Source organism: Centrocercus urophasianus, unplaced genomic scaffold (assembly GCF_019232065.1).
Source record: "Centrocercus urophasianus isolate 14NV4802_14NV808 unplaced genomic scaffold, USGS_Curo_1.0 seq_13, whole genome shotgun sequence".
Classification (NCBI taxonomy): domain Eukaryota; kingdom Metazoa; phylum Chordata; class Aves; order Galliformes; family Phasianidae; genus Centrocercus; species Centrocercus urophasianus.
Genome location: NW_024884475.1, coordinates 24288546 through 24359558, shown reverse-complemented (window position 1 = coordinate 24359558; position 71013 = coordinate 24288546). Strand labels below are relative to the sequence as shown.

The following is a 71013-nucleotide window of genomic DNA, read 5'->3' as shown; positions in this document are numbered from 1 at the left end:
ATAAAACAGCATTAGCCAATAGAGATCGTGATTGTGCGTAGCACAAAATGTTCAAATTGCAACATAAAATGGAGGAGCTCTGAAGCTGCATCCTCTTGGTTCATCCTAGAAAGGTTAAGACTGCAGCTCACACTAAGAACGAGAATGTCAAGTGATAGATGAAGTTTGCTTGAACGTAGCATTCTTTCTGATGTCAAAGGAATAGTCTAAATAGGAAGTAGCTCTTTAACTTTTTTTAGTAGCCTGCTTGAGTTCTCTTAAATGTTTATAATGGTCTCCAGAAAAGGCTGCATTTTGGTTTAAATTCACTTTTGAGTGGCTAGAAGGAAACAAAGGACCAACTATAAAGCATGGACAATGTTGCCTCTATGAAAGAACAATTTATAAGAATGACTTTAGAATGGAACTTTGTGCTGTAAAAAATGAGAAATATTATGAGATTGCAATGTTAAAAGCTCAAGAAGTATTTTGAGCGGAACAGCTTGAGAGCAAATAGCCTTTCTCTGCATTTCCTCTTCTTTCTATATCATTTAGTCTTAGACTGTAGATGTTTTGTGAATTATGTAATCAATAAAGCAATGCCTTTACAATGCTCAGTCCTCATCTCTTTCCCTCTTAGGACACAGGGCTATGCATACCAGGACTGCATATTCCTGCCACCCCTCTTTCTTGCAGTATTTGACTACCCCTAAGAACCAAAACCTTCTCTCTTGGAGATGTCCTCAAGAAGTTTCCATGCTCTGTTGGTAGCAGAAAGGCTCTTCTACCTCCTGCAACCATTGCTGACCTCTGCAGCATCAAGCAGGTTCAGGCACTCATATCTCTGAGCTGCTGCTGTGTTCCTGAAGTGATGGAGGCTTGCAGTTGTGGCCTTCTGTCTTCCACTTTTGTGAGTCAGGTCTCTGACCTGGCCATTTGAGGATGAGCTCTGCAGGGTAATGAGAGGGGTGCAGGCTTTAAGCAGACACTGGTTCTTCTGCACATCCTGAGGGTGAAGCAGCTCCTCTAGCTGAGGCAAGAGGACATGCCTCAGAACCAATTTTCCAGGTTCTCCTTGACGGGATCTTTTCAGCCAGTGTGGCCACAGCTGTGGCCATGGATGCTGGGATCCAGCTACCATCTGGTACTCAGTGGCTGAAGAAATGAAAGCAGACAGTCACAAAAAGCCCACTCCTCTCCTAGACCAAGGCTGGAGTGGGGTCTTTCCAGTGGCCCTGGTGTAATAATTATCTCCTATTTGTAGAAAATAGTTGTCATAGCTACACGTAGCTCCAGCATATGCTGGAGAAAAGACCTGGGCAATGAGTGGTCTCCTGACAGCTGTCCATGACCAGGAGCCACACAGGACTGTTTGGGAGGGTGCAGGGTGCTGGACCACAGCAAGGAGTGCCAAAGCCCTCTGCATGTGACACAGAGTTGTGCTCACCAGCTATGGGGTAGGGAAAACAAAAGGCCACCGTTGGTGCAAGGAAATGGCACAGAAATCAGTGAAACAGCATTTGAATGTAAGCTCAGACTGGCGGGGCTGTTGTGTTTGAATTCTAGTCCTTACTTGGTCAGGTGAGAGTGGTAGCTCAAATCAAAGATTACCATCAGCATGACCAGTATTTCCACCATTAGAGCTGTGTGCTAATCAGGGGACAACATGCATGGCACCATTCTAGGTTTAGCACGAACATTCCCCCCCTTAGGAACGCCCAGCCTAAAATCCCTTTAAATGTCAACAAATCAAGTTCAAGGCTTGTAGTAATTTGATTCAATTCTTCATTGTCACACCAGTCTGTATAAAGCTGTTGTGCATATTTTTTTAAAGAGACCAAAAGCCCCTTAAAACATTTTTCTGCCAAACACTGACCTACCTTACCTCATTCTCTTCTCGCTGGAGTTTTCTGACAAGGGAGTATAAAGAATCCAATTTTAATTTGCAGTACGTCTTCTGAAATAGTTTTGTAAAAGTTGGAAAGCAGTTATGAGAGCTTTCCCCCCCCGCAGATAATGCTAATAAATCAACAGCACAGGCAGCAAAGACCTTCTTACAGTTTCTGCAATGTATGTTAACCACTCTGCAAAAACAATTACTTTGTCTCCAGGCTTTGCTGGCTATTACCGATTGTTTCTCACACATACGAAGAACACACGAGAAAATACGCAATTCAAAATTTAATGCTGAAAGCAACTGTACATAAAATAAATAAATTACAGTTCAAACAAAAGCACAACTGGCTTTTTAAAGTGCATGTGTGTAAGGCCTTTAGCCTGTGAACTCCATTGGCTCAACGTAGGAAAAAAAATAAGAAGAAATGCTTAAGTCAGCCATATGTGTTTAAGGATGAACAGGGACCAGCTCAGCTCTGAACAAACAGCCAGCTTCATTGCCTTGGGGCAGCCATGCTTCACATCAAGCTCAATCACTGATTCTTTCTCTGCCTATTATAATACACCAGTGAAAGAAAGAAAGAAAGAGGAGAAAAGTGTCTCACGCTGGTAGTTGTAATGGACTATCACTCCAACTCCAGGCTTATTCCTAGAAAGCTCTGTGTTAGATCATTCAGTCTCAACAGTGTTTTTTCAGACAGTAAAAAAGACCCACCAGATATTTGTAATTACATATGTTTACACCCTATGCACAATAGTTTGGCATACAAAGAGTCTGGTCAAGTTGTCAGCAATAACATAGCCAGTAAAAAAGTAAAGGACCATTGTGTACAGTCACGATACCCAGTCATGTCCATTGACTTCACACTTACTTTTACAGAACAGTTGCATGTGTTCTTGTTTGTTTTGAAATACGAGTGAAATACAGCTCTACTGTGCAATAAATTGAACAGACATATCATGCTGTCCTCCATCCAAATGAAAATGTTGTAAAACTGGAGTGGTTACTTCTGAACAGTGAACTACAGTTCAAGGCGTTTCCCTGCTCAAGTACCAGTTGAGAGTCACAGCTAAAAGGTTGTCTCTGCACAAACATTAAGCCAGATCTGTCCCATCAGAGAAAAAGGCATTTATTGGAAAGGTCCATTTCCAAGTGAAAATACTTGTTCTACAAGTTACATCCTAGAGCCATTTCAAGACTATTTTTGTGGGGGTTTTTTTTGGTTTGTTTTTATTCTTTTCCCATCTGCCACTGTTCATTGTTCAAGCAACTTCTCGTTTCTACAGCCATGCAGAACCATCCTGTCACACCATCAGACTGCAGACATGCCAGTGTTAGACACCCCGGGTTTCAAACTTGGAAGAAACATTGAGAAGAACAACGCCTCTTCTTGGCCCTGCTGTCAGACAGACGTGACAGTCCTCACTTTGGCAGACAGAGCTTGCTTAAACCTCCTCTTCAGATCCTGCATGTTGGGCGATTTGGGTCGTGGAATGAGAGAAGTTCTCCGTCTCTCGGGGGTGCTGTTGGTGGTCTGTTGTTTACTGACTTCTTTGCAGAGGACATGGAAGGCATTGAAGACATCGTTGTAGTTTTCACTGACAGACACTTCATAGAAAGCACAGCCCAGCATGTTGGCCAGCTGAAGTCCGTGCTGAGGCTCCACCTCTTTAACATGCAAGAGATCAGCTTTGTTTGCTATGATGACAACAGGGACAGCATTCCCTGGATGCATCTGCCGAACGTGGTGGTACAGGTGACTGAGCAGTTCATAGCTCTTATAGTCTGTGATGGAAAAGACAATCACCAGGGCGTCTGCCCAGCGAATGCATCTGTTCAGCTGCTCATTACAATCCAGGCTGTGTTCATGAATCTGTAGAGTGAATGGTCTCAAATTAGATGGTTGAGGTCATAAAAGACTTTTAAAAGGCTCCTTTAAATCTAAACAGCATTTTACAGCTTCAGACTTATGTATCTGCATTTCACATTGTAAGTACAAATTTTAATCTGAGCGTGTCAAATAAATACATATGTTGATTCAGCTGCAAAAAAAAAAAAAAAAATGGAATTTAAGACTGGAGTTTGCTATACTCAAACAGAAAATTGACCCAAGTCGTTCTGCATGCAGAGAAAGACTTTGTAGTTCCACAGAATGGGAAATTAACTGGCTAGACAGCAAGTCTGGGGAAGCAAAGATATGAGCTGGAAACATTTAGACCTGGAGTGTTGCCCAGTTCAAAAAGGCAAAAATCCAGCACTGCTCAGGTCTATACGTTCAGAACTTCAAACCGTAATATCTTAATGAACACAGCTCCAATACAGTAGACTTCACTTTTTATTATATAAATGTATGAGTTTTGTTGGGCAGTAGCCATAACATTTTCTTTCACATGTGTACCATATTTGCACAAAGTGAGTTGGGTTTTTTTTCCTTCTAATGTTCCTAATATATGGGAACAAGACACTTCAGTAATTCAGCCATTCCAAAGCAACAGGCCTCCAGCGTACAAACGATACACCCAAAACAGTGAGCCGTTTCTTTTCATTACCAGCAAACTTCAGGCACCCAACCCATCTGGTTTGGCAGCTGTGGCTTAGGCACAGGTTGCCAGCTCCACCACCCAGAGCTCTGCACTGAAACAGGCAGCAGAACGTCACTAGGAAGAGCGGAACAAGATGCTGCAGTGGACAGACACACACACCAACTCCAGGCCGCTTCGATAATCTGCGTGGATGCATCTGACTCACCTGCACACCCGGGGTGTCCTGCACTTGGATGGCCAGCACCTCCCCGTCAATCTGGATGTGCCGGCTGTAGAGGTTACCTGGCAGAACAGCAATAGGTTCACACACACATACTTCTCAGACAGACTGTGATGCTTTTGCTCCCCAATTAGTCATTCGGGTTGAGTATTAATTATTTGGTTTGTGATAATGTTACTGGAAGCCTGGGATTTATGACTACTTATGCCAGTACTGGGATTTAACAAGCCTGGGATTTAACCTGGCTCTGACTTGCCCTGAAGCCTTTGCTCTGGGCAGCCTGGTCTGGTGGTTGGCGACCCTGCCATAGCAGGGGGGTTGAAACTAAATGATCATTGTAGTCCTTTTCAACCCAGGCCATTCAAGGATTACAGGATTCTAGGATTTAGCATCACACAGCTCACTGGTCTGTCACTTCTGAAGGACTGCTGTAACTTCACTGTGCACAGCAGCCAGTCCTTAGTACACAAGGGCAGTACCCTGGTCAGTATTTCTGTCCCTCAGAAGCCATTCCTCTGCGGGCTTATTCATAGCCGCTCTGCTGGCCGATCCCAGAGGCTGGGTGGCTTTGGTGGCTGCTTGTTTCCCGGGCCGTTCCAGCAGCAGATCGCCGCACTCCGGCAGCTCAGCCGCTCACACCTCCCGCCGCCCCGCGCTCGGCGCTGAGCATCGCCCCATGTATCCTCTAAGCCGAGGCCGCTCCGATGGCTTGGCTGCAAGCACCGAGCTTGGGAGGGTAGCAAACACTGCGTTTGCACTACATCGCATTGTTTTAGATTAAAAAAAAAAAAACAACTGCTTCAGCGAGGGGCATTTTCACCAGGTAAAGCACACCTGGCAGCGCAAGGCAGAACGAAGCACCAGCACAGCTGCTCGCGGGGCTCAGCCAGCGCTCACCCCCGACGGAGGGACCCCGACAACGGGTTCCGATCCGCCCGAACCGCCCCCGCGGCCGCCCCGTCCCCCCGCGGTGCTCACCTGCGTTCCGCTCGTAGTCGCCGATGAAGCGCCTCGTCAGGAACCGCACCACGAGCGCTGCGGACAGGCAGGATAGCGTTAGCCGAGCTCCGCCGCCGCCCCGGCCCCGATTTTCTCCCTCCCATCCGCCTCACCTGTCTTGCCCACTCCGCTGCCCCCCACCACGGCGATCTTAACCAGGCGAGGCCGAGCCGCGGGGCAGCCCTCACCGCCGGGCGCGCACTCGGCGATGGTGCACATGCTCTGCGTCAGGCGCATCGCGCAGCCCCGCACGGCCCCGCACTCCCACTAACACCGCTGCCCTTCCCGCCGCGTTTTTCCCGGCCCCCGCCAGCTTCGAGCCCCGCCCCCTTTCCGACAGCCAATCAGAGAGCCTGTCGTATCCAGGCCACGCCCCCGTCCCCTCCCCGTGCCGAGGTGGGGGCCGAGGAGGCTGCAGGGGGGCTAGTTTGTGCACTCGCTGCTGGAAGCGCTTAAAAATGGGAGCCGAGCTCAACCTCGTGTTGAATGTTGAAGGCCAGAAGCGGGTATTTGTGACCCTAGTTGGGTGTTGGACAGCCCCTGCACCCAACAGCAGTTGATCAAGTGCTGCTGTGGAGCTCCGTCCTGCCACCTACATGCTTCTCATTCACAGAGAGATACAGAAACGAGGCAGAAAAATAAATAGAACGTGAATATGGATATGACAGTGACTTAAGAAGGATGAGAAAACATTGGCGGGGAAGGGAAAATGCAGATGACAGGTGGATAGGCATGGAAGCAGAAGGGCTCTGAGCGCCTGAAAGCTGATCTCAGTGACAGGATGCAGTGTTAGCGCTACCCATGGGGGGAGCAGCACCTGCAGGGGGGGAGGAGGCAAAGGGACTGTAGTAGAGCCACCATCCACATCCAGGGAAGACAGACCTCACCGCATAGCTGCACTGATTTTCAAAAGAAGAAGAAATAGAAGCGAAGTTTGGGTCAAAATCTCAGCAGGGAGAGAAGAGAGTTGGGGTACAACTAGGGTGTGCTGCTGGCCCTGGCCAAAGGCAGTCACAGTTGCAGCAAACAAGCATTTGCACAGAGCTTCTGCAGAGCCGCAAAGTTATGTTTGCATGTGGAAAAAGATCTCTCGAATACAATGGAGCAGATTGCTGCTCCCTCAGTAGCTGCTGCTCTCCCAGCTATAAATGTGAGCACAGATGCTATGAATAGCAAGCAAGGCTGGATGCAGTGCTGGATGCAGTACAAGAGCCGCTCTCCCTGCCAGCACCAGAACAAGAAGAGGTGATGATGGGTTCCATTTGTAAAGACCAACGAGGTCGTAGGAAAAGAAAAAATCACTTGATAGATTTCAAGTAGATGCAGTTTAGAATGAATGGGCGGGTAAAATTGTGCCTATAAAAAGGCACTCTAAGGCAAAAGTGAAAAGGGTATGGAATTTGAAAAAATCAACAGGGCTGAGGGTTCGAAGACTGGAATACAAAAGAAACACTGGTTTTCTTTATGCCAGAGCAGCAGAAATGGTACAGACATTGTATCTCATGCAAAAGGAAAGGGCTTCACAGAAGATTTCCTGACATTTTGGTAGCTAAGGTCAAGGGAAATAGACACCCTGGGTCTAATGATGGGGAAGATCCCTCACCTGAAAAGTCTTGTCTTTGTCTTTGAGATGGGAAAATGTGGAAGACTGGGAAAGAAGAAATGAGTTTGCTATGCAGGGAGAAGGTCATACAGATAAAAAGGGGAGTCTGGCAGCATTTCCAAATCCAATGAGCGTTTTGCCTCCATTTTTAATAAAGAAGACTGTGTGAGAGCTGTGAGCAAAAGGAGGATGAGTAATGTGAAGTAAGCCGTGGGCAATTACTGCAGTAGGGAAATCAGTCTGTCTTCAGAGTGCCAACAGACCAAGTGTGTGAAGATGAGAGTGGGAGAAGCAAGAACTCTTCCTATAGTTCTCACATCATTATGGAACATATGCATTAAAGAAAGGGAATGAAATGTTTTACAGTAACTTGGACAAATTTTGAAGGAAATAATGATTAAAGGTTTGAGAATAAATGGGATAAAATGAAATGTTACTTCTGAATGATCTCTTTCCTTGATACAAATTTGTCTCCCTCTCTGAGAAGTGGCAGATCTAATCCATTTGGGGTTAATAATACCTGACACTGTCCAGAAGGAACTGGTTGTTCAAACAGAAGAACGGAGGATGAGGAGGCAGTGACAAAGAGCTGTGTGCATGAGGCAGAATGGAGGAAAGTTATTCCATGGGACTCCTCAGGGCTCCTCTCTTCCTCCATATTTTCATTATAACGATGTCATCAAGAACGTGAATGTGCTAATGAAATCCACCGTTGGCAGAGCCGGGGGACATCACCACTTCAAACAAGGGTGGGAATAATGTGCTGGAGAAATTGGGTGCCTCTTAGAACTAGATTAATGAAAATGTAATTAAATTTGATAATATTAATGGCTTACAGAGATAAATCACAAAAATTTCTTCTGTCAACTATGAGATCAGCACTTGGGAAAGAAAGACTAGTTAATCATGAGGTGAGCAGGAGCTGTGTGAACAGGCAAATGTAAATTCAGCTATTTCAGATTGGTTATTTCAGAAAATATCTGAAATGTGAGGTCAGATTCTGTCACCCAGGCTCAAGAGAGAGCAAATCTAAAACAGAACAAGCAGGGATGAAAATCACTGCAATGATTAAAGCCTGGGCAGCCTATTTCAGCCAGAGATAAGAACACATGGTGCATCCAGTTTTGCAAGATAAAGAGGAGCTTGGGGAAAGAGATGCCAGGGAAGCCAGTAGTAGAGGCCAAAGTCAGCGTGAGAGCAAGTACACGTACACTTGTTTCTGTACTCAGAGCAGGAAAGCACTGGACTGGCCCTCTAACAGAGTGGTAAGACCAAAATCAAACTTAACTTCTAAATGGAGCTGGAGTTTGTATCAGGTATTCTAAAATGGGACTGTCTGCAGTGACAATGAGATTGGATGATTGAGAAATGCCTTCCAGAGGCCTACAGACAATGCCCTAGCTCTGTTACACAGATAAGTGTACAGGCCTAGAGTATAATAATATGTGCAGCTCTGGTATCTCCAGTGCACAGTGCACAGAGGGAAACTGGAAAGAGAAATGAAAATAAGACGATGCCTGGATGAACAGTCAGAATGTCAGAGGTATTCTCCATTTTGTGAAAGAGATGATTAGTGACCACTGAAAGTACTAAAATAACCAGAGAATGGGCTCCGCTCTCTGCATCTCGGAACACAAAAAGCCAAACAAGTCAGTGAGACTGAAAGGTGAAACTCGGGAAAAAGCTGAGTTACAAAATGTATTCTTATAAAATATGTACTCAAGCTGGTGGACCAATTGTTGCAGGAAGGCACTGGGATGAAAATAAAACTAACAACATGTGAAGAAGTACATGTATAGATTATAAGAAAATGCAGTTTTACAACATTTTATGCTAGCATAAAATTTGTCAGCAGAAGCAAATTACTTTCCTCAACATTTGAACCAGTGTCTTAAGCACTAGGAACCAGAAAGAGCTCTAGAACAGCATGGACGCACTTCCTCATCCATCAGTCTTTTTAATGTAATTCCATTCTTATTAAATTCAATTAATTAATACAATTTAATTCTTGTTTTTTAATGCAATTTATTTTCTTGTGTCTTCCTCTCAGTTACGTGGAAGTGATTGCTGTCAGAAATGAGATATCACCCCGGATAGCTGCAGGTCAGAGCTGCTGTGAATGACATCCCACAACGTAGGGGTGCATTTCTAGTTCTTATTTTGTGAGTATGCTTACATGTGGCTTACATGTTTCAGAAGGACAATTCCATCTGTAGCCAGGGGAATTAAATGTCATTATCTCATGCGTTGGTGGTTAAATTCTAATGTAATGTAATCTAAATTCTAAAATTCTAATGTAAATGTATCTTTGAAGAAACCAGCGGCCTGGACAAAGTGTTCAGAAACACAGATGATGGCTGCTTGTTCCAAAGAAGGATTTACTTTTCAAAACACTACAAGTCCTTTGGTTTTATAGGAGTAAAAACAAGAAAACCTCTTGCTTGTGGCACAGTACCTATGTTCCAGGCTCACAAAATACAGAGCAAAGTCACCAACCCCTGTGGAAAGTGAAGGGAGAACAGGGCTCACTTTCTACCCTGGCACAGCACTGTCACATCACCTTCCACAAGAACAAAGGAGGGAGGAAGAAGAGATATTTAAAGAAACTGCTTAAACAGGAACAGAATTCCTTTGTGCGCTGGAAGCGACCGTCTGGCCAGAAGGGCCTGCAGTGAGATAGGATCTTCATTCCAGCACAGAGAAGTGGGAAGGGAGGGACAAACTCCATGCCCTCACCTACCTGCATACTCCACACTGTTTCTATAGCAGCACAACAGCAGACATTTTTCCCTTTCCACAAGAAAGCCTGACTAACTCTCTACAATTATATTAGTCAGCTTTTTAATCAGATTTTGTCTTCTCTTGAGCTTGCAATTTTATTTCTCCTCATTTCCTCCTTATGTAACGCTCCCGAATTCTCATCAAGAATGGCTTGAAATGTTGAGGAAAGAAAGCTGAGGGTTTTCTTTTCCGTTCAGAGCTGCCCATCTGCTGCTACTGTGGGTTTTTTTTAGGGGTTGCTTTAAGCCCCCACGGTGCAAGCAGCTGTTGTGTGCATGGAATGCCGTTTTGGTCTGAAAAGGCAGAGAAAAAGCCCCAGTGGCAGAATCCCTTGAATCAGTTCAAGTTCTAAGTCTCCTTCAAAAATGCATACGAGAACACCTAGCAGAAGGTTTGTTCTCCATTTTAGGAATGCCTTGTGTTCCATATTAAGCTATCTGAAACACTACTGCAGTAAGTGCCTTTGTCAGCCTCTCTGCATCCCATCTTGTGTTACACTGGGGTCAGTCTGTCAAGGGGCAAGACACCTGGGCAGTGTTAGGAAAGCTCACTGCAAAGTCCTGCCATGCCAGGCCAGCCTCAGGAGGACACTCACTGGGGCCATTACAGATCCTGCTAAGCAAAACAGAGCTTTTCACTTGCACCATCTGCAAGTTCAGCCTCTGCAGGTTCTTTGGTGCTGTGGGCTCATCCTGAAGCAGTCGCATCCCTGGAGATACAGGTGGGGAAGCAGTGTTTTAGTTGCCACTTCTCCAAACCTCTCCTATGGCCTTCAGGCTGGCAGCAAATGGCCCCATGCAGGTGTCAGGCTGGTACAAACACTCCCCTGCCATGACCTGTGTGGTCCACTGCAGTGGAAAGGTACCAAAAGATTCACCTTTCTAATGCAGTCACTTAAGCAAGAAGGACATATATTCAAGTCATGCCTACAATCTACAACAGAGCTGAGATGAGTGAATGCGTAGGTTACAATGTCGAAGACAGAAAATATAGGAAATGCCAGAAATAAGATTGCCTGGGCAACCTTAACCCATCCTCCCACATGCGTATGCATTTTGTTACAGCCTTAATTGCATAATGTTACAACATTACAGTGTTTCCTGTCTTACTGGCAGCCTGTCTTTTATCTTCTCTTGGGAAAAGAGCACCTAAATACACCTGAAGACCTGAATGTTATTCAGCATGTCTTAAATCCTCGCTTGATCAGTCTGTAGTGCAACATATGAAGTATTCCCTTAGAACAGCAATTACAAACTCCTTCTTAGGCTTGCCATGGTGTATGGCAAAGTTATGTGAGGAAAGCTCAAGCTGTAAGTAGACTAGGCTGCATAGATCGTGTATGCTACCTCATCCCATGACACCCAAACACCCTGTTTTCTAAAGCTCTATGTTCTGTTTTGCCTGAAGTCAGAGCCCACGGGTGATGCTTTGTGGGGGCTGTGTTTGAAGTATTTGAATGAGCAAGTGCTGCTGCCTATGAGGCAGCCTTGACAGCTTTAAATAGTTTTTATTCATCAAAGCTTCAGAACAGTCATTAGCATTCACACAGTTCTCGTGCAGGCAGGTGACTGCAGATAGGAAGCCAAAAATTGTCAAGGAAAAGACATTCATTTTTATTAGCAAAAAAATGAGACTTTGGAGCTACTGCAGCACCCAGCATTCTGATAACAACCCATTTCTCAATAATACACTGCTAGGATGGTGACAGGCACCAGGATTAAACACAGGAAGCTTAAGAGCAGACTTTGTCAGCTCTGTTGTTTTTCTATAAATCCCTTTGTGATTATGATGAACTGCATCGTAGCAGAAAGGGGTAATTTAGTGTTATTGTATAGATGACTCATATAGTCTCCACAGTTTGACAAGAGCACAGTTTTGTTTTTTTTTCTAAATAAAGAAAGCACTCAGTCCAAAAATAGAAGTAACACTCAAAAGAATGCAGCTCCTTGAGGACTTACAAATTCCAGCTACCAAAAACACAGAGGTTGGTATGCTGGGGCATCTCTGCTGAGGATATTGTGTGAAAGCCATGAATGCTTCATCTGGAATGTAAATCTATGCCGTTCAAATGGGATTTAAGTAAGTATTTCAAGGTAGGACTTCAGTTCCTGGCTGGAACCAGTTTTAACTGGTTGTGCAATTTTCATGGTCATTTTTATATTTGCTTTCTTGCTTGAAGCCTGGAGTTATTTGCCCTGCACTACCTGCATGGCTTGGTATGGCTGGAATGGGTCCCGAGGCAAGGAAGGAAATGGGGCCTCGTCCCCCAGCCTTCCTCCTCCTCCTCGCCCTGTCAGGGCCTCTCTGGGCAGCAGGCTCCTGGGCAATTGCACTGCCCCGAACTCAAAGGGGACACGGACACTGCAGTGTATGCCACTTTAAGGATTAACACCATCTGGCTGATGGGAAGAAAGGCATAGATTCCAGACAGATAGAAGGAAAGCTATGTCATTTGTTTCCTATGCTGCATCAGCTCACTTTGTCTCCAAGCTTTTCTTTACTCCCCCAGCTACTCAAGTATTTTGAAGAGAAAAGCTCTAATTTGCCTGAAATATCCTGGGAACAGGTTTCTGTGGCAAACTACAACTTACGTTTACCATAGCATTAGTAATTTCTCCAAAAAAAACGTTTAAAAGCCTCAACGTTGGTCAGTGGTTTCCTTTAATGTGAACAAATTGCAGAAATCACTAAATGAGAAAGGAAAAAAACTAACAGAGAACTGCTTGTTCTTTGGCTTCTGATATGATATTTGAAAAACAATAAAGGACAAGAATGAGGAAGAGGTAAGGTAGGAGCTGTAAATGTGAGCACATGGGATGGGCTGTGCTGGAAAACCCTGTGAACAGATGCACCGTGCCTTTGCGGTGAGTTTCATCCAGCTGCCTGGAAACTGCATGCAAGCCAAGCCAGGTTGAAACTACATTGTATGAAACAGACTCTGTAACTGGTGGAGCAGGTCAGCTGGGTAACAACAGAAAGATTTTCTCTCTAGTTGTGTTGGAAGTAGGTATTACTTCATTTCTGATGTCTGGAGTCCCATTGTCACAGAAGCACCGCAGAAGGGATGGGAGTATGGTACAGCCCTTTGTGCAGGTAGGATGAACACCCTGGGATGGAGAAAGCCTTACATGTATCAGGAAGCAACTGGGCTCCTCCAAGGTTCAGTGCACAAGCAGAAATGGACAAGCCACCTTTGGAAAGTAAGACTGGGCTTGGTGTTGCTCCTTTTTCTTACAAAATATTAAAATATCTGCCGTATAACCAAAGCAACCAAGACAGCCAGTGGTTCATCTTCATTTCAGTATTGCTTCTGTTTAGACCTAAAAACAGGGTTGCTTTCCTGTGTTTGGAGCTTCAGTGTGACTTTGCTGCTAGTGGGCTTTATGCCATCTTATGCCTTCACTGTCTCTTTTCATTAACTGGTGAAGTTAGAGTAGTCATATGTACTGTACACTACAGATACAGTTTCCATTAAATATCAGCTTGAAACACACCACTCTTCAAAGTTAAGTTATAAGAGAATTTGAATGCAAAACAACAATGTTTTATCCATTAAAGTATCTAATGCTCCATTTAATGGTACTGTACTGCTGGTACTACTGTTATAAAGTACTTGTTTTGCTAAAGGTTTGGTCCCTCTTCTGTTGGCATTGGTAACAAAGCCTACACGAATTTTGTACATAGTACACAAATTGGATTCTTCACTACAAAATGCATTGCCATGTTTAGTCTGAACTTGGGCAAAAAAAAAAACAAAAAAAAACAAGAAAACAAAAACAAAACACAACTCTGTATCTAGAAAGTCTGAGAAAATGTGTGCTTCTTCACAATAGCATTTGTAGAACAGTCCAAAAGATATTACTTATTTGAAAAAGAATACTAATCAAGACTGGTTTGTAACCCCAGGCATTTCAAAATGCTGAAAAGATTGCTAAGAATCAGCATCATTGTTCTTAGCACAGGGAAAAAACTTACCAGGAGCATATAGAAGAGTCTGCGTAAAGTAAGTCAGGTCTAAGAGCAATTCCAACTACAATCAACTGCTGGAAAACTTGGCAGTGTTGCACTGTAATACATATTGGGCTTTTGCTGCATTCTAGGAACAGAATTGCTGTATCTGAAGGTCTGACTACAAACAGCAGTAACTCTCCCCGGTAGTTACTGGCAGCATCTCAACTGTATTACCTTGAGTATCAAGGGGAACAGCCTTTACACAGCAATGATTAGGAGATCCAGCTAAACGAGGTGTAACCCTGGACGTACTGTTTAGCTACAGATGTAGACAGCAGCTGACTCACTGCTTAGAATCACTCATCTTCTCACTGCTTGCCCTCTAAAATAGCAGAAACATCGCAAACAGGTAAGATTTCTAAAAGAGAAGTATTTTGCATTAATATTACATGCAGTCATGAATAAAACAGCAACATGTAACTGGAATGTTTTTCACTTGTATCTGAGCAGTAACTGCAATTTCAGCTGTTTCAAAATGTGTATTCTTTCAGAATTCCAGAAGGCAGTGGTACATAAAAGATTCATTCTCTTCTGGTGCATGAATCAGCCATGAAAGAACTGAAGTTGCAATTCATTCTGCTGTCTGCTCAGCGAGCAGAACTACATTATTACTGATTTGGGACAGATTATGATGTTCTAATTAACTGTGAGATAAAAACCCCTGAAAAAAAAAATCAGTATTCAGTAAAAATATTCTGGGGGAAAAAAAGAACAACTGGCTGAGCATAATTTTCTGATTCTACTCATGCAGTAGTTTCTGAAACAACGTTTACGTTTATTAGTGAAGGCCTCACTTTCTTTGAATAGCAAATCATTTGACTGCTGAAGTAGAATCCTTTGTTCAGAATCTCAGTAAGCAATTGTATTTACAGAGAGTGATGTCTTATTTTTTCAAGAACCTCTGGAAGCTGTGCAGTAGTTTGTCTACAACAATTGAGCTCACAATTTTTCCTAAAATTAGGACAGATTGTCCTTTAGCCAGCAAAGAAATAAAACAAAAGGCAAGGATCATCATTTTTTTATTGTTTTAAAATCCGAAGGCAAATTATTTGTTTTTCAGACTTGTAGTTCTACTTACACTTGAAAAAATGCCCAATAATTTTAGGGAAAGACTGCAAATATGAAAAAAGAATGTGACAAGTAGAGAATGAAAGATTGGCTCTGTTAAGTGCCCAAGTGGGACTTAGTATAGGGAGGAGGAAGGCACTGCAGGGAGGCTGAATGAAACTCTCTGGAAAGTGAGCAGTCTGGAAAGAGTACATTCAGCTTATGTTTTGCAGTTTGTAGTGTATAAGTTTCTTAAACTGAGTGATACCACTGTGCTTTGTGGGCGATTTCTTCAGTCACTTCATCCTCTGAGCTTTGTCAATCACCAATGTCTGTGGCGATGACATGCAGCAATATCCATGCACTGACAGGTGAGCTCTGCTGACACCTTCTGCCTGCTCTGCTGGTGACGGTTCACTGTGCAGTCGAAGCAGCAAAAGGAAAGACAGGCACAGTTCACCTGCATCAGAAAACAGGTTTGCTTTTGTCACAAGCAGAGATGCACATGCACAGTTGCAGGTGGAACATGGAGACACCCTTCACTTCTTCTCACTTCAGCCCAATCTTTTCTTGAGCTTAGAGGTTTCAGATAGGGCTTTCAGGAAGTAAGTGTCCCTCTCAATACAAGGTACCAAAGGTTGCTTGTTTGGGTGCCACACTGACAGCAGTGGGTTCCAAGGCATGGCCAGCACCTCAAACAGCAGTGATTGTGGACCTGCTGCTGGTTGCACCTCAGAAGAGAGCTTGGCTACCCTAACATCAGGCCAGCTGCAACTAAACCCCATGCCTTTCCCCACTACCCCTTTCCCATCCCATACTCAAGCACCAAGCCTAGTCCTCACCCCTGCATATCTGCAGCTGTGTCCCAAATAAAAGCATAGCTGCCACCTTGGCAGCATCCCTGCAGACTTTGGGTTTACCCATGCCAGGCCACTCTTGTACGTGAGATCTTGCTGGGCAAGAAGTGCAAGACCTCCACCCCGCCAGTACTGACAGGGCACCCAGCCAGATGCTGGATGACTGCCCAGGGATACTGGGAGGAGAGCAGAGCCAGCTCAGGTCTGGCTGCTCACCATCTCTTTGTCTCAGCAGTGGTACATGAGGTGAATGGCCTTTTCCGAGGTCAGGAAGCTGGGGCTGTCAGGCCAAGTTGGTCTGTTCATTATCACAAGGCTTTTCTGTTTTTTCCTTCACCACCTTTTCACATATTTTCCTGTAAAATATTTTTCCCTGGCTGAATCTATCAACATGCAAGATAGTGGTTTATAGGTGAAACCTGTGTCTTCAGGCTTTGCTGGCGTATGTATAAGAAAATGTAAGCATTATCAGGTGCACATGGCTGTAGAAAATTCCAAGAAGAGGCTGCCAGCATGGGTGACAAGACTGGAGACAGAATTCATACAATCTACATTTCATCATTACTGGAGGACATGTACTTCATGTCTAGAAAATGAAGCCATTATTACAATGTGAAAATATATCCCCTGTAAGGCTGCAGTGCTCTCAGGAGCAGAGTTGCTATGAAGCATTAAGGGACACATTCTGAGTCACTTTGTGATTCTGCAAAAGCTTCTCAACTGTGTAGCAGTTGTTTTTCTTGTAGTCTGCAAACAGCTTTTATTTGCCTGCCAAATTCAGATGCCCTGTCCTGCCTTGCAGCCCTTTGGAAACAAAGAGCAGACCTAGCTGGCAGAGTCACAACTCAGGCAAGCTTCTGTGAGCTCACATATGCCTCAGACAAGCAGAGAGGATAAACTGCAGGTAAAGATACACAATGTCTTTCAGGGAGACAGATGGAAAGAATATGTGCTCTATCATTAAGTACTAGTGGGCTGTGTTCTCATGATACACACTGTTTCCTGAGAAAGCCTGTATAGGGTTGGTAGGGCAGTGCCAAGAAACCCCAAACAAGACATCTGATACAAGAACCAAATGAACTCTGGGGCAGCTCCACTGCTCTGGGCGGTTCCTTAGGCCTGCTGCTAACCTTTTTTCTATGCACTTCCTGCATGCCTCAGCATTGAGTCAACCCTGCCCATAGGAAATATGTTGTGCAGAAACACAATACTAACAATAAAAAATATTTTTTAAAAGTATCTATAGCCGATTTTCCAATTCCAGAAAAAGCAATATATTGATTTATGCACAGTTCAAGAAACTTCTTTCCTTTTTAATTTTCCCTTTCCTCTCCTTTTCCACCAGATTGGCTGATAGACACTGAGTTGTGTGTAAATTGTGGCCACGGAGTGTGTATTTCCAAAATACATTCACATGGTTTTTAATTCTGTATTACTTCCAGTTCTAAACTATATAATGCAAGCTGCATTGACTCCCTCATCATTTTCCCATCTCTGCAATGAGAGCAGTAATGTTTCCCAGCATCATCAAGAGCTCTAATATGGGTGGATGAAAAGCACTACAAAGGTGTGTTGAATTGCTAGTAAAAATGGCTTGCAAAACCTTTGCAGGTGCTTTTGGTATGAAGGCAAGGGTAGATTTTGATGGCAAAGGACAAAATTTGGAGGAATCTGCAGGGAATTAAGTCTCATGATTCCCTAGCATTTCTATCACCTTGGAAGGATAGAAGAGCAAGCCATAAGCTCTGCTGAACTATGGATGAGGTTAAAGTCCTGGAGGCTCTATGCCATCATTGCGTCTGTATTGCTCCTTTCCTGGGATATGGCCATAGCTGCTTCAGAAGGTCCTCCACAGGGCTTTCTGTGGCCCACAGAGCTTCACAGAAACTTTGCTACTGGCCAGAATCTGTGGGAAGGATGATGCTTTTGTACACTGCCATGTCCAAAAAGAGGTACTGTCACATGATTATTTGGATGGATTAATACTGATGCTATGTCTTTTTGATCTAGCTTTAGCTAGACATTTAGAAACAGTGATACTCAGAAACCTAGGTCAATAGTTTGGATGCAGGTATTAGTCTCTTTTTTTTTTTTTTTTTTTTTTTTTTTTTTTTTTCTTTTTGAAGGACAGTGGTGCATTGCTGCCCAGGACTTCCTAGATACTGAAGTGCTCATGCAGAAAGCAGCAGAGCTACTTTCAGTGTTGATTCCAAGCTATGTCTTGACCCCTCTAGGAATCTCCTCCATCCACTGGACTGAATTCTTCCATGGAGACACAGCGTTCTCCACCTCTTCTCTCGAAGTAGAGTTGAAGAGCAGAAAAGAAACAAACTGCAAAGGGCCAGAAAGAGACAGAAGAAGCACAAAGGCACCTCTGTACATTGTCCACAAATGTCAGGATTGAGCTAAGGGAAGGAGCCTTTGGATTGTCTTCTTCCAGAAGAACTTACATATTTTTATCCAATTCTTCTGCACTGAATATTCAGGAAGAGAATTAGTAACAATCTGCACTTGTTATTTTATGAAATAAGATCTTCAATCTAAGTATACTTGACAACTATTGGCATTTGCTAACTCAACTGTAAGATGAGTTATACATAAGTTAAGTGATACATGCTACCATTACTGCTGTGAAAATAATTAACATGAACAGGCATCTTCTTGAAAAATAAAACATTCCCCAAGGAAACAGACCTGATGATTGTTGCTGGAATGCCATATCCCATCTTAGCACAGACAAGCCAATGACTCAGTGATGGTTAGAAAGGCACAGACTGTTGTCTTGTTGATGAAAGTAACCTCCCCTCTCTCATCATAGCACTTACTAGAGGCAAGCCTGAGTCCACCTCTGCAGTATAATGAGTCATATGTGCTGTGGCAAGTTTTCAGACCTCCCAGTTAGGCCTTGAGCCCTCTTGTGCTAAGTGAAATGGGGAATGGAGAAAAAAAATGGATGGTTTCACAGATCAATCCTATTCTCTGACTTACAGTCACAAACAAGCCCTGCAGTCTTCTAAAACTGCTAGCTCAGCAGACAAGAAATAACCAGCTTGGGGTGAATTTGTTAAGGTCGTGGCCAAGTGCATGCATTTCAAGGCATTCATTTTCCACCCCCCGCTGCCTCTGCTTTGGAGAACAGCAGGGCATCGAGTCTGACAGTGATCCAGAGCTCTGAGAGGGGAGCAAGGTCAAGTTCAATTACTTCTTAATTGATAACCATGGAGCCAACAGCTAGGATATGGAGACAGGGCAACATGTCTGTGTGTGTCCTTCACCTCAGGCTAGCTGCTGATTCTGGTCTGCCTGCTAGAGAAGTATAATGCTCTAGACTGATGCTTTGTCCTTCATTATCAAGTTTTCCCATCAGATTTTTCTCTCAAATCCATTTTTCTGGGTATCTGGTGCTGCCTCTAGAATCCCATAGGAACAAGGACACTCAATCCATAAGGCTTTCCTTCTACCTAAACTGTGTCTTAAATTGTGTCACTCAGTTAAGCAGAATAAAAAAAGGTTTGCATGTCTTCACAAACATTGGTGTATACTCAACAGAAAGAGTAAGATTTCCACCAGATCTTAAATAGAAACAAAAATGTTTTTAAAAGCTGTGTTCAGTAGAAAGAAATACTACTCTCCAGTAAAACTGAAAGTACACAGTTAGCTTTCTACATCGATTTACACGGACAGACAACAATAAGGTAGCTGATCACTTAGAATGAACGTTTTCTCTTCTAAGGTACAGAGATTAGTATGAGTAGAGAGTCATATGAATACAGGGGCAAAGAAGTGGAGAATAGTGAAAACAAATGAAAATTATCACCGAACAATTGCTGAGTCGCATGTTGAAAGTGTATTCAGAAACATTGCTTAATCAAAAGCAATAAAGTAAGCTAAAAATCGCAACAATGTCTCAAAACCACTTTATATTACAGGAATTAACGTGTTAACTCTGGAAGCTTATTGAGGTTGTACTTATGAGGTATGAAGTGGCCACACAAGCCTTTGAGAGCACCATCCTTTTAGGTTAGGCCCATTATTGGTAATAATTCCTACTGTGTTTATATTAGTTAATCACTGCAAGGCAGCCTGAATGCAATGGAGAACTGAGAGCTGGAGGAACTTATGAGACAAATTCCTGGCTGACAGTTAACAGGTTTCAAAACTAACAAGCAGTAAGAACAGGGAATGAGGTCAGGCTGCCCGGTCCAACTACCCCACTGACTTGAGATGGGGAGAGGAACAAACATGCAGCACAGCAGATACTGAAACTGGTAAAGATAAGAAATGCTTGTAACTTGCTATTCAAGTGTTTGCTAGCTGTTCTACCAACTTTAATGTCATAATGAAATTTTAAAGCATTTAAAGAGGGGCTTTTTACAGAAATGTAATCCCAAATCTTCAGAAACTGCTCCCACCTAAAAGAGAGAGGTAAAATAACACTGCAATGCTCCAGTTTCAAAATATAAGGAAGAAAATTACAGGCAATTTCAGGCCCATTGCTATTTTCTTTACTGCTTTGAAAGAATGTGGTAGATTACCTCCATTAGACAGGCGGGCTTAGAAAAAGGCTCTCTTTTACAAGCTGCTGAAAGTCTAAAAGACTTTAATGCCTTTGGAAATGTCTATGCAGCAAAATAAAGGACATGAAACAGAATGGCGAACCTCAACAGGCTTTTATCTTTCTATTACAGATAACAAAAGCAGGAAGAGCAGAGAAGGTAGAAAGGGTTTTCCACACCAGCATTTGTCTGTAACATCTGCACAGAGCCCCAGGCTGGTTTATATTTGGGTTATGCTCCAATCTGTCAGTCCACCCTGTGTTGTGTAGGCATGTTTTCTGTCTTACAGACAGAGCACACATGTAGGTACAGATGGCAACAATGCCCAACTAATGGCACTCCTCGCCTGCTGTCTAACTTAGTTTTAAACTGTTGCATTAACTCTCTCATTTGCATTGTGGCAGGTCCTGTACGAATAGGGCAAAGCAGTAGAGAAGCCTAATGTAAGGGAAAGGGTGCAGATGCCACTGATTTGGATTAACAGGCACTTATGTGAGCTCTGGAAAAGGTGGGAAGGCACAACATGGCACAGTGGTCAAGCCAAAAGTGCCAGCTTGTTGTGTCTGTGCTTTTTGCCAGACAAGTGACTAACACCTACCTCCAATCACAGAATCATAGAATGTCTTGGGTTGGAAGGGACCTATAAGGCCATCTATTTCCAATCCCCCTACTGTAGGCAGGGACACCTCCCTCTAGGCCATGTTGCTCAGGGCCCCATCCAGACTGGCCTTGAATGCCTCCAGGGTGAATCATTCAAGAGCTAACACAAGTTTATATAATTGCCAGCATACCTCATTGCAACATGGCATAGTTACACTCCTTGCCACTCTCTACAGCAACACCAGACTCATCTGCATGCTAATTACCGTAAAGAAACTATCTTACACTACCAGTTAGAGCTAGATGAAAAAACATGATTTTGTTTTTTTGTTCTGCACTGAAAAGTAAAATGTTTCGTTCAAAATTCAACCTTGTTCCAATTCTGACATACAGCTTCTCCAAAGAAAAGTAAAAAAATATTGAGGAAAAAAAACCACTGACTTATTTCCACTTTTAGTTGACTATTATGAGACCAGGAAAAACACTCTGATCTGCTCGTAAGATCATGTTCACATTGGCATTGCTACTCAGTGTGCAAATTGGGAACACAAATGAGAAGGGGCATACCTTATTTTGCTTGTCCCAGCTGTTCACCAGTGCAATGGCATGTTTAGCCTGCAGTAATCCCAGTGCAGAAGAAAAAAACACAGCAGGCTAACCTGGACACTAGAAGTTTGCCAGCTCACAGCTCTGTGTGCGTTAGTTTATCCAAGAGAGAATGTGCACATCTGAAACCATGACAGACACCTTTAAGTCATGTCTGTGTTAGTAGGTCACGTTACATAGGTACAACAACACATCTCTACTAACAGCTTTCCCTCAGTAACCTCGCTTGTGTATGTTTTTCTAAAGCAGGTAATAAAACAGCGTACAACTGACTCTTCATCTTTTCCTGTCGCAGAACAACAGCAGTAGAAGGGACCAAACCAAATCACACAGCCCACCCCACATCTCCATCCCAGGCAGGAATAACTAAATTCAAGCCACCTATCACAGACATCACTTACACTACTTTTTCTGTCTGTTCACACATTCATTTTAAACCAGCCTTAACATTTCTCCCTCAACTAGAAGAGGATTGATGGTATCTTTTTTGCTCAATAGACTTGATGCTGTTTCTCTCTTTCTGTGTGCTGTTTTTGCTGTGGAATTTTCAAAGTCAAATGCCTGTTTATAAACCTGGGCACCTTGTTTTTGGAGCTAAAAATGCTTTTGGAGTTTACTGCTGACCAAGGCGTGGAAACAGGGATCAATGACATTTTTACAAGAAGAGCATATGACTGCCAAAAGATATTAGGAACATCAATTACGCTCGGTTTTGAGACACGCATTATGTAGATGGTAGATTTTTTGTTTCTTACCTAATAATTCCCTTGATTTTCTGGGGCAGATTCTAAGCTTATGTCAGCACAGTTTCACATGCAATTGACCTGTGCTGGATTACACCATGCAAAAAGGTTAATGGCAGTGTTGGCTGGCAGAGTACTTGAGAAATCTCAAATGAGGATTTGCAGTATTTCTCCACAGCTCCAGTCACGCTCCATACCATGGCACTCACCAACGAACACCAAGTATCAACCTTTGGGAATACACAGGTTTGTTTGTAATATGCAGGACTGAGAAAAAAAAGTATGAAATAATAGAGATTTTACATACAAGATGCTATGACTCAAAGGTGTAATTTGGCCAAAATGCTATGCTCTGTCTGAACACAGAAAAGTACAGACCCCAAGAAATCAGCTTTGATCAACAAATGTAGCATAAGCACAGTTATCACATAATTATGTCTCTGTCATTTTCTGATGCAAAGCCTTTAAGGTCCAGGAAAACTCTGGAAGAGTAAGGGCATAAAATAAAAATAGCCATTTTTCTCATATTTCAAACGATGCAGAAAAAAGTAACAGCCTATCCATTTTCACCGTGCTGATTTTTTTTAGTGTTCCTGAGCAGAGCTTGGATGGCAAACACTTAATAAAAGAGGGGGAAAAAGGAAGTCTCCTGCCTGTTTTCTCCTCATATGTATAAAACTAATTACTCTGCTTTAACAAGGGGAACTTTGTTCTCATAATTTCCAAGTTTCATTCCAGCCCCTGCAGCTAATCATGACCATGGTCGCTGATAATGAGTAGTAAATTGCTGGAGTCCTCCAAGCTTGATAGGTGCATTCCAGCCGGCATCATGCAGCCGTGCTTCTCTATACATTATTGTTCACAGATGGTAGCTGTCAGACCCTGTCAGCTTCATATACACATTCGGAGAGTCACATCCGCATTCCTGGAATTTATGGCTGCACAGCCCTCACCTTCTAAGGCCCTTAATTCAATAAAATGTCACCTCTCTTCAGTCTCACCTTGCTCTGAAATACTTTCACCCACTTACAGGCCTTCCATTTAGAAAAAAAAAAAACACTACTGAGTTATTACAATGTAAATATTTTAATAGAATAGAGGGGAAAAGCCTATCCAGCTTTAAACAGTCCCATTATTATGTTAAGATGGATGGTCAGGAGCTAATGGAGCATTTGCTTTAAAAGTTTATTTAACTACAGGGAAAGTGGATATAGATTTGTACATATGTTGGCTGCCACATCGCTGGGTTGTTGGGTAACACTATATATAGAATACGTGGGCAAGAGCTTCATTTGCCAAAGGGTTATTATTTAGTTCCACTTTGCCTAATATCTAAACCTTAAGCAAAATGAAAATATGTATTAGCAATTTCCATTTCATCTTAAAACCATTTAATTTTAGGCAAAAAAAAAATAAATTGCACTTTGAAGACAGCAGTAAGAACATTCTGTCAATAATAACAAGAACGGAAAAGGAAAAAAATCTTTCTTTTGCCCAGAATAGGTAGTGCAAATAAGTAAAGAAAGCAAATAGATCATAATAAGTAAATTAAAATGCAGATTTCCTTTTTTATTTTTTTCTTTCTTATTTTCTTTTTTTTTTTTTTTTCCTCAAAGATATTCCTGGCAGCCCTGAGAGAGCTGATGCCTGCTGATGCAGCCCTCCCCCCTGCTGACACCTCCAGCCAGGATGCTGCTGACTTAGGGAAGGAAAGCTGCAGAAGCACCTTTCTACAGCTTTTACACTTCTAAATTGGCTCCCAGCACGAATCAGACTGCAATGATCATTACTTGTACTGTGTCATCTCTTGGTCTGTGACACTGTGCCTCCAGCCTCTGTAAAACCTTGCAAAAGGAGAGAGATCAGAAAGAAAAGCTGGCATAAACTACAGTGGACATAGCAGATAGCAGAAAATAAAACATGGACAGAAGTCTCCCTGTCCCAGTGTGTCCTCAGTCAACATGCCCTTTCTAAAAGGCCTGGATTAACTTCAGTTTCACCTCTTCTGCAAGCAAGGAGTACCCAAGCATCATGGAACTGCCACCCACATCAGTGAGCTGGCGCAACATCTCGTCAGTAATGCAGAATATGCATTGGCTGTGCTGGAAGTTAAGGTAGTTTCATGCCATGAACTCAGTGTACCAGCTTTTCTTCCAATATGTTTTTAAGGTTAAGTCACCCCCAAATAATGCAGAAGGACAGAGCGGGCCTTAGAGAAACACTGCACTGCACCCCACAGCCCTTATAAGAGAGCTGAGAGTAATCTGATAGGGATCACTCTGAAGGTCAGAGGCAATGCTGGAGTCTCCTCTTCCTTGCTAACCTTTGTAAAACAGCCCCTTTGTAAAAAAGCTCTCACCAGTGTCTTGGTAGGAAGTGGTACCAGTGTGGAGGTCGTACAGCACACCCTCTCAGTCACTTTTAATGCCATCTCCCCTATTACAAGCAGCACTGTGAACCCATTGTTGTGACAGAGAAAAAGGCCTGGGAGACTGCAATTCATCAAGCTTGGTGTGCTGGAGCTGCAGCGGTGGTGATCTCAAGAACATCCTTCAGGGGGATTGCTGTAGGTGCTTCCTCACAAGAGCATGTCCCACTGAGGTGAAGGTACAGCGCAGTCAGAGGCTGACTGTAGAGAAACCTGAGGAATAACATTCTGAGAGCAGCATGTTCTGCTATCTTTCCTTCTCTCCTGCAAAAGTGCAGCCACTGAATTACGGCAAAATTCATCCAATGCTGCTTTGGTACTATCAGCAAGCAAGAAAAAATGGCCCAGGGATTCAACTTGAGCTATGATCTGAAATCTGTACATTCTAAAACAAAGCGTGACAGAGCAAAGACACCTGGAAATGTGTAACGAAAAAAAAAGAAGAAAAAAAAATCTTCTACTCCATTAATAAAACAATAACAAGGTCAAAAATGCTTTCAAGGAGTCGATAGACTGCGATTTCTGAGGTTCGTTTCTTGCCATAGGTGTTCTGTCTAACCAGGCAATTTCTGTGCAGCCTATCCCCTATCTCAGGGGAGATAAACTCATTTGGGACTCCAGAGCTGTTCAGATATCACACTAAAAGCGGTTGCCACAGGAGCTGCATTGTCTCAGGTTGGGACTTGAGTCAGGAAAATCTCTTTAGTCAGGAAAGCTCTTCAAGTCGCTCAGAGATATGGCCCACTTATAGAGACACTGCCCCCATGCTCTGCTGCTTGTCTCTTTGGAGAGCAGAAACAGAGGGTGGTTTGAAAGCTATTCTGATCGAGTTTATCTGTTTTTTAACTTAAAAGAAGGGGGAAAAAATCAAGGTATAGGCTCTGATTTAAAGCAGTCTCCTACACATGGAGTTTTGCTGTGCCAAGACAACACATCTGTCTGTTCTTCATGTTTTGACCTCAAGGAACGATGCAGTCTTCCTTGAGAAATCTGTCTCGATTACCCACTGGTCTGAGCAATGATGGTTATGGAGAACCATTCCCCTCCCAGTGCTGGGGCCTCTGACTGTGATGTGCAGTGTGACTGGCAGTGACGAGCAGCAACTGGTACTTCAGGGTCAGTTCATTGTTAGCACCACTCTGGTGTTAATATATGACACACAATTACACTTCATCATCAGAAGAAAGTGCTAGAAAGGAACATGCCCTTTAAAAGGCTTGTTGTAATTTTTTCCCATATTTTGAAAAGGGGAAAGCTGTTACTTTGGTTTTACATACGAGAACAGTTGCAGGTTATGAAGAGAAATGTATTTCTAATAATTAGAAAATTGCCTAGATCTGGGTTTGCATACTTGCACAGATGATGCAGGATCTGAACCCAACCCAAGTGTTTGAAAGGCACTGAAATTTTCTCTTTTCCAAACACAAATCTAATCCACCTCAGCTTTACGCACTGCTTGCTGCAAACAAAAAGTCGGCTTTTTGTTCCTGTTTATGTATCAGTTACAGCTTAACCAGGGACACAGAGGAGCCACTGTGCTGCCATGGAGCCGTGGGGCATTCCGGCAGGTGTGGATCAGCCCTATCACCAAGCTCCGTGCAGGTGGGAGTGCAGCCAACATGGACTGGGGAGAGCTTGGGCAATACGACTGTGGGTTTCCCTGTCCCACAGTGCAAGAAGGAGGGATAAGGGTGAGCAGTGAGCAGTGGGAAGAAGACATGGAAGGGAACAAAACATTCGGATTTGGAGAGAAACAGCATTTAATGCAATCTTCTACTCACCTTCTGTCCTCCGCTGATGTGTTCCAAGGTAAGAAAGACAGAGATGTCTTGACTAGTGGAATTTGCAGTATCAGCTAGAACTTCAGCACATGCTTGTTTGGCCTCTCTGATCTTGTCTATGTTACTAACATGGAGGTGATTCAAGTACACAATAAGCTGCTCTTTAACAGTTGAATAAGGTACTCTAGGTGGACTGTCAGGCATATAACTTTACATATTTTTAAGAAATATGTCTGTTAAATTACTTGATTCATAAAAAGGTGCATGATTACAGGGAGACAAATGTAGCATTGCCTCCTCTAGGGAGCACTAGGTCAGGAATTTCCAACATGCAGTCAAGCAAGGAGAAAACGCTTTGTTGACTGTGATAGAAGAATTTTCGTAACATCTCATATGATTCAACAGCAACTCCTCCATTAGTTCCAGTACTGCTGAGTTGAAGATCAGCCGTTCTTCATTGCCCTTTCTATAGATGAAGGATGGAAACTATTCCCTCTTCCTCCCAGCCATCCTAAGCAGTTGGATGAGAGAGCTCACACTGTACTAGCACTGGGAACAAAAGGAACAGTTCCTTTCTTGAGTGCTGACACCCTGATACCACCGACAAGCTGCAGTTTCAATTAGGAACGTGGAAAAGGTACAAGAAGTCTTCTTAAGGCAACTTAACTGAATTGATCTGCTAATTGAAAAGGGTCACGGGTACCCTGAGTTTGACACGACTGCTGGGACAACAGACCACTAGGAGCACAAATGGGGACAACACATGCTTCACTCGATTAAGCAATCAATAAGATTGTTGTCTTCTATCTCTGCATTCTGGCAACATGAGCATCCAGGTATTATTTTTGAAACAAATTGTAATTTGAACCTTGCCAAGCCAATTAGAATGTTACCTGCAAGGTCACGAGCATCCTTAAAAATAGTGCAGATTGACTTATCTTCTGGTGACAAAAAGCCCCAGAGATATTTTTTTTGGCACCTTGCATTCAGTTATTTTCACCCTTCATTGTTCCCGTATCAACTGAAAATCATCTCAAGTGTTACAGTGTGACAGTGTTAAGTTCCCTGCTCTCATGCTGGAACAAGAAGGAAAGCTGGGTGATGTTCTTTCCCCTTACCTGCTAGAAGCTGAACATGTAGGAAAAAGAAGAAATAGAGTAGGCCAGTACAATGTTGAATAGAGGTGGTGAAAAATTAAAGCTTAATGATTTCAAACCCCTTTAAAAATAGTTTTGAGAACAAAAAGTTCTTGCTTTCCCCAGTATGCTGGAGGATTAAATGAGCACAAAGCAGTGCATGGCCTGCCTGCCTCCATAACATACATACACACATTAAGAAACAAAATTGCCAGGCTCTGGCATAGATCTACAGGAATTCTAAAATGAGATTAATATGGTTATTATTAGCAACTCTTTAGCAAATGTCTCAGCAATCAGAGTTTGCATGTTTGGTTTTTTTTCAAAATACAGATAAAGAAGAAAAAGTCACTGTTCTTCCCTCCAATCCCATCTTACCAACTCTGCATTCCTTCAATGCTGACTATTAACCCTTTGCTCTTTTTAAGTGTGAGTTTGGATCCCACGAAGGCTCAGAAAACCTGGGTGTGACTCTCTGCTTGATTTTTTCTTCCATTGTCTCCTCAGTTTGCATAAATCTGAGATTGCCAAGACTGAATGAATAAAGCTTAGTTTTCAGAAGGAATTTTATAGTAGTTGATGATACAGTTCAGTATTTTTTTTTTTGCTTTTCAGCAGTATTTGTCTTTCAGCATTTTGCCCTGTGTTCTGTTTTTCTCCTTTCAAGCCAAGTCATGATTTCACTTGATTTGTAATTTGAATACAGCCAGGTGTCTCCACTATCCCCAGTATCCTGGATGTGATACACAAATATTTCCTTCCCAAGACCAAAAGCCTTTCTGTTACAATTTTTTAAGTTTTGAAACCTTACATAAAACATTTTTTCTTGAATTTCATTCTTCCTGGGACTTAAGGAAGCTCTTTTCATGTTGCTTTGAATCAAGGCAAACCTACTACACATTATCATCTGATAAAAAGTATTTCCGTTACTGTAAGCAGAATGTCTAACAAGATGCTTCAAACAAATGGGGCAGAAGTAACCTCAAAGAAAATAGCACTTTCCTCTTTGAACAGTTGAAATGTTTGGCTGTTGTACAGAGGTAATGGATTACACAGGAAAGAATTCATTCTCTCCATGCAGCAAAATCCATTATTTATAGGAGTGTGATGATAAGGAGACTTATCTAACACTAATTCCAGCTGCTCAAAACTGTTGCAGAAGATCATAATTACCGTTGCTATAAATTTATTAACACGATAGATCTTGCATTGCCGCTGAATGCCCAACACAACAGGGAATCTGATCCCTTAGGACAGAACAGGCTTCATAACCCCCTGCACAATGAAGACTAACTAGGTTGGCTTGCTTATGGTGAGAAGTATAAAGGCAGTTTCATCATGTTCCCCGTAGGCTTATTTATGATGCTTCTCTGTGCTCCCACAACAAGGGCTGATTCTATACAAATGACTGTGGACTCATTTACACTGCACTGATCACATCCCTTCAGAATCACTTGCAGATCTGTAGATCAAGGAGAGAACAGAAAATAAACTCCTAAGTGAGAATCCTGTGCCCTGTCCTGCCTGCAGCTCTCTGAATGTGTATTTCCACTGGAAGGCGAAGAGTAAGGGAGCTCCATCCATTTCCACCACCTTTCTCCTCATCTCTGAATCTTTTTTGAAGTCACAGTGCCCCTGGGCTGGTTAGGATCACTATTTACAACCAGTCCCATACTTCTGTCTGTCCTCATCCTGATTAGCCTAGTTCAGCCTCCCTCCCCCAGCACAGGTTGCAGAGCTCTGGCAGGGAGGCTCTAGCTCTAGACCTCACCTGCTGCTGACAGACTCAACAAAAACAGAAACCACAGACGGTAAAACCAATTGCATTTGGCAGCTCAGAGGCATTCATGTTCAATTTGAGATCTGCTTTTCTAACAAAGACAGGTGAAATTACCTTATGGGTGTTTTGCTTTTGCTTTTCAGCCAAATTAACAGCAATTACATAAAAGAACGATTCATTTTCTGCTGCAAACATAAACAAGCTCGCTGCAAACAAATTTAGAGAGGAAAAATGATGCAATATGGAAACTTCAAATTGAGCTTGTAAAGCAATGTTACTGGGTTGCTATGAAAAATGCTTAATCATGTGGCTTATATTGCAGACACTTTTTCAGTAGGTTATGATTGTGAACAAATGATATATCAGCCTCCTAAATTTTTCATCTGCAGACGCTGATAACCAATGCCTGGTATTGAATACCCCACCTCTGGCTGAATTAGCGATTGGAAATGCGAGGTGTGTGAAATGCTTCGGGTTCAGATAGGTATGTGCCATCAAGCAGGAGGGACAAGTTTAGTTTCAATGCAGACTAGATATAATGAGCTTTACAACATCATTGACGTTTTCAATGCAGCCAATCAAAATGATTTTACTGATCCAAAGTTGCTCTGTCACCTGAACTGATTAAGGAACACCACTGATTTTGATTTTAGCATTCATCAGTGGCCAAAATTTGCTTTACTGTCATCAACATTGAACTCAGAAAGACTAGAAAGAAACTAATTCTGAGTACTTTTGAAAAACCCTACCTTAGAAATCCTTACTCTATGTTACTTAAAATATGCAGTTTATAGAATCTACCATGAGAAATTCTGCCAGAGTGGATCTGCAGTGCGGCTGAGAATACAAGCAAACAGATGATCTATATAATACTCTTACTTGAAGCTTTGAAATCTGACAACTAAAAATAATTTTTTGGAAGGAAAACTAATTCCTCTCCATCTCTTTTCCAGTATATGAAATATTCAACTCCAATTTTCTTTTCCAGGAGGAAATGGCAACAGCATTTTGCAAATTGCATTCTGTGCAAAAACCTCTCAAGCTTTCCAACTTGTACTCAAATCCCAAGACAATAAAAATGCATATAAACTATTTAGAAGCCCATCAGAATAAAAACCAGAGGTATTTAAATCACATGCTATTTCAAAGTCCAAGATGTTTATTTCAGATTATAAGGAACTTTTTCTGCTGTCACACAATTATTATAAAATAACCTTATTCCAGACCACATGATGAGACTGAATTTGTACAAGTCTGTGGGACCAGGACACGCACCCCAGGGTCCTGAAGAAACCAAATGAGGCAGTTGCCAAGCCTCACTCACTCATATTCACAATGCTGTGGCTGTCAGGTAAAGTCCCCAGTGACTATAAAAAGGGAAACATCCTTCCCATTTTTAAGATAGAAGGGAAGAGCTGGGGAACTACCAGCCAGTAAGCCTCAGCTCTGCGTCTGGGAGATCAGGGAACAGATCCTCCTGGAAGCTGTGTTAAGGTGCAGATGAGACAAGGATGTGATCCAAGCCATCCTGATTGAGGTAGGTCTGCTCTGTGCTCTTGGTCTGACCTGGAGAATGATGTTAGGAAATCACTAAGGAAAAAAATGTGTGCCAAGAAATTATCATAAAACACAGAGAACATGAGTATTTTTATTTATTTGAAAGCGGCTGAGAGTTTTCCTTTTGATTTGAATAATGACTATTAATTGATTACTGAATCAGCTATCAGACAAGTGCTCTGTCTGCATGTCAAGTTATTGGCATGATATGAGACAAAATGGTAAAGAAAAGCAGAGAATATTTACCTTCTGAAATGCCCCATGCATCTCAAACTGCTTCACAGTACCATTTGTAATAGTGCTGCTGTCACTTTATGAACTGCAGGCACAGCGTTTGCTACACGGTGAGTAACTACTGCCATGTAATTCTTCTTTAAGAGGAAGAAGTTATAAAGTACTATCATTTTAAAGAAAATTATTAGAGTTGTTGCGTATTTTATTAAAAGATGTCATCCCATGTAAACTATAGGATGATGGAAGGGCTGCTCTCAGCTCTCGCTGACTTCGGACCCATGAATTAGGAGCTGAAAGGACTGCTCAAATCAAGGTAACTTTGAAACTTCCAAAACTGAGGATTAAAGCCATTCTTAGGCAGGAGGCCACTGGGATCTGTAAACCAGCACAGTGATAAGCATGCTAGCACAAAGGCAGGACCAGGTCTCCAGAGGTATAAATCAGCATGAAACTGCACTATTTTACTTGAGCAGAGCAAGGACAGGTCCCATCACTTGTCTACAAAACTTGGTTGTCTTTCTGAGTTTGCTGTTCATAATAGTAATGTCTAACAACATTTGAGATCCTGTCCTCAGCTGTGCCTCCTTGTTGTCACAGCAGCTCACCTCTCCTGTGCTGCACAGCCTGAAGGGGCTGGGTTGTATGAAGTGGGGTTACTTGTTCCATTTCTCACAAATCTTCACTTCTGCTAACCTGAACTCACTTCTGATCTTGTTCAGCTTACGATTTGACTAATAATTTACCTTTGCTTTTTTCTTTAAGAATTATAATTTTTTCCTTTCTGGATAAGTGATCTGTTCTTTCATTGCAGTTTCTGCAGTTTAATCTTGAATATCAGTGAATTATTGCTATTTCATAACTTCCTGTTTTTATCCTGAGTAACAATAGTAATACTGAGTCTATCTTACCAAGTCTTTGCTTACAGTAGGAGGGATTTTGCTCCCCCAGTACCCACCAAGAGATTCAAGGACACAAGGGACATGAGAAGCCTGACAGCCAGGGATGACTGAGGCAAAGAACTTGCTGAGTACCTCAGGCTTCTCTGCGTCTGTTGTTGCCATTTCTCTCTTTTCATTTACTGGGGGGAATGAGAATCCAATATCGTCAAGTCTGGATGAATAGGAGAGAACACATTATTGCTGGAAACAAACTACATCCTTCTGCATACTTTACTTTATTCCCTTCCTTTTTTACTTTCCTTACAAAGTATGTTGCGTGCATTTCATGATTACATTTCAGGGAAAAGAATGAAGTGATGAATCTAATAGGATTCGGTACTAAGATCCTGGGGAGGCTGAATGAGCAATCTTTTCAAGTAGCTTGTGGAGAAAATGCAGAGAAATTATTCCAGAGAACTCCTATTTATTTTCTTTCACTTTCCAAATTGCATGAGATAACATTCTATTTATAAGGGAGAGATTGTGACATAACCAAAAGGAAGCTGCAATTTCATCCTCCTACATCAGTTGCATTGAGACTCAATGGCAGAAGAGCTAATAAAACCTAAGCCAAATTCCCTTATACAACTTCATCTTCAAGTTCACCTTCACTTCTCAGGAGAAGGACTAAAAAGCACTCTGACTCATAGGCCACATACCACCTCTGCTTTGGTGTGCAATAAACCATTGAGAAGGAAATAATAAATGACCTTGCATGCTCCCAGGAGACAAACTAGGGATCTACATCACCTGCTGTCTCCATGGCCAGGCAGTGCTAAAAGCTGCAACTCCCCACATTTATTTCTCCCTTGGTTTTGGGCACACTCATCTTCCTAGGATTTACCTATTTCCAATTACTCCTCCTGCTCAAGATTTTAATTAGGATTATTTAAATTAAAATGCATATTCTGGATTACATTACCTTGGCACCTTAGATTAAGCACGCATACAATACAATCTGAAGATAATAAATCATTATTCCAAGCTTCTATACCTCAGCCTGAAAGAGTATTAACGTCTTCAGTGCACTGAGTCAAAACCATAGAACTCAAATGTCAAACCACTGTGAGGAAGTCTCTGATCTCTACATCAAAGTGCACCAAACAGCAAAGACCCTGTTTGCAGCAATGAACGTCTTGTGAAGGTCATGCAGTTTTCAACTTTGCTTAGATAAACTTAGAAGTACTGACATGTTGAAGAATCCAATGTTAGCTCCATCTGAAACCAAGTGTAAAAAGTGTTAAGAAAATACATACCTAATATCTAAAGACCACTACAGCTTTATAGGAAGTGCCTGCCTGCTTGCTTTAATCCAAATTAATGCACAGGATGCACACTCATTGTTCCTTAGGTACAAGAGCATTCATACATTATCCTCACCCTACAGATATTTTGCTGGTTTTCTTTCCATAAAGTTTCAAGGTTAACCAGAGTTTGCGTTTGCCAGCTGCAGAACCACAAATTCTCAAGCCTAATGAATATAACTGCCTGCATTTCAAGAGACACTAATGATCTACAATTAATGATGTTAGTTATCTCTGAAAGAAAATCCTGACTAAAATTTCTTTCCAAGTGAGTCCCAGTAAGTTTGGACTACTTGCTCACATTCCAAGAAAGTCCTCTAAAAGCTTAAAATAGATAGAGGGAGAAAATGGAAGAAGAACTTAAAAAAGAAAAACAAAACTCACAGTCTACCATTACATCACTAGAGATGTTGATTTCCAGGAAAAAGCTCTTATCCTCTATTCTCCTGTAAGAATAGAATCTTTCATTATCTCTTCAGAACAAGGTGCTCCACTGTCTCCTTTAGGCTTACCTTCGTCCCTTTTCCTTGCCCTTTTAGATAAAAGAATCCCCCTAAGATCATTTTTAAACACTTAGACTCTTTAGAAAGGCTTCTCTTCTGTATGAGGTTGCTCCCTAAGCATCTTACATACTTCATCTTCTTTCTATGCCTCCTTTGATCAAGTCTGAAACCCAGTTATAATAACTTGCTAAAACAGAATAGAAAATGCACTCTTCCTGCCTGACAGACCATCTTGCTGAACAGAATTGAATCTGCTGCAGGTCTAGCCAACAAAACTCTCAAGCATCATCCTTAGATGTGCAGTCAATAATCAGAATTACAAGAAATGTACAGATTAAAAGCTACCTAGTAGCTCTCATTCACTTTTATTCCCCCCTAGCTTTTTCTTGCAATCCCTATTGCACAAAACCTTTATACAGAAACCTATAAAATGAGTCTGGCTTGACATCATTTAGCTGGAAATAGGAGTAGTTAATACTAATCTTTGATAGTGCAAGCCACTCATTGGCCTTTGAGTGTTATCCAGCAAAGAATTACAAGACATGCAAAAAGCACTAACTATGAAAGGCAGTAATGCCTTAGCAGTAAGCCTCTGGAGAAGTCAACAGGTAATCACAAATCTTGGCCTGAAAGAACAGGCTTCATTTTCAGAGTCTTCAAGTAGGTCCTCCAAGGGCACTTTTCTCAGTGCAGAAAGAAGAGGAACAAGTGTCTTGTTGCCAGAAGTTAGTTTCCAGAAGTGAAAACGTTTCAAAGCTTATACTTAAGGTAAATCCGACAGGCTAGAAATTATAAACCTTCAAATACTTGCCCTATTTAGCAGATGCTTAAGTGAAGAACCAGAAACATACTTCCAGTCTAGATGGAATTCTAATCTGACCAAGGTTATTTACATTTGGCCCTAACCCTGCCATAATTCACTGCACCAACTCAGCAGTACGGATTGCTTAACAGCCAATTGGAACCATTGCTATTCTTGCTTATGCCTTCGATTGAAGCATCAGCTAGTAACAGAATACACAAATTACAGTTTTACACTTTCACATGGAAACCTGCCTTTTTGACTTAAGAGATGCGGCCTTTCAGTTGCTGGAAAACATTGTTCCTGCTCTCCATAATCCTGCATAACAGGCTCTTTAAAAGGAAGCCTGCAGCAGAAAAATATTTTGTTGTATTTTAAATAGCAATCTTTGAGGATCTCATTATCCATTATAGGAGTAGTCAGCACGGGTTCACAAGGGGGAGGTCGTGCTTGACCAACCTGGTAGCCTTCTATGATGTTGTCTCTGGCTGGGTGGATAGGGGGAAAGCAGTGGATGTAGTCTACCTTGATTTCAGCAAGGCATTTGATACCGTCCCCCACGACATCCTTATAACAAAGCTGAGGAAATGTGGGATAGATGAGTGGACAGTGAGGTGGGTTGAGAACTGGCTGACTGGCAGAGCACAGAGGGTCGTTGTTGGTGGTGCAGAGTCCGGTTGGAGACCTGTAAGCAGTGGTGTTCCTCAGGGGTCTGTACTGGGTCCGGTCTTGTTCAACATCTTCATCAATGACCTTGATGAGGGGATAATGGCCACCCTCAGCAAGTTTGCTGATGATACAAAGTTGGGAGGATTGGCTGACACGCCTGAAGGCTGTGTTGCCATTCAGCAAGACCTGGACAGGCTGGAGAGATGGGCAGAAAAAAACCGGATGAGGTTTAACAAAAGCAAGTGTAGAGTCTTGCATCTGGGGAGGAATAATTCCATGCACCAGTACAGGTTGGGGGATGACCTGCTGGAGGGGAGCTCTGCGGAGAGGGACCTGGGTGTCCTGGTGGACGACAGGTTGGCCATGAGCCAGCAGTGTGCCCTTGTGGCCAAAAAGGCCAATGGCTTACTAGGGTGCATTAAAAAGAGCGTGTCCAGCAGGTCGAAGGAGGTGATCCTCCCCCTCTACTCTGCCCTGGTAAGACCTCATCTGGAGTACTGTGTCCAGTTCTGGGCTCCCCAGTACAAAAAAGACAAGGATCTCTTGGAAAGAGTCCAGCGGAGGGCCACGAAGATGGTGAAGGGCCTGGAGCATCTCTCCTACAAGGAAAGGCTGAGTGAACTGGGTCTGTTCAGCCTTGAGAAAAGGAGACTGAGAGGGGACCTGATCCAGGTCTATAAATATCTAAGGTGTGGGGGGCAGAATGGTGAGGCCAGACTGTTTTCAGTGGTGAGTGGAGACAGGACAAGGGGAAACAGCCGGAAACTGCAGCATAGGAAGTTCTGCACAAATGTGCGCAAGAACTTCTTTACAGTGAGGTGACGGAGCACTGGAACAGGCTGCCCAGGGAGGTGGTGGAGTCTCCTTCTCTGGAGATGTTCAAGACCTGCCTGGATGCCTACCTGTGTGACCTACTGTAGGGAACCTGCTTTGGCAGGGGGGTTGGACTCGATGATCTCTGGAGGTCCCTTCCAACCCCTACAATTCTGTGATTCTGTGATTCCATTATGTCTTTAGCAATTTTGAGACCATCTTTTGACTAATTGGACAGTATGCAAATTATCATAGCCTAATTAAATAATTCAGAAGTGGGCCACTGACCTCAAAATAAAGTGATTTCAAAGTGAAGTAAATTAACACTCTTAATTTCTGAATACCTTTGAATAGGGAACACCTAGATGAGAGAACTTCACAACACAAGCTTCATGTATTAACTTTATTTCAGTCAATCCATACAGAAATAAATTGCCACAGCTTTTAAGAAACTTCTGTTGCAACCAATGGCTAGATTGTTTAAACATGAGCATTGAAGATGTAATAGTCTCAGTCAGTTTCAGTTCAAGACAAAACATTACATAGGACAACTGAATGATCTTGTGTGAAGTCTGCAATCATCCACTCAACAGATCTGTTCCGATGCCTTGCACATCCCTTGCTGGTTTTCTCTCTATAAAAGAAAAGCTTTATTTAATTTGCAGTCAGCATCAAATACCTGAATGGAGTTAAATGGCCTAAGATTGAACCATATGGACAAGCTACATGACACTAACCTTTAATCAAGGGCATTTCTCCATAAAGATTACATTTCCCAGGACAAGATTTTCCTTGCCCATACAATTAGCACACATTCTGGTCCAAGGCAAGTCTAGGAAGAAAAAACAGATCCACTTTACCAAGATATTATTTAATTTAGCTTGACTGATCTACATAAAATCAGTTTTAAAAACTCTAGACTTCCACAGGTTTCCAGAAGTCCAAACTAGTTTCAAACTAGGTGTTTTTGTTTTTTTTTTTTTTTGTTAGTTTGTTTATTTAACTTTCAGTTAAGCAATAATTTAAGCTACTTAGATAAAGACAACACAACCCCATCCACTCAAGTCTGATAAGACTTTTTACACTACATACCTGGAAGACCAATCAATTTGCAAGGAACTCTTTTGACTCCACGTTGTTTATCTCTATCTCATGAGGCATATTCTAGGCAGTCAAGGAGCACCAACACACTTGAACTCTGAAAATTGAAAAAGATTAATGTGAAACAGAATTAGATAACATGATCATCAGACGACTTCCGCAATCCCAGAAGCTTCTTTGAAAGCTATAAAGTTGACTCATTAACTTTCTGACATTCATGAAAGTGGTTTCATGGTTTCATTAATGTGTTCCTCTCAGCGTGATCCAAAGAAGAGTTTCAGCCTCACCTCTGGGTTTGAGAGAGAACTGTTATACCCCTCCATACTGGCCACTTAAGACACTGAGAGACTTAAGAGGGCAAAGCTAAAAAGGGGAGTAGATCATACCAATTTGTTCTAAGATTATTTGAATTTACCATTTACTCCGATCAGACAACTTACTTGAAACTCATAAATTATCAAAAAAGCGTGACTTAAAATGGTCAATAACTCATTAAAGTAGAAAGCACTTACCTTCTTAACAGAAGGTATTATTCATTCCTAAGGAATCCTGAGGACTGCTTTCAGTTTAGGTGTGATCATCCATTTCTAGCCTGCTTCGATCATGAAATCACTAAGTGACTCCTAATAACAGAGAGGCCAACTATTACAGTGTAAAATTTCAGAAGTCACTTATGAAGTTTATTATCAAATATCTACAGCAAGGTGTAGTAGATGGTTTAATCAAACGGACGAGAATATCCTTTTCCAATACGGCCATTTAAAGTAAATAGTACATATCTTCTTAATATTGCTAAATACACTGCTAAACAGAACACTTAAATTACTTCTGGAGCTGACATTACCAGAAGCTGGGAGTTCTCAGCTTTAGGAGAAGCCTTAACTAGCTAATTCCTTACCACCGTGTGCCTACTTGCTATACCTTGCAACAAATCACAGGGAGACACCAAAAGCTACTGTATCAGATAAAAGAGGAGGCCGGGCCTAAGGAAAACTACCGCAGAGGCAGAGCAACGACGGGCTGAGCTCGACCCATGAGACCCGGCGGGGGCAGGGGAAGGCTCGCTCTGAGGCGGCACGCCCACCTACCGGCATCGGCAAGCGAGGCTCCAGCCCCAGCACGGCCATGGCAGCGGCCGCCGGGACGGGGAGCGACCAGCTGGGCAGAACCCCGGAGAGCATCGGGAGACCTCGTGGGGACCTCGCGCCGGAGCTGGGGAAGCAGAGAGAAGTCAGCACGGGAGGGGATGGAAAGAGCCGTGGGGCGGAGGGAAGGGACGCTTGTGCCTCACGACAGGATGCAGGACGGAGGGGCGGCTCCGCGCTGTGTTTATGTGAGGAAGGCGTTCTATCCCCCTGTGTTGACTCCTCGGGGCACTGCCAGGCTCCGAGAGGGCAAATGTGAAGGGAAGACGCGATGTAGGCCCCCGCCCCGCCCTCCGCCCTCCGCCCACCGGCACGAGCCTCCCCCAGCCTCCATGCCACCCGCCCCTCATACGAGAGGAACGCCAGGCGGAAGCCTTACCACCTCACCGCCGGGCGGCGGGGAAAGAGGGCGGTCGGTGCCTCCGCTGCCTTTAAATACGGCCCGCCGCTCCCGCGAGATCCGCGCGAGCCCGACGTCCCTGGAGAAGGCGGGGAGGGGGAGCCAGCGGCACGGGCGCCGTCGCCTGTTGGTTGAGTAGGAGCACGTGAACCGGAGGCGGTGTTCCGCTCCTCACCGGACGGGCAGTGGGGTGTGCGTGCTGGTCTCGGGGTCGCTGGAGCTCGGGGAGCGCTCCAGGCCTCTCGGTCAGGAGCGGGCTAGGGCCTGTAGGTCTTCTGTCGGGACGTGGCTGCTCAGCTCTGCCCGGATGACAGCCGCACGGGTCCGGAGGTCTTTAACGTGCAGACGTTCGGTGTAAAGTAGCAGCTGCATAGCGGTTTCAAGAAGCTAAATACAGCTGATCTCTGTCTAAACTCCCGTCTAAGCCCTTCTTTAGGAGGCTTAGGATTTGCGTGTAAGGCTGGCGAGGCGAGCCCTAAGGCCGTGCTAATACCCCGCTGACTCCCAGCAGGTGAGCACGCCTGGGCAGTAGGCACAGGGCCGGCCGGCCCGGCTCGTTCGAGTTACACACAGCACGTGTCACCAGCCCTGGACGCACTGCCTGGCCTCGGAGGTTTCTAGTCTCTAAATTACAGTCAACCAGCCTAGTTGGTTTGATTCAGGCTAAAACAGACACATAGTAACAACCAAGGGATAGTTAGAGAAGTTTTCTTACCACTTGTAGATACTTGGCTAAATCTTGATACAAAATCTAAATCTTAAAACACTGTTGCAGGTGCAGTCCTTTTGTAACAGTATGCCTGTTACCACGATATCAGGATTGAAAAGCAGCCTCCTGACTACAGGTAAGCCACTCTGCTTAAGAGTTTGCAGATGCACCTAGCTTCAGGTGATTTCATGTGAGGATCTGCACAATAACTATTTTTCTACAGGTAGGCAAGTAAGCTGGATCAGTCTGTTCATGTAATTTAGTCAACAGCGTAAAGAGGCATTCAGCCTTTACATTTTTACCATCCATGACTTCTACCATGGAAGCTTGACTAGTAAACACAAAAGTACTAGGGGCATGGGGGGGCAGGAATGGTTAAGGAGAGCTGTTTCAAGACCTTAAGATTCAGGTTTTATGTGCTGTTTTTGATCCACAGTGATTACCTCCTGATAAAGCAAAGCCATCACTTCTTGTGAGTGTGAGGGGTTAGCAGGCAGGTTGTACATATGACCAGGAAAAGCTCATCAAGTCCCTTGTTGATCATGCCAGTGGTCCATTTTTTCTGCTGACACCAGGGCACCTCTGTTTTAGGCAGTCACCGTGAAGAATATTTTGAGGTCTGTGTTTTGAACTTACCTAAGTGACAACTGGCTGTCTTGGTTATTTTGTGCACTTAGTGTTGATTTTTCAAAGGAGCCTATGGTGATCTGAACTCAGCTGTTCAGATTTTGTAGGTTGGTGCCCTTGTCATCAAGGTCCCTCTTTGTAGGATGCATGAATTTCTCTAAGTCATTGGTTTGATACCTTTCTAAGTGGACAGAATTTCATTTGTTCAAAAACATCACACTGAGTTCATCAAAATGCACAGTTATTTTTAATGTTTCTATTCAGTTTGACTTCTTTTCTCCACATAGTTATGAAGGAAAATCAAGCAAGCAAAATCTTGATATAGCTGTCAGTCTTTGCTGATAAATGTCAGTATCCATCTGCATTATATAACTGGCAGATTTGGAACCTTACCATGCAGTTGTTTCTGTGTTTGGTTTGTTTTTTTAATCTATATGTCCAGTGCAATAGGACTGTGTCTTAATTAAATCCGTGGGATGTTAATTCATTAAAAATGCAATTTGATTAATTTATGCAACCATTTACATGAAATGAAAGGACCGTTTCAAATTCATGCCCAAAATAGACTAAATACAGCTTCCAGCCTATCTACTATCAAAATATCCTTTGTGTTTTGTTCTCTCTATGTGAGACAAAATTAGAGCCAGTAGAATAGAATAAAAACAATAAAAGAAATCCTTGGGGGTATGCAAAACAAATTTGTTATTTCTGAAGGTTTCTGGTGTTTTTTTCTCAGTGAATCTTTTCTGAAGAATGGTAAATTACTTCAATGGCTACGAAGTCTGGTCATCTCAGCAATACATAATGGTTAGAACTCAAATGGTGCTTTCCACTCCGCCAATATAATATTAATATTAGCACAGGTAGGCTGGATTCACAGATGAATTTAATGCAGACTTTCATTTTCTCTGCTTCAAGTTTGGTAGGTGACAACTGAGTTTGCTAAAATTCTAAAAATAAATGATGATAACAATGTAACTTAAAAAAAATTACAGAATTGGGAAAAAAAAGCGGGTAGTAACTGCCGTGAGCTGATAATGTCCCAGAGAAGAAAGTTGGGTCTTTTATTGGACTAAGAGACCCCCGAGAACCCCTCCACATTTGTTTTCCATGGACTGCCGTGAACTTTAGAACACAACACACTGCTATCATTAGAACTCCAGAAGTCAATAGAATATCTCCTGTGGACCTGTTAGGAAGTTCAGTCCATGGGCTGCAAGCTGGCATTTGGCGTTGTACTAAAGCTTCCAATCTGTTCTGCAATGGGAGCCAAGTTTCATGGAAAATATCTGTTGTTAACTTTAGAAAGGGATTATCATGGGACTTTCTACTCTGTCTTCTCTTTTTCTTGGATGTAGCATTAGAAAGTGCGATTTTTCAGCTTTGCAGTGGTCCCCACATAGGCGAATTCCTATTACTCTGATAGCCCAAAGAGCTGATCTTTCTCACTGAAGTTAATGATGAGTTGTACTAAAAGCTGAAGGCATTATGTAGCCCAAATAAGGTCAAAAAGGTTTGGCCTAGTGTTTATACAATGTGTGACTGTCTCACCTTGCAGAAAAATGGAATGCCAGACAAATTTGTATCTCTAGAATAAAAATTCAATGCTGTGGGATCAAGTCACTGAAATTTCCCTTTTCTCAACAGAAATCAACCTAAAAACTGTAGTCTCAGTGATCTGAGGGGTTTGTATCTGTCCTTAGTGCTCATGCTTCTATCAGCATATTTGTTCATGCTTTTAAATCTACAGTGATCATTTTTGTAGTACAAATATTGTGATATGTGAAAGATGATAAAGTGTTTCTAAAATTCTAACCATACTGATAGTAGTGCTGATAATGAATTCAGCTATCTTGGATAGCTGAATTCTCTTTAATTTCTGTTACGTACTCTCCCACCTTCCAGAAAATCTGAGTCTTGTTTTAACTGCCTTTTGACTAAAACTTGTCCCTATTTCCTAGAAATTGAACCCAAATATGATTATTCCAAAGACTTTTTAAGCAAAATTGATGGATGATCTCCCCTTTCTGGACTTATTTCAGGGATTGGTTGTTACAACAAAAATGTAAATGAACCCTCTGCAAATTTCTCATTTCTGGAAATGAAATGGAATGTTTTCTCTTAACACAGTGAGCCAGTATTAGCTTTGCTACCAACTATGCTGTGTACATTTGGACAACTCACACGAAGTTTCTGCTGCCTGTTTTCTTTATAAAATAGGCTGATATTAGCTCGTCTCCCAGTAATTTGACAGCTCTAAGTGAATGTTTGCAAAGTAGTCTGAGACTTTCAGGTGGAAAACATTAGGAAAGTCACAGCCTCAGCCAGCCAAAGGGGATATTTGCAATAGGTACTTATTTTATATAGTGAAATACAAATGTTGGAATGTATAACCAGATGAAAAAAAGACTGACCTGAAAGTGAATGCAGGAGGAGAAAGACCGCTCTAAAAGTAAATGCAGGAGACGTTTTTTGACCTTTCAACAGAAATTATGTAAGTGCTCTCAGGTTATAAATAGCCCCTTGTTTTCCTTCTCTTTGTTTAGCACTCAGAAGTAACACTGGGTTACTTGTTTGTTATGAAGAGATAGGGCAATGCTTTGGAGTGGGAACAATTGCTCACTGTTCTTTATTTACACAGATCCTATAGTGTTTGCAGCTAAATTTTGTTGCTTTTCTTAGCAGTTTTTTTATCTTCAAAAAGCTACAGAAATGAACTTTCTAGTTCTGAAAACAACAACCCCGAAGGAAAACCATAGCACTCACCAACCCGTTTAAAGAGGGAAAGTTTCTTTTTGTCTGGCCTGATCTGTGGCTTAAGAGCAAGTAAGTCGGTGCTAAATGATCATTAAACTAGCACATTCCTTATTCAACCCTTAAACAGAAGGTACTAAATGCTTTGTAGAGTATTACATATACAGTATGTGTATACATGTGTGTCTGTATGTCCATATTTCAAAATAAGCTATCATCCACAATGTCCAATTCCTTTAACAATGACAAAGAGCTTACCTAGTAGCAATTTATTTGGCAACACCAACATGTAACAAATAGAAACCGCCTGGGACCTTACTCTGGAAATCAGGGAATGGGGGTCAGCTAGAAAGCAGAAGTATGGAAACACCTCTTACCCTTGGGGTGCCTCGGGGATTGGGGCATTTTGAACATCTACCTTGTATTTCTTTAGGTTTTGTGACCCTGCTGTTACCATGTATGTAAATTACTTTGTTGCCTTATTTATAAACCATTTATAAAATAGTTTATTTACTTCATTGATTTTCACTGAGAGAGAGCATGATACCCTACAGTAAATCAAAATAAATACTGTGTAGCAAAGAGAATGGAGGTGGTCTTCTGAATTAAAGGGATTTGGGCTTAAAAAACAGCTACAGTACAGTACATTCAATCTCTGTGGGCTACTTTGAAATGCACTGGAGATGGACTCAAGCCTCAATTGCTTCATGACTGCAGCTGGAGGTGGCCAGTCGTGAAATGACACCTGGGCTGAGCTCCCGTTTCCTTTGGTTAATTCAACAAGATCTGTAATATTACTTTTAATCCAGACCCTAGGGGTTGTGCAAATTAATACTTGAAGTGAGTCAAATTGACGTATAGTGCAAGATGGTTGACTTGATAAAATTACACCGAAGGTGATTTTTTTTCTTCTGTAGTATTTTATTTGATGATTCTTTTACACAGTGATTTGTGAGTCTATGAGGCAGTTTAGTGGCTTTGCTGACTTCAGTCTGTAACATCCAAAAGTCTCCATGAGGGATGCTGGAAGTACAGCTTCCTCCATACTGTATTTCAAACATGTCCACGGTGATTTGATACAATTAATTCCAGTTACTGAGGAAAGAGAGTTCTGCCTCTGTGACAGCTCTATTTAGAGTTTCTTTGCTGAAACAGCCAACAGAATGCCAAGTAATGCTAGTTTTGGTGCTGTTTTTGTAAAGTGGGCACTTATCCACCAGGAGCTGAATGGCAGCCAGCTGTCTTAGCAGCATTCACAGGGTGGGATGCATCTTTCAGATGCTGCTGCTGCCACCAGATTTTTTAATAATAACCAAAGACCTTCTCTTCAAACCCAAATTCTCAGAAAATTTCAGAATGTTTCCTGTAAATAATACCCATGGAGCCAGGCTCTGCAGACTGAAATTATTACATTATAGCAGTGTGAACTGGAAAGTGTAGCCGAACATGAGCTGCCATGTTTCCAAGTAAGCACCAAAATGTTACCAGCTTTCTCTCTTAAGAATCCCTTACATGTAGGGAAAGAGCAACACAGGGACTTTAAGTTCCTGATGGGATCAGCTAAGGAAAGGGATGCTGAAGCCATATCCTAGAATCATAGAATGGGCTGGGTTGAAAAGGACTGCAATGATCACTGGATTTCAACCCCCCTGCTATGTGCAGGATCACCAACCACCAGACCAGGCTGCCCAGAGCCACATCCAGCCTGGCCTTGAATGCCTTCAGGGATGGGGGCAACCTGTATCAGTGCCTCCTCGTTCCACAGCCTCCTTGGGTAACCTGTTCCAGTGCATCACCACCCTCTGTGTGAAAAACTTCCTCCTAATATCTAACCTAAACCTCCCCTGTCTCAGTTTAAAATCATTCCCCCTTGTCCTATCACTATCCACCCATGTAAACAACCATTCCCCCTCCTGTTTATACACTCCCTTCAAGTACTGGAAGGCCACAATGAGGTCTCCCTGGAGCCTTTTCTGCTCCAAGCTAAATAAGCCCAGTTCCCTCAACCTTTCCTCAGAGGAGAGATGATCCTAGGTGAACTCCATCCATGCTTCTCCATGAGATTTTCCACACGGCCACAAGATAACATCCCTGTGTTTCACCACAAGTGCAAATTTAAGGTGCCCATAGCTTTTAATGCCCTCACACCCTGGAGGATGGCATGGGCCTTCATTTATTGTAGCATCTAAAAATGAACTTAGCTTACTGCATCAGCAGTGTTGTGTAAATGCCACGTGCTGTAAGTCTGTGACTGAGCACTATGATACATCATAACACAGACATGGTCCCTGCACAGCTGTTGTAAAAGTAAATGTCTGCACGAGTGGCAGTGACTTTAAAGCACATAGGGTAGGCAGTAAATTACACTCCTGCGTGCTGTAAAATGATTTGTAAAACGCCTGGATTCATGAGTCCTTCAAGCTGGGTGCAGAGAGCACATCCCAAAGCACATTGATGCTGTCACTGTCACACGCTGCGTGGCTCTGCCTGCCTGCTCTCCTCGTCGTTCCTCCTGCCAGCAAATGACATTTCTCATGCCCTTTAGCCCGAGTTCGGCGGCTCCCCCAGGGGCATCGCGGAGCTGTCCGGGCAGAGCACCCGCACTGCTGCCGCAGGGCACCCCGTCCCCCGTCCTCCCCCCCCCCCTGCGGCGCGTTGGCTGCGACGGTGCCGAGTGCCTCTCACTGCCCGGCCAGCTCGGGTCAGAGCGTGCCGCACCACGCCGCGATGGAGCTGCGGCTGCCGGGCGAGGAGGAGCAGGAGGAGGAGGAGGAGGAGGAGGAGAAGGAGGAGGAAGGCAGGGATTAGTGCGGAGCCGGCTGGCGCAGAGGCGCAGCTGAGCGCTCCGGCGGGAGCCCAGGACCCTGCTGCCCGTGCGGGAGGCAGGGGCGGGAGGAGCTGAGATGCGGCTGCTCCAGCCACGCCGCTAAAACTGCCGGTCACTCGCTCGCGGGAGGAGGAGGAAGGAGGGCGGTGAGCTCCTTCCTCCCCGCTGCGCCGCGGGGCGCGGGCAGGCCTTCCTCCAGCTCATCCCAGCCCCGAGCCGGAGCCGCCGCCGCCCCCTCTGCCTTCCTGCCCTCTTCCCACCATGAGCGGGGCCGTTTTCACCTCGTAAAGATGGCGGTGTGGGATCGCTGCAACCTTTAGACTAATGACTGTCAGAAACATCGCCTCCATCTGTAATATGGTGAGTGCCCGCGGGCGGGGCGGTGCGATACGGCAGGCCTGCTGGGGCCGGCGGAGGGGGCTGCTCGAGGGCGCGGGGAAGGGGGGGCGGCGGGAAGCCGAGCAGGCTGCGCCGGGGAGCGGTCGAGGCCCGGCGGACTGTCCCGGGGGGGGAAGCGGAGGCACCGACGGGAGCGGGGCTGGCGCCGGCAAACGCACGTTGAGGAAGGAGCCGTAGCCGCCTGTCCTTCCTTCTTTTCGTCTTTCCTCTTCCTGCCCTAAGAACGCTGCTGAGGAACCCCGGAGTTCGGCTCTGAATGCATACCCGCTCAGTGAGCCCGCTAAATCCCTCCAGGCAGGCACCCTGCGGGCTCATGCAGCCAGCAGCCCCCGGGGAATGCACAGAACGGAGTGTTCTGGTGTAAGAGGCTTTAGTCCCGAGGCTGGGGGCTGCTTTAGGAAGTCTCAGCTGTAGCTGCTGTCAGGGTTTTTCTCCTGCTGGGTGCCACCCAGAGATGACTGCTGCTTACTCTTTTAACACTTGGCTTTCTCTAACTCCCGCTGTGTAATTAGGAAGAAATAAGAAAATATTAATATTTTTGCTTTGCCATTCCCATCCCAGGAATAGTTGAAAAGACCATTTCTTCACTGTGCCCAGGCCTGTTTGCAGTCCTGACTCTACTGACTCAGAGCATCTGGATGGGTTTGGATTTCTTAAACTTCTTGGTGGGGGAGAGCTTAAAGTACATCAGTTTAAGGTTTATTAATGAACTGAGAAAGTGGTACACCTGCCAAAGACAAGAGCAAGTGCTAAGTACACCAGCGCAAACAGAAGAGAAGCCAATTGCTGCACATTTTGTTGGTTTAGTCTGTATTTTTCCACCTTATTTCCAGGTTCTTCAAGAGCAGCTCCACACAGTTGCCAACTTCCCTCCATGTGGTGTCCCAGCATGCCTTGTGCTGGCAATGCCACACATACCATTCAGCTGCCCTGGAGAACGGAGCCTGCCTCCGGGGTAAGGCAGCAGGCACAGCCCAGAGATCCGGCTCCCGTGGGTCAGCAAAGCTGGGGAGGGAGCGCGGGCTGTGAGCTGCTCCCTTCTGTGGCAATGGCAGCTTTCCACTGCTCTTAATACCTTCCAGTCCTGTGGGTCAGGGATACTGCAACAAGCACTGCATGAAGGGGAGCTGGAGGCTGTAAGATGGTTGTAAGGCTTTAGCATTGGCTTAAAGTTCTAGGAGCTCCATGATTTCTCTCGTGTGCTTCAGGCATGTGCTTGCATACAGCCGGCTTCTCCCAAAACCTGCATAGACAGAGCAAAGCTGCTGGGTTTATTCTAAAAATGTGCTGCTCAGCTGCTGCCATTAGATCTTGTGAAAGTGGCATGTCAGAAATGGAAGAATTGAAGTCTCACACAAGAGCTCGTAGTTCAAGACAATTCTGACTCATATCAGTACTAAGACAGAGGGTGAAGTTGGTTTGACAGTAATGATGCTTGAAAGCTGTGTGTTCCTTAGGTTATATGTATGCGGTTTTTAGATACGTTGTGTTACACTGGTCATATTCGTTCTTCTGTGTGTAACCCATAGGATTATTAATTTATTTTAGGATATAAAAGCTGGGTTTCAGGAATCTGGTTCTTTAAGCTAAACATAAACTATTGAAAGTACCAGTAACACTCCATTATGGCTCCTCTGAAGATGATCCTGCCCAGATAAAGTGGTGAACTGTAAGAGGAGCTGAGACCTCTCTCCATAAGAATGGGACTTAGGAAGGTTAGAGTTACATGAGCAAACTTTTTGTTTGTATAAACTATTTTTGCTGTTCTAGATTGACAGAAGGCATGTGTAGAAATCTATCAAAGACCTATATTACCCAATCTTGTTCCTTCAGTATAACCTGGTGCTTGAAGAACTGAGCCACTCACAGTCTGTGGCTAAGAAATAGGCAAAACAAGTATAGTGAAGCAAAGCAAGCCAGGGACAGTTTTTAACTTGCTTGCAAAGGAGATTCAGTACTGTAGATTTGCTGGATTAACTCCCATATGCTGAGGGAAACACAGTAGGAACACAGTGAGAAAAACAGGTTTACCCCTTCTGCTTGACATACGTATTTGTTGCATATATTGCAATGCATAACTTAAAATTACTTCGCTGTCTTTTCCCAGTTTGCCTCTCCCCCCACCCTCCCCCTGGTTATAAGGTCTTTTGCTGAGGCTAGAGGGTGTCTTTTGCTGAGGCTAGAGGGTGATGAATGCCCCTCTACCTGAAGGAATTGGTGACACTCCTGTGTGGGCACAGTGGCCACTCGATGAGATGGAGATCCAGCTCCCAAAAAGCTCCTCTTACTGCCTTGCAGATGCTGGAAAGTCATCTACGAGGTCTGTATACTGGCTGGCCACATCAGGAGGTCTGCAATGGGCAATTACCAGCTTTTGGGTCGGGCAGATGCAGTAGAAGTGAAGAAGCATGAGATAAGTTGAGCAAACTCTTAGAAGGAATATCAGCACTCTGTGCCATGTCAGCCTTGTAGTTTCTAGACGTGAACTAGAGGTGTGTTTTTAGACCATAGTATGTTGTAATCCTCATTGGTATCATTTTTGTGAGACATTCCAAACAACTCAATACAGAATGCTGGTTCAAAGGCAAAGAGGCATGCTATCATTTCAAGATTGCTGCTCTCTGAAAACCCCTGCAGTATATTTTTGTGTTTATGAGATTTTGATGCAGCCTTGAGTTCATGCAGCAGCTGTGGCCTGGGCAATATTACTGTTATATGCAGCAAACAGCATCTAACCATTTCAGAATGTATTGACGTATTTTTGCAAAGATGGCTAGCAAGATCTGTGGGCCATGTTTTCCTAAATACCTTTCAGAGTTCTGCCAAAAAGATATATTAGTTTCCCCTTTCATAATTTCATAAGAGTATTTCAAATAATCTGATCTGCACTTCAGCATGCCCTGCCAAATTGATGAGCAGTACGTTTTGAACACACTCGGATGGCTTCTGACACAAAATATCTTTTAGAATACCTCACGGTTGCTCTCAGTAAATGTTATATAGGTATTCTTTTTAAAAATGCTGTGGTTTGATAAAGAAAAATAAACTGCTACATCTGAAAATATTAATATAGGCAGTTCAAGCAATACAATTTTAGAAGAGTGTGGCGTTTCAGCATGACCTACAGGAAATCAGAAAAGAAAGATGACAAATATAGGGAATGTGAAGTCTAATTACTGTAGCATCTTTATGAAGTAAAGAAAAACTTGAGAGCGTGGCTGGCAAACGGGCACTAGAATGACAAACAGAAAGTGTTCTTTTCATCAGAATTCCAGGAAAGATACTTGTAGTATTAGAGGATATACGATGGTGGGAAATGTCCTAATATAGTGACAGAGACTGCCTTGAGTGCATACTGCTTTTATGACAAAAGTGGTCATCAAATACTTCCCAGTTATTTAGAAAATTATAAGCACACTAGGACAATTCATAACAATTCATGTTTTACCGTGTAATATTTTATTTTCATTGCATATAGTCATTGGCTTCTAGTTGCTGAATTAAGAGCAAAGCAGTGGTTATGCTAAATACTTTAGAAAAGGAACCTCTTAGTTACAGTTCAGTAAGGCTGAGTGAGTCTGAATTGTGGAAAAGATGGATTAAAAAGCAAATCTGGGCTCTGATGAAGTATGTGTGGCAGGTAAGTAAGACTTGGGAGGTGAGATTCTGGTGGGCTTGAAAAGACACCAGTCTATGGATTATAAACTATGGCCAATTAGAGAAGCAGTCAGTAAAATCTCCTCTGCCTCGTGAATCTGTCCTTGGTTGGCTGTTTGCTAAATACACTTCTGTACATTTGTGTACACTCAACTCCACAGTGTATGAGTACTTCTGGAGAGTCTTGTGTCTGTTATAACAAAGCTCTGTTATAAGCCTTCTCTTGGACATGCTTAGACTTTGCAGAGAAGGGTGCTGTGCTGATGTTTTCAAGCCAGCTTGAATTCTGGATATTGCTCTGATTATTTCATTTGATTTCACTACTGATCACTTAATAATATGTGCCTCTGAACTGCCACAAAACCACAACATCCCTGACCATTCATTGAAATTTCATGTGATAAACCTGTATTGTTTCTGACTTATGTCTGTCTAACCTGAAGACTTGTGGTGACAGTGACTATTTCACATCTCTAGGCAATCCATCCCAATGATTCAGTGTCCTTATAAGGCTAGAACACTCCCTAATGTCTTATCTGAATTTACCATAATTTGAGCTTCCCACTTCTCCTCCTGTCCACTCTTGAGACCAAGAACAGACTGATTCCCTTCTGTAATAAATGTTATACGCTTTAAAGTATTCTCATGTGCTGTCTCAGTCTTTTCTATCTTATACATGACCCCGTTCAGCCCTTTTTACAAGTCATTTTCCTCTAGGGTTTTTTGTTTTTATTTCCTTCCTTTGGACTCTCTCCGGCTGTGTTTGTATTTCTTGAAGCCTTGCACCCAAAACTGGCCACAAGGTCCTGTGTGAAGTCTTCCTGGTGACAAATTAAACTGGAAAGTCATTTTAAGAACTTTTTAGGCCTCGTCTGTAAGAATTTCTTTGTGTTGTCTTTTTTAAAAAGTGCAGCATCATTAATTTATTCATCTGAATAATACGCTAGAGTCTGTAGACAGTGCTGTTTGTTTGTTTTCAGGAACAATTAGCTTAGCTCTCTCTCATTCTGCATATAAGCAGGTGATTCATTTCTTCCTGTACAAAATGTTATACTTGCCTTAGATGAATTTCAAGCATTTTCAGAGCATTTCTCTAATGGGTGAAAAAATCATTTTGAATTCTAAGCCTGTCCTCCAGTATATCTGCAGCCTTCGTAATTCATGTTATAACGAGATTTAATGAAGATATTTAATCTTCTGTCCTCCATGTTAACAAAGAGTACTCCAGCTGGGGCAGCTGTGATGAAGTCTAGAAGAAGCCTTACCTTAAAAGCGCACTGAGATACGATGAGTGTCATCACTGTGGCCCACACAAAAGTGCTGTTGAGGAAATTACAGGCTGTGAGCAAACCTCAGTTTCTTTCTCATTTCTGAGGCCATACTGGGTTTATTTGTTCTGAAGAGTAAATGGGAGAGGGAAAAAAAATATTGCTATTTGTGCCAGGAAAAAGACCAAGTGCCACTAATCCAAGATCAAATAAACTAAGAATGGAGATGGATTTGTAAAAGAATACTGAACTGCAGTTTGTTAAATGTTGCCTAATTATGGAAACTTTGAAGGTCAATACGTAAAAACAAAAATTACTTTTGGATTTAAATATTTAAATATGGAACTTGTAGGTCTTCACTAGAGCCTTGCATCCCATACTTGTCCTTTAAGGCGTATAAGGCAGAGTACCTTAAAAATCTTGGTCAGAATAGCCAAATGATTCAGGATTTTAGGCTTCAAGGCTTTTTTTTTTCTTCCTGTTTCTTGGCAACAATGCAATGAAAGAGCTGAAGTTATTGATGGTGTATATAATGTGTACATCCATGTTTGGAGACGGTTCAGCGCATCCAGTGGGGAAAAAAAAAGAGTCAGACATCTGAAGCTTGTATAATTTGTCGTTGTGGTCAGAAAACTCTAAGGAAAATATGTGAAATTATTATTTTAAATCATCCTTCTTCCAAAAAGTATGATCACATACTCACTTTTAGGTCTGTCAGTATCCTCTTGCTATTTACTATGATCCCCTCTGTTTTTCATGGCACCTTGTATTTCCTCTTTTATCTCTTGGCAACAAGAACTTAAAATAGCTGTTCTGGTGGAACAATAAAACATTTATTTGCCGGAAAAAAAGATGCTAATCTGGTTGAATTAAACAATTTTTTGTTACTTCAGAAATTACAAAAATGTTTCATTTTTGACATTTCATACATGTGAATTTTGAAGGAGGTGTGTTCAGGTATTCCAATTTCTCTTTGGAAGTCAAGGTTGACCCCAAGGGAAGTCAAGGTCCTATGGTGAGTGTACGTGATATATCTGCTGAGGACCATTTTGTAAATACTGCCCAGTATGATCTCCCTCACTCTTCTCTTACTCTATTGGTGTTGCTTCTGGAAAATAAGTTTGGATTTTCTTTACCATTACTTGCTCTCTTTCCAGTTATTTGTCACAGCCGTTTGCTGGTCAGGGGGCTTCTACATCTTTTTTACCTTTCTTTTCCCTCCCATTCCAAACACTATGCCTTCCAAAACTGTGAAACTCAGGCTGCCTGGCCCTAAAGCCATATCTATTTTGTTCCAATTTCTCTTCTATCTGTTTCAGCATCACCCTTTGTTTAAGTTTTCAGTTTCTTCCTCCCGGAAACAACACCATTTCTAGCACATAGCTTTTCACTCGAATACTAAAAGAATATCTAGTTTGCAGCTGCGTATGTGATCTGAAGCCCTTCTTTGCCATCTTTTGTTGATCTATTTTTCTTTATGTATTTGTTAAATATCTGTTTTCGTTATTCAACTTTTGTCTTCTTTTGCTTAGATTTTCTTGTGAACAAAATATTTATTGTTTCTTACTTTGTGTTTTCTAGTTTGATGGTAATTCATATTGTGTTTCTGTTCATTGAGAAAATAGCTATGCAATAGGTTTTCCACAGTTGACTTAAGAAAGTTTCCAATTTCTTTACTGCACTCTTTTCCTTTAAATTAAGCACATATGTATTCCTAGAAATTTAGTGACATATTTATAGCTCTGTCAGAATGCAGAATTAAGTTTGATTTGCTGTATTGTGTTAGCAGCATCTTTCATTTTGGCACTGTTTCATTCCTCGTTCTCCATAGAACAATTTTATTCGGTTATTTTGCTTTGTATGACTTAATGATCTAATGCAATGTGGGTTTTTTCATTGTTTTCTTTTTGTTTTCTTTTCCCTACACTGTTCTTTTGTATTTATTCTTAAGTCCAAAGGAACAGGAGGTTTTGTTTGTTTGTTTTTATTTTACTTTAAAAATTTTCATATGATGATAGGTACAAATTAAACTTTTGAAAATATTATCACAGAGTCACAGGGGTTGGAAGGGAGCTCTGGAGATCATCCAGTCCAACCCCCTATAGCAGGTCACACAGAAAAGCATTCAGGTGGGTTTTGAATATCTTCAGAGAAGGATACTCCATGAGAGGAGTATTCATTAGAAGGATAACCATTCTGGGCAATCTGGTCCTGTAAAAGTAAATATTTTCCTCATGTTCTCATGAAACTTTCTGTGTTCCACTTTGTGCCCACTGCCTATTGTCCAGTCTCTGAGCAACAGCAGAAGAGCCTGGTCGCATCCATTTGATACCCACCCTTTAGTGTTTGAGCAATTGCTCACTTGTAAAAGTGACCAAAGTGATTTCTGTGCCTGGGGACAAGGATAATCATGCTTAAAACCCAATGTAAGTAGTCATGGTTGAACACTGCTATAGGTGAACAACACACACACACATTTAACACATCTCTAATAAGACTTTTTCTAGCTTTAGCCTGGTTTGGATGTACAGTTTGTGGTTTATTTGGGTTAGAATATTTCCAACCATTCCTTGTGTCATATCAATCGCTTCTGAAGAGCTTTTGTATGTCAAACGTGTAACACTCATTGAACAGATCTATGATGAGCTGTTGGAAACTCCATAGCAGTGTATAGATTTTGCATGAAGATAAGTTAGTGCGCATCATGGATTTGTTTGTTTTTCAGTGATAATTATTTGGCAAATCCTAGGTCTTGCTGTTTCTCTCAGTGTGTTCAAGATAATTTAAATGTTGAAAAAGATTTGTCAGAACCATCTGGCATCCTCTGAAGTAAGCAACCTGGGCCTGGGAAAAAAGAGGTAACAGAGGAGCAATTAGTTAGCCAAGCACTTATATTCTGCTGACATATACAATATATGTATATGTATACACTAACGCACGTTCTGTAAAAGAGTGGGAGGTCACTTTTGAGAGGCATTATTTCCTGCAAGTTCTAGAGGGAGAATTTTTTCCAGCATGGAAAAATCTTCCTGCAGAAATGAAAAAACAAAAACAAAACCAACCCTCATCCAATTTCAGTCTTAATTTAGAGAACTTAATTTGAATGCTGAATGTATAATTGAAGAAAACCTATGCATTGGTTTGAATGCTTTGCTGTGAAGTCTGTATGAGGATGGTTTTCTTCAGACGTTGCATTGATCTTTTGTATTTGAATTGTCTTCTGTAAGCCAAGGTGTTGATTTAACCAGCAGCTGTTTGCTTTGCTGTTAGTATCAGATAGGCAACTGCCTATCATTTTCCTCCCTCATGGGAACTCAGATGCTTTGCTGAATGTAGCATTTTTGGCAAGGCTGCCTCTCCAAGCAAAAAAAACCTGATCCTCATATAGAACTTAGGTAATTATCACACTGTCATATCAGTTGAAACACAGCCAGCAATGGCTTTGTACTGATCCTTTCTTCTCTGAGTTTCTCACTGAGGCTTGGTAGAGCCCTCCAAGGGCGTACAACATATTTCTTAATCTTTTCATGGAGCCTTGTGCAAATGAATTACCTAGTCTCAAAGGGAAATCCTCTACATCTGGTCTAAGAAATAATCTCTGTGCTTGTAAGAGAAAGGAAGAGACTGGAAAGAGATTTGGTAAGGGTTTATGAAACACAGAAGCTTTGGACCTTTTCTGGAAGCTGCTAACTTGAAGGAGCTTCTTTACTTTCAAGGCTTATAGGTTGTTAAAGAGCACCAGTGCTGGGTTTCACACCATTTCCGTTGAGTAAAATCATCTTCTTTTGATGGACTGACATGAAAAAATAATCTAATAGAGCAAGCAATGTTGATATTAGGTGGAGGAAGGAAATAAAAGTCGGATGTTGAGAAGAAAAACCAGAATTACTGAATCTGATTAACACTAAATTTAAAAATTTTAACTGATGAGCTCTCCAACCCAATATTGAACAAACCTCAGGAAAACAGGTCATTTCAGAGCACTAGGAAGAAATGCTGCTTGTAAATTTTTTTTTTTTTTTTACTCTGAATAGAGTCAGCATGGACTTGTGTAAATGCAATCTGATGTCAATCTCAGAGAAAAAAAAAACGAACAAAACACAAATATGACTATGGGAGACAGCTGGTACAGAGCAAAAGGATAATTAAGTTTTACATGTTAGCATCTTTGTGGTGGCAGTTTATATGTTCTAATGAAAGTCAGCCAACTGTGCCATTCTTACGTGACAGAAACTACAAAGGCTTAGTGTATTAATACTACCTACTGCAGATTACATTCAGTAAGAAAATGACTCTCTGATGTCAGTAAAACAATTATCAGACAGATTGAGAACTGGCTAACCAATAGATCTTGAATAACTGTACATAGAGAATACTTCTCCAAGTACAGTATTTTTACTGATGTCCTTCGGAGATCGTAAAATTGCTCAGGTTGAAAAAGACCTTAAAGATCATCAAGTCCAACCTCAACTTAACCATACTACCCTAACTCTAACAACCCTCTGCTAAATTATGTCCCTGAGCATCACATCCAAATGGTTTTTGAACACATCCAGGGGTGGTAACTCAACCACCTTCCTGTGGAGCCAATTCCAGTGCTTAACAACTTTTTCTGTAAATAAGTTTTTCCTGATATCCAACCTAAACTTACCCTGGTGCAACTTAAGGCCATTTCCCCTTGTCCTGTCACCTGTCACCAGTGAGAAGAGACCAAACCTGCTCTCACTGTAAGCACCTTGCAGGTACTGGAAGAGAGCAATGATGTCTCCCCTCAGCCTCCTCCTCTCCAGACTGATCTGTATGTTTACACAGTAGCAAGGAGTGACAGCACTGGCAGCAATGAGGCCTGTTAGCTCACTGATCTAAGCTTGTTAAAAATAAGCATTTTCATACAGTCAAGCTACAGGTAATGCACAAAGAAGTAGTGAGTGTACTTACAAACCAGTAGCTGTGAAAGCGACTTTACTGTTGAAATGAAGACACAGCTGAACATAAGTTGAGGCACTGACCAAGAAGCAAGGCAGTGCTTGGACTTATGCACCTTTCAACATTAGAACAAAGTACCACATGTATTATGCTTACTTTTAACTTCTGTGCTGCTCTTATTAGAACAAGGTGCTGTTCTGGATCTCAGGTTTTGTTAAAGGCCTCTGACAAATTAGAAGGGATGCAGAAGAGTTTCAGTAATGCTTAAAAAACCTGCTCAACATCTAGAGGTCAAGTATCTTTATGAAACAAGAACATAATGGGATCCAGCTGCTTAAGTATGAAGTATGAAATAAGGGAGAGGCGTGTCGGGGGAGAACCACTGTTGTTGTGACCTGTTCACTTCAAGTCAGCCATCATCAGAGCACCCAGGTCAGGCTAGCTTCACTACCTACAACTGCAAATATTTGTGTTGGCTCGGGTGACTGTTGTGCTTGGCCATTAGAAGAGCAGAGTTAGCTTGGCTGATTGTAACTGAAAGGAAAAAGTGCATTTCTATCTTAATGTCCATGACTCTATTTTAGAATTTTAATAGTTTACATTAATTCTTCCCTCTTTCCTTAGGGCACCAATGCCTCTGCTCTGGAAAAAGACATTGGCCCAGAGCAGTTTCCCATCAATGAGCACTACTTTGGATTGGTCAATGTAAGTACAATTTTCAATGGACAAATCCTATATAGAACTATGGTTTTTATGAGTTTTACTTATTTTTTTCATCCCAATGCTGCTCTAAGGCACGATTGCCTTGTTTTTAAAAAGTGCTGTGCATGTTCCAGTTTTAGGCACAATGGGCTGCAGAATTGTTTAAAATGTTTTGAAGATAACTTCATACTCCCCAGAGAAAACAGTTTAGTGTTCTATGGATGTTTCCAGTGGTTAGAGCTTAAATTGATAAAGTCAATTTTACCTATAAAATATGAGGGACAGTCTCTAATTTTTGTAGAAAGTGAAGGAGTTGTATAAAAGTTATATAAATATATTCCTACAGCAGCTGCCTGGCAAAATGGCTGTGTCACAGAAGACAGATGTTGAGTAGTTTCTTGTGGTATACAGAGATTAAGATTGTTTTTGCTTTTACATGGCAGTTTGGGAACACCTGCTACTGTAACTCCGTGCTGCAGGCACTGTACTTTTGCCGTCCATTTCGGGAAAATGTTTTATCATACAAGGCCCAACAGAAAAAGAAGGAAAATCTCTTGACTTGCCTGGCAGATCTTTTTCACAGTATTGCTACTCAGAAGAAGAAAGTTGGAGTTATTCCGCCAAAGAAGTTCATATCAAGGTTGCGAAAAGAGAATGGTAAGTATGAAACTGGAATTCTCTTAGATATCTGTAAGCTGATCAGGGAAATCTAAACATTGAGCAACGTGGTCATATTAGTCAGATGTCTTAGTTAAGTCTGTAAATGACTTTTAGCATTTTTTGGTTTTAGATACTAATATTATAGTATCTGTTATGCAGCCTTATGCTTGAAATTGCTATGCCAGATTTCCTGAGTTCTCAGAGGTGATAATTCAGTGCATGGTATGACAGACCACACTGAGCAGTGAGTTAGAGCTGGGGAGGAGGTGGCATTCTGCCTCAGGTTTTTTCTTACCTTTAATGTAGCATGGCAGAGAGAAATGCTGTGGGCAGCTGGCAGTACTGAAGCAGTGTGGCCTATTAGGGCTACAGGCATTACAAGCCCAAAATACCTTGGAGAGCAGGAAACTGTGTTTTGGAGTTGTTCAGTGGACTGCATGTCAACCACTGCTGCTGTTCTTAGAAGCAGTGGGTGCAGTCTGACACTGAGAAGCATCAGGCCCTTTTTGAGCACCACACTGGCAACAGCATATGCCTGGTCTTTTAGTGTTTCTTCCCAAGGGATGGGGGGAATGTCTTGAAATAAGGAAGCCTGCCATACAGTTCCTTTTCAGCCTGGATTCGTATCAGTGTGGGTGTTGTACTTGGAAACAAGGGAGCTTTGAATGAAGAGAAGAAAGAATTGTGAGTTAACACCTGGAAGAAATTGCCTCCTGGTGACAGCATGTAAATGGGCAGACTGTCCATTGCAAAGCAGGCATTGTAAACAGTGACAAAGTCAGCTCCAAGTCATCTTAGTGATAAATGCCCCTACACTGCTGGGATCACCTTTTGGGACCTGGTCTTGTGTTTTCAACTTTTTCAAATTAGGGACAGATTTGGAATATATTAATGTGCTTCTGTGTTCAGGCTAGCTGCTGCAAAGCTATTGACTGTACAATATTTTTGAGGAAATCCATGTGGGCTTTTTCCAGGAGCAGAGGGATAAAATCACACATTTCTTGGGAACGCAAATTATTTTTCTTTAATGTTTTGGGTAAGTTAAGCCTTCACTAGGGAAGAAGCCTGTTTTTCATCACCACTGAGGTAGTCTCTGCTCCAGAAAGCATTTTATATGAAAGAGAAGTCTGTGCTCATCTTGTGTGTGAAAAATAAGCTTTGTTAGATGATGTTGCTATTATTATTATTATTATTATTATTATTATGTTTGCATCCAGCATCTTCGTTTTCGCCAGCCAAGGTTTGTACTGTCCAAACTCAGTGATGTGGAATGTATGGGTGGGAATCAGTCTGATGTTAAGCAATGGGTGTAAGCAATTAATGTAAGTTCCTTCTGTAGTCACCAGTTTTCTTGTACAGTGGGCACAGATAGTTGGCTGCACTGAGGACCACTCTCTTGCTTTCTTCACAGACTGTAGTAGAAGCCTACACAGCTAATTCCAAATACAACCCTACTCTTTTAGACACGCTAAAGTTATGTGAGTTGAAGTCTTCCCTCAAGGTAGCTTCTCTGAGAGCCAGTGTACTTTTCTTTGGCATGATTTTAAGTAGTTTGCTGAGCAAGGACCAATACATGTCTTTGGAAAACAATGACTTTAGTTTGATTTCTTGAAATAAATGATATACTCAGCTTTAGAAATCTTGACTCTCTTCTTCACAGATCTATTTGACAACTACATGCAGCAGGATGCACATGAGTTTTTGAATTACTTGCTGAATACAATCGCCGACATTTTACAGGAGGAGAAGAAACAGGAAAAGCAAAATGGGAAATTGAAAAATGGCAACATGACCGAAGCTGAAGAGAACAATAAGCAAGAACTCACCTGGGTGCATGAGATTTTTCAGGGAACACTGACTAACGAAACTAGATGTTTGAACTGTGAAACCGTAAGCATTGGGATAGATCTTTTTTTTTTTTTTTTTTTTTGGTTGTTGCCCTTTAATAGATAGATACATTTTATATGTATAAACATATGAATCTTTTCAGACATCTGAGAATTGTGGATATTCCTGTAGACTTTACTTCTTGAAGTGAGTATATTCTTTTCTAAAAATTTATTTTTCTAGGTGTTTCTTGGCTAGCCTTTGCCAAGTCTGGCTGTCATAGCATGTACCTCTACACTTAGAACCCTTGCTAAGTTAATCAGTATCCTTCTCTATTGCTGTAATTTCAGGAGAAGGTATTTGCATTTTTATTCCAAGAACCAGAGGAAAGATAAGATGGATTTGCATTAATTTATGTCGAAGAATGTGACTGCCAAAGGATTTGCTATTAACAAACCATACGTGTTCTTTTGTCTTCTGAAATATTCTTAAAAGAATGGTGGAAGTCTCTTTATTTGAAGTCTCAGTAAAGCACAGCATAGTTTGCAAATCTTACCTAACTTTTGCTTTGTGTCAAGGATGAACTAGTTTTCTTAGCACTTTCTATAGCTGATAGAGTTTGCAAAGGACCTTCTTCACGAATCTCTCTCCATCTGTCTCCAGGTTGTTCTGTGAGATGGAAGTCTGAGCAGTATCAGATATTCCATCTACACAGTACAGCTTGTTCTCATTCCAGTCCTTGCACTAAGTTGTTGCAATTGTTTGTGCAGCAGTGTTGTGAATTGGGCCAACAAACTGATCTCTCCTAAGAATGATGTTTCCAACTCAATCCAATATTGCTACTTTGGAACTTGTCTATAGAAAACACAGCTTTAGATTACTCACAAGTCTAACTCTAGGCAGCCGAATTTAGGTGAGATAAAAGTCTAGAAGAACATATTCTGATATTCTTTAATGATAACTCTACTCCAAGTAAAAGACTTCTTGGGAGCTCATGTTCAGGGACAGGACAGAGTGATAAAGTGACAATCAACTTGAGAAATGGGGTGAACCGAATCTGGAACAAGACTGTTAAAGAGAAAATGCGAGAGGTAGAAATTGAAAATTAATTCTTTAGTATATCTCAATTATGACAGCTCACATAGTAATAGCAAGATAAAAAAACTGGAATCCTAAGTTTGCTCAGTCAAATTGTAATGAAGTCAAGATGTGTCTCCGAGTAAGAGCAAAACCGCACAACACACAGTATGCAATTCAAAGTGATCAAGCTGTACGGAAAAAACAGCACTATGTGCTGCTGCTGTAGAAAGGCACTGCAGCTTCCTGTGAATGCAGAAATATGGTGCTCTGTACAGTATAATTCTACAGTTGTTTATGTTTTTTTTTATTATTACTGTACCTTGAAATCTTTGGAAAATAGAGTGGATTAAAAGGTAACACTTTGCTAAAATGTGAATGTATCATGCGTGAGGAATCGTGCAGATTCCAGTAGTTATTCTCACAAAGAGGGCAGTCTGAATCTGTGTTTCCAGTGACCTCTAGTTATAATTGTATTATTCTAGCTTGATTGGACTCATCTCCCCGTTTGAGTAATATGTTATGTGCTGAAGTCAATATCAGGATTCCTAACTGCTTAGTGATATTCAGATGAAATGCTCTATTTGCCAAAGACTTTTCCAAGTATTTAACCTCCCTCTTGATATGCTGTGTGCCTGACAGAACTCTACTTCCAGCAGCAGAGACACAATGTTCTCTGAGGTTTTGTTGCTCTATTTTTGAATTCTATACATGTGTTTACACTGCAGTTGATTGCTGCCAGTTTTGTGGTTTCCTGTGCTCTTTGGATAGAATCATATCTCAGAGAGGATTTTTGCTTGAAGAACTGCTGCTCATTTTATTTAAATGTACTTTATGCCTCTGTACATCCTTGGTAATATCAAAATTCATCCTGCTAAAGGTGTTCCTCTGAGTTCAAGGTTGATTTGGATTGCATTCACCATGTTTATAGGATGATATAATATGAAGATGAGCTCAGAGCAGTACGTAATTTCCAGACCCACAGGCCTGCATGAGTTTGAGCATAGAAATTTGAGCATGAGTGTCTGGAGTCAGAACAGCAGATGGAACCCCTTGCTGAAGTTCTGGATTTGAACTTTGCAATCCTGTCAGATTAAGTTATTCTAAAGAAATGCATTCACAGAAAGCAAGATATGGAGTGTTTGTGCAACATTTACAATCAGAATTGGTTGTTACAAATATGACTAAATTCATTTGTAGTAATTCTGCTACAGTCTTAGTTAATCTCATCCGAAAAACAACCACATTGGTTTTTCTAGGTGTTCAAGGCCTCAAAAACTAGTTAATGGATGAGCAGAAAATCACTAGATTTTGGGATTTAATTGGTTACCCTGTCCTAATTTTCATTTATTTTACAAAACCATTTATTAAGATGCTGAGTAAGATGTGGTGTTCTTTATGATCTGAGATGACTCAAAATGGGGTCACCTTTTACAGATCTGTTTGTCTACCATTCCTGAGAGAGTCCTCATTAATGTTTATTGGAGAGAGGTTCCAAATGTGACCGAAGTTTAGAACATCTTTGAATTTTGGAGAAGCTTGAGCTCGGAGTTCCCAACTACCTCAGGGAGTTGCTAACCTACACCTATAATGAATATTGATATATTATATATTGATATGATATATATATATATTCAATATATATATCAATATATATATATATGATATATCATTATATATTGATATATATATTGAAGATTTTCCTTATTTTGAATCTCAAAGCTGATACAAAAGATGAAGGACCATTAACGAGATGACCTATAGGATACATGAGTGGCATTTAAAAATCATATTTCCGGTCTGCAAAGAAATATTGAAATTCCATGATTTTCCATGAAAAGAATTCTGGAGAAAAATGTTTTGGCTCAGCTGAAGTACAATAATTATCTGTTGTAGAAGATAAATATATGTATACATATATAATTCAATCTCCTTCAAGATTAAACATTTTAGGTGAAAAGTCATTTTCAAGCAAAGCCAGGATCTATCACTCTGAAAATGTTTGAAAGACTATTTTTTAGAAAAAAAATACTTTTATCAGACTTTTCCTCATCTTCTTCCACCTAAAAAAAAACACACTGGTGAAATCACAGCGATTTTACAAAATATTACCGCTTTGCCATTTTTTCCTCCAACCTCTCATTCAGTCTTGTTAAAATTATTCATCAACAGTAATATTCCATGGGGAAATGTAGGTGTGCCAACAAGAGACACAAAGCCAAGCTTTTAAATTTTCACTGGAGAAAAAATATAAAGCATTTGAATGTGACATTTCTCAATGGATGCCTGCATGGAAATTATTTTCACTGTATCCTTAATAGTGGAAAGTATCATGTAGGGCGTAAACTGAGATTACACAATTTATACACAGATAAAATTCCAGTATAATAAGGAGCTGGGCTGTATTTTGTAACAATAGAACATATGTACTACACCAACCAGAGCCTAATGTACAGGATGATGCTCCCTGTTTAGTGGATAGCAAAGTGCAGTCATCAGTCTGTGGTCAGTGGGTTTGGATAATTGGAGTAGACAGAAGTTGGAAACTGGGTTGGCCTGGTTGCTTAATTGGCAGAATGAATATGGTCATGCTGATCTAGGTAAAACAAACAAACAAACAAACAAAAAACAACAACAAAGAAAAACCAATTGAAATAAATACTTTGTGTAATTTATTTTGAGAAATTGTTCCATCTTATAGCGTTTGCCCATAGATACATACAGCATTTTGATGCATGATGTTTTACTAAATCTGCTTTACGTGTATATTTTTTGCTACAGGTTAGTAGTAAAGATGAAGATTTTCTTGACCTTTCTGTTGATGTGGAGCAGAACACATCAATTACACACTGTCTAAGGTAAATGAATGCATCCCTTTGATGAATGTTTCTATCTGATTTTGTTATATTTTCCAAATCTACTAGATGCAAAAAAGAGAAATGGAATAGGATTGTGTTTTGAGCTTTTCCCAAGCAGAAAATTACTATAAACTGGGTTCTTCCTCTAGTGACAAAATACACACTAATGGATTTTGTTTTTCTCTTGTTTTCAATGTACGTGTTTGAAAGAGAAAAAACAATTTCTCTCTTGGGGAAAAATTGATTGCACTGTCATCTTGAAGAATTGCTGTAGAATAATAATTGGTTTCAAAGAGATTTGTGTGAGCTTATCTTTAAGCTTTTAGTCAAGTGCTTTGTTGATTAGGATTTATGTGCATATTAAAAGTCATGTGTGTGCTTTGTAGAGCACTAGAGTCCTTAGAGGGCAAAAGATTTTGGAAGTCTTCTGTTGTGCCATGTAAGTTTCTTACTACACATCTTATCAAATTATAATGAGAAGTTTTTAAGTCAGTTCCGCTCTTATTTCATGCCTAATTATTAAACAAATCCTTCAGAGACCTACGTAATTTTCAGATTTGCATGAATGGTTAATCTGAGAGATATAAAATGTATGGAGTTTTGGCATCGATGCAATGGACAGGTACCTAGGTTTAAGACAGAATATTACTGCTCTAAAGTAATGATTATCGATTGGCCAAATTACTCATTCAAACTCCAAAATTGCTGGCAACGTTGAACAACTACTGAAACTAATTAACAGTTGTTCTGGAATGCCTAGGAAGTGTTACCTGATATCTCACATCAACTATGGAGTTACAGAAAGAGAAAGCATACAAGGCATGGACCACTCCCTGAGTCAGATGGCAGTGATTTCTATGTGGACACAACTGTCCTAAGAAATGGCTACTGCAAAGGTAGTTGCTGCATCTTTACAGCTTAAATTAGCACTGCACTGAAAAGGTACATAAAAGAAAATCTGTGCAATACAACGTTTCAGTAAAATGAATTTCTTCCCCATATAGATGAATGTTCTTTTCAGTTATTTTTGTAGCTTTTCAGATTGAAAATATCCTGTCTCTGTAAGAAATCTGAAGAATGTAAGTCTTTGGCATAGCCTTAACTCCACAAAGCAGGCAGCTGGACCTGAAGCAGTAAAAGTTTAGCAATAACATAGTACATTTCTGTTATTTTTATTTCCTCTAGGATCTGCAAAGCTTTTTGATCCCAATTTCTAACTAATCTGCCTATGCTTTTTGTTCTGTTTTGTTCCACTAAGAATTCTGTCATCTATTAAAATAGGAAATTTGTACTATTCACTCATATAAACAGTAGAAAGCATCTTCTGCACTGTTGTATAGAATCTGCAGAGTTTCTAGAAATTGACTGTAGAGGGTCAGTGATGAATTACCATGTTTTGAGAGAGAAAGTAAATTCCTTTTTCCTGTTAAAATACCATATAAACAGATGCAGATTGGCCCATTAATGGAACAGGAGGGAGTTAGAAAGGTCTTGCAACTCATTCTGCTGTTGTAGAGAGAGGTTTCTCAAGCCTGTAGTTCTTAAGTGTGAAACATGTTTTAGGAGTGCCGTGCTGAGAATTCTTGATAGATGAAACAAAAATTGCACTTTTGAAGGACAAGAAAACCATCTAATTTTCCTGCATACATCTCTTCCCCCAAGGAGATAGTTATTGCTTGTGTGTAGGCTACTTGTTTTGTTCTTGGTACAGACAAAGAAATTAATGTGCTGGGTCAGTAAACAAGCAGTGCCTCTAGGTTCCGTGACTGTGCCTCAACTGCTTTAGTAGGACACGGTAACAGCCTTTTAGGCAGAAGGTAGAGGACAGATAAGAGAGTAGTTTGTTTTAGATTAGATACTGGGAAAAAAAAGTACTATCTTTGAGGATGGTGATACAGTGACGCAGTTTGCCCACAGAAGTAGCTGTGTGCCATGGATGCCACGTCTCTGGAAGTGCTCAAGGCTATGTTGGATGGGGCTTTGGGCAACCTGATTTAGCAAGAGATGTCTATGCCCAACGTTCCTTCCAACTCAGGGTATTGGAATGATAGAATACATCTATTTAAAGCACAGTCACAAAAAACCCACTGTGTCTAAAGTGGAAGATAGGTGCTTACGTCTGCATTTAAGGTTCTCAAAACACCTGCCTAGTTGCGATGTAACGCTAGAGTTGACAAAACAAATTACTGTTTTTTTTTTTTTTTACCTGTTAAGATTTTTAGACACCTAAAGTTCTGTTCCAAAACTTATCAACATTGTGATTTCTGACAAATCTTTTCGGCTAACTGCACAGCACAATCAAGCCAACTCTGCCTCTCTTCAAAAGCTCAGATGACACTTTCCTTTTCAGACATCGTGAAGATAAAACCACATAACTTCTGGATAGATGCTCAGAGGTTAGGGGATGCAGAAGACTAAGTTCAATTTATTTTTCTGCATTAGATGATTCAAGTTTAGCTTACAGGAGAACACTATAAAATGTTAATTACCTGGGGATGAAAGAAGTGTGCTTGAAGATATTCCATTCTATAAATAATTTTAAAAGGCACTGGATGGGTTAAGCATCTACACTGAAATCTTGGCAGCCTCTTGACATGCAAGAGATGAGGATATAGGTCCCATTTAGAGATAGCTGAGTCCTTCCCTCCCCACGAAGGCCAGGTTGGATGGGGTCCTGGTCAGCCTAGTATTAAATGGGGAGGTTGGTGGCCCTGCCTGTGGCACGGGGGTTGGAGATTCATGATCCTTGAGGTCCCTTCCAACCCAGACCATTCTGTGATTCCCTGTATTGCACAGAGGGTCTCAGCACCTAATACAAAGCTGTCGCTACAGCCAGGTACTGTAAGTCCCTTGCAAATTCCAGTACAGTTTCTTCAGGTGTTTTAGAAAACTGGATTTCAGCAGTAATAACATTTCATCCCGTGTGTCTTTTTAGGATTCCAGTTCCACAGTCCAAGCGTGGCACTGGGTCAAAAGCATTAAGAACTTTGAAGAACTGATAATTGTATTTACTTACAGAGACTTCAGTAACACAGAGACATTATGTAGTGAGCAGAAATACTACTGTGAAACCTGCTGCAGTAAACAAGAGGCACAGAAAAGGTAAGTGAAGAGCAGAGTGGTTTCAATATGTTACTCCTGGACTTTGACAAACTTTCTCTTTAACATTTATTGTGTTTGTAGAACTTGCACCCCATATACACGCTCTGTGTGGCCCAGAGAACTTGCAGACAGATTCAAAGCTATTGTACTTGTTAGTGTAGAAGCTACTGCTAGTATACTATTGTTACTTACAAGGTCCTTTTCTAATGCAAACATTAAGGAAAGAGTGGCTTTGAACTGGACAGGTCTTTACCATGTGCATTCTTATGGTGTCACAGGATGCGAGTAAAAAAGTTGCCAATGATTCTTGCCTTACATCTCAAGAGATTCAAGTACATGGAGCAATTGCACAGGTATACTAAGCTGTCTTATCGTGTTGTATTTCCCCTGGAATTACGTCTCTTCAACACGTCTGGCGATGCTGTCAACTTAGACCGGATGTATGACTTAGTAGCTGTTGTCGTTCACTGTGGAAGGTAAGACTCCCTCACGTCGATCATCTCAAACTATTACAGGTTCCAGGCATTTGTCAAGGGTGAGGCATGCCTGACAAAATAGAAGGAGAGTGGAAGAGGGGACATAAGCTGTACTGCTGCTCCAGCTTGCGTTTATCTTGGCCAGAAGCTCTTAGCCACCTTTCCTCATAGTAATCTGAACCTCTTTGAAAAATAGCACTTCAGGCACCCAAAAGTCAACAGATTGAAATCATGCGAAAGGAAGAAGAAAGCTGTCTCTTTCCTCATCACTTGGAGAACTTGGAGACAGGACTCTGTGAGGGCCATGGGCTGTTAGCAGGTAGACTCCGCAGCAGGTCAGCCAGTTCCTGTCAGGACAATGAAAACGATAGCTTTATTAAAGCTTCTCAGAAGTGAAGCATCGTTAGACATGAAACAAACAGATAAATCTTTGGGGTTGGAGAAATGTCTTGTTCTCCCTTAATCTCAAAAACCATAAATAAGTTACTATTCATGGCTCGTATTTTCAAAATATTTCCCCTTAAAATTACTTCATGTTGTTTTAAAAATATTTGCCATAGTTGATGCCAGATATGAGGAAATTGTTAAGTACTGTATAGATCAATTTGCAGATGGTCATAACACAAATCAAAGCAATACATTACAAATTTAGTTGACTAGGTCATAGCAACGGGGCAGAAAAAAATAGAACATATATACTGTACAGCTAGAGATGGGTTTACTGTATTCTTCTTAGCATGTAACTATAATTTCACCTGCTCTTATATAGATGAGCTACTTATCAAAATGGACCTAATAGTACTTTCTAGTGTTATATTGGGTTTTGAGATTTTTCTTCATTTTCTTTTTCAGTGGACCGAATCGTGGGCATTATATTACTATTGTGAAAAGTCATGGATTTTGGCTCTTGTTTGATGATGACATTGTAGAGGTCAGTATGCTGAAGCCCATGAGCACAACATTTGTGCTTTCTTCTTTGTTTGGAATTAAAGTTCTGATCCAGATCTGGGTACAGATTACTAGTCTGCAAAGCCACAGCTTGCTTGCAACGTGACATTTTGCTCGGCTCTGTTAGAAAGTTAGATTGCAAACAGAATGATTAATGGCATAGTTCTTACCCTGTCAATGTAAAAGACAGTCGTTTTATTGTAAAGCGACATCAAACATTTTTAATATCAGATTCAGAGTGTTTAATTTGGAATGTTTTTTATACATAATAAGATCAAGTTAATTCATTAAAACTTAAAACATACAGGAACTATTTTGCAATCTTTCACAATCTCACTTGGCAAAATTGGACCGGGTAAAGTTAGGGTTGTTTGGAGTTTTATTTCTTAAACAAGGAGGTTACAAGAGCATCTGAATTTTGTGGTCAGTCTGGGATGGTCTGGATGAAAATTAGTGAGGCATGTGGTCCACAGCTATTACAAATTGTCTAAACATAGCACGATTTGTTCCCAAGCAAATCCTTTATGTCACTGTGGAACCTGGCATAACAGGGGTCTTGAGTCTAGTTCCCCGGGTTTAGATTCATTGGAGTAAAGTAGGACTTCAGGACCATTGTGAATGAAGCTCGTATTGAAGAGGGTTTCTGTTGCTTTTCGGAAAGATGAGGTCACATTTGTGCTTTTTGTTTACTACTGCATTCCAAACACTGTGTTATTTGAAAAAGCCTAATTCCTTTAGGCTCTCCAAGGCAAACATTCCTTTTGATTTCAATGACAGTGATCAGTAGGGTTTAGCACCTGAACATTAATTAACATTTCACTGCTTGAACTGCAAAGGGAATTTGCTAACTGCTGCTCTGAAGCACTTAAATGAATTTGTCCTCTGTTTTTATATAGTCTTCTAATCTATGCTTGGCATTTCTTTTACTTACGAGTACATTAAATGATTCTATTTATTTTACAGAAAATAGATGCTCAAGCTATTGAAGAATTTTATGGACTGACCTCTGATATATCAAAAAATTCGGAGTCTGGTTATATTTTATTCTACCAGTCAAGAGAGTGACTTGGGAAACTGTGACAGCTGCACACAACAACTCTGCAGGCAAAGAAGGTGATGGCCCACTGAATTGACTTCTACAAAAACCTCATTTTGTATGGCTGAAAAATGATATATTCTGCCTCTCATTAAATGGCCTATATGGTATTGACCTTAACTGTTCATTTTTGACATCCAGAACTTTCTTTCAGGAGGGGAGGGCAGTTTGTTGTTTTTAAGTCTGATTGAGAAGTTAATTGCAGTCAGATTCTAGTAGAGTTTATATGGAATAACACCGAAAGAATTGAATGTCAACTGTTAAACCAAATCTGGCTAGAGCAGTATTTTATGTGGAACAGCTCACTGTATTTAGGCCAAAGTTGTTTTAAGCTTTCTAAATGATTTTGGAGTGTACTGACTTTCTTAACCAATTTAAATGTAAGGGGGAAAAAAATCTGCTTCACAATGACTGGAATTGTCATAGAGTATTTTTCTTATTTTTATTTTTTTTTACATGTTACTCTCAACTGCAAAGAAAGCTAATCTTCCAAAATCATTTAAGCTTTGGGGGTTGTTAAAAACTTTCAGTGTATAATGTTAGGCCTAAAATTCACATAGAAGGATGTAAATTACAGTGGAACTAAGCAATACTATATGCCAAGACAATGTGATAGTACAGATGAGGTGAGATTTCAGAACTTACAGAGCACTGGAATAAAATCAGCAAGATGACACATGTAGCACAGAGATAAACTACTTTTATAGAGATTGAGCTTATTGTTCTGCTAAAACAATATAACATGTTCTTGACTTCATTGATTTTGCAGAGATAACAACACTGCTCATGTGCAGTGTATCCATGAGGACTGAAATTCCACTGTCCAGATCCAGGTGTGCTGTTGGTACACTGTATACATAAAACAGGCTCCATCCTACAATTTTTTTGAATATTTGACAGCATTTTGAACAGACTTAGTTCTGCTGTTTCTGATTTTACTGGGCGAATTGGGCTGGTAACAGTAATACACTGGCTAATAAAACTATCAAACACACATACTGGAATACAGCAAAGAAGGAATGTAAAAGAATGTGTCAGCAGGGTATAAGAAGGGATGGAAAGCGGAATGAGGAAGAGGTAGCCCTGGGTATCTCTCTTGCTTGGTTTGACACAGTTGTACAGTGCTTGAACCTTAGCACCCGAATACCTGTTCAAATTATATCAACAGCAAAGAACCTCCTGTTGCCTTCAGGGCGACAGAGAGCTGGTTCCAGCATTTTCTAGGACTCTTTGTCATCTCATGAGATGTATTTCTACTTGTTACATTTTATTGACTCTTGTTCAGTATTTATTAGACAATGTTGCTTTTGCTACTTTTCCTTTAGAAGCCTGCTTGTCATTTTGTGGCAGACATGTTTCAGAAAACTGCCTCTGAAGCAAAGCTTAATCTTCTATTCTAGTTTTCCACAGGAAAGAGAAAAATACTTTTCACTGCAATCTACTGTGAATGTGAAACATTTGTTGTTGTTGAATAATGGGGAAAACGAAATACTGGCTTCTACACCAACATTGATTGAACAGATGGATTTATCTACGGCCATTTTGTAAACCAATGAAATGTAGCACTTTACACTGAAGGAGAAACAGAAGTGACCTTTTCTTTTTTGTGGTTTATCATGTCCTTATACCAGTACAAAAAAAAAAAGTAACCTTAGGGTCCTTGGGTACACGAATAGCAGAGCTCTGCAGAGATCACTCATGTGGATGAAGGTTGTTATGCGGGCTATAGATAAGCATAATTGGGATGCCATTCTTGTTCTTGTATCAATGATGAAATGAAATGTTCTATCTGTAACACAAAAGACAGACAACCTACAGGAGACTTGAGCTCTCACTGAAGCCCAGGACGCCTTTTCCAGTGAAAAGCTAAACATGTCAGTCTTTTTTTTTTTTTTTTTTTTTTTTTAAATGGGTTTATTTATGTGCATTCCAAATTTCCATACTAAAAATATAATAATTAATTACCTTTCAAAACAGGAGTGTTTCTTGCTTGTGAATGAAGGCAGTTTCCAGATCAGCATTCATCAATGTTGGTCCAAGGGTCTGTACTTCACAGTTTACTGCAGA

At 41.5% G+C, this 71013-nt stretch overlaps 3 protein-coding genes, 1 long non-coding RNA gene and 1 other non-coding gene across 9 annotated transcripts in view; 2 read left to right on the top strand and 3 right to left on the bottom strand.

Annotated features, from left to right (window-relative positions):
* The window catches only part of SCFD2 (sec1 family domain containing 2), a 177438-nt gene extending 176846 nt beyond the window's left edge, over positions 1-592 (top strand). Inside the window, exon 9 of the mRNA XM_042812352.1 lies at positions 1-592. This exon is cut by the window's left edge and continues 1042 nt beyond it. The gene's annotated coding sequence lies outside the window, so the exon portion shown is untranslated.
* Positions 593-2145: 1553 nt separating this feature from the next.
* RASL11B (RAS like family 11 member B) lies at positions 2146-5875 on the bottom strand. Its single transcript, XM_042812353.1, has 4 exons — positions 5752-5875; positions 5618-5674; positions 4625-4701; positions 2146-3749 (listed from the first exon to the last, which is right to left on the bottom strand). The coding sequence occupies exons 1-4, from the start codon at positions 5873-5875 to the stop codon at positions 3279-3281; spliced, it is 729 nt and encodes a 242-aa protein (XP_042668287.1). The 3' UTR covers positions 2146-3278.
* A 30901-nt stretch (positions 5876-36776) lies between these two features.
* LOC122156982 lies at positions 36777-39088 on the bottom strand. Of its 4 annotated transcripts, XR_006167745.1 has the most exons (6): positions 39013-39027; positions 38577-38700; positions 38001-38111; positions 37480-37585; positions 37125-37219; positions 36777-37021 (listed from the first exon to the last, which is right to left on the bottom strand). It is a non-coding gene; the product is annotated as an uncharacterized LOC122156982 (long non-coding RNA). The 4 variants fall into 4 exon arrangements; XR_006167744.1 differs by lacking the exon at positions 38577-38700 and having other exon boundaries at positions 39013-39088; XR_006167743.1 differs by lacking the exon at positions 39013-39027 and having other exon boundaries at positions 38577-38914.
* LOC122157328 lies at positions 37732-37849 on the bottom strand. The gene has a single exon (XR_006167860.1). It is a non-coding gene; the product is annotated as a small nucleolar RNA SNORA26 (small nucleolar RNA).
* Positions 39089-46066: 6978 nt separating the features above from the next.
* USP46 (ubiquitin specific peptidase 46) lies at positions 46067-69056 on the top strand. Of its 2 annotated transcripts, XM_042812262.1 has the most exons (10): positions 46067-46310; positions 47183-47304; positions 56825-56905; positions 57346-57559; positions 59223-59452; positions 63248-63324; positions 66343-66426; positions 66705-66902; positions 67755-67833; positions 68814-69056. In XM_042812262.1, the coding sequence occupies exons 2-10, from the start codon at positions 47224-47226 to the stop codon at positions 68913-68915; spliced, it is 1146 nt and encodes a 381-aa protein (XP_042668196.1). In that variant the 5' UTR covers positions 46067-46310; positions 47183-47223; the 3' UTR covers positions 68916-69056. The 2 variants fall into 2 exon arrangements, with proteins under 2 accessions (XP_042668196.1, XP_042668197.1); XM_042812263.1 differs by lacking the exon at positions 47183-47304 and having other exon boundaries at positions 46069-46310.
* The last annotated feature ends 1957 nt before the right edge of the window (positions 69057-71013 follow it).

Bases quoted from the DNA above. Each gene is read 5' to 3' on its own strand.
- USP46 (XM_042812262.1), top strand. From the start codon at position 47,224: ATGTGGTGTCCCAGCATGCCTTGTGCTGGCAATGCCACACATACCATT. The intron at 59,453-63,247 runs GTAAGCATTGGG...TTTTTGCTACAG, and splicing joins GATGTTTGAACTGTGAAACC to GTTAGTAGTAAAGATGAAGA. The intron at 67,834-68,813 runs GTCAGTATGCTG...TTTATTTTACAG, and splicing joins TTGATGATGACATTGTAGAG to AAAATAGATGCTCAAGCTAT.
- RASL11B (XM_042812353.1), bottom strand. From the start codon at position 5,875: ATGCGCCTGACGCAGAGCATGTGCACCATCGCCGAGTGCGCGCCCGGC. The intron at 5,675-5,751 runs GTGAGGCGGATG...GCCTGTCCGCAG, and splicing joins CAGCGGAGTGGGCAAGACAG to CGCTCGTGGTGCGGTTCCTG. The intron at 4,702-5,617 runs GTGAGCACCGCG...CTGTTCTGCCAG, and splicing joins CGACTACGAGCGGAACGCAG to GTAACCTCTACAGCCGGCAC.